Source organism: Oncorhynchus masou, chromosome 29 (assembly GCF_036934945.1).
Source record: "Oncorhynchus masou masou isolate Uvic2021 chromosome 29, UVic_Omas_1.1, whole genome shotgun sequence".
NCBI lineage: Eukaryota > Metazoa > Chordata > Actinopteri > Salmoniformes > Salmonidae > Oncorhynchus > Oncorhynchus masou.
The window spans coordinates 83721469-83793557 of NC_088240.1; the positions used below are offsets into that span (position 1 = coordinate 83721469).

General features: G+C 43.7%; 3 protein-coding genes across 4 annotated transcripts in view; 2 read left to right on the top strand and 1 right to left on the bottom strand.

Annotated features, from left to right (window-relative positions):
• The first annotated feature begins 5167 nt into the window (after positions 1 to 5167).
• Positions 5168 to 40765, top strand: LOC135520813 (collagen alpha-6(VI) chain-like). Its single transcript, XM_064946606.1, is given in 40 exon segments — positions 5168 to 5305; positions 16939 to 17040; positions 17350 to 17843; positions 17845 to 17959; positions 18043 to 18630; positions 18897 to 19460; positions 19582 to 20199; positions 20319 to 20879; positions 21028 to 21585; positions 21693 to 22268; positions 22384 to 22968; positions 23178 to 23527; positions 23638 to 23716; positions 23832 to 23983; positions 24608 to 24700; positions 24873 to 24926; positions 25090 to 25161; positions 26206 to 26232; positions 26439 to 26537; positions 26837 to 26899; positions 27200 to 27265; positions 27490 to 27543; positions 27655 to 27690; positions 27841 to 27903; positions 28041 to 28103; positions 28224 to 28286; positions 28948 to 29010; positions 29142 to 29192; positions 29583 to 29618; positions 29749 to 29811; positions 30948 to 31010; positions 31201 to 31236; positions 31339 to 31375; positions 31506 to 31517; positions 32604 to 33097; positions 33207 to 33306; positions 35709 to 36374; positions 36552 to 36809; positions 37522 to 37569; positions 39770 to 40765. Coding segments are annotated over 39 exon segments (8187 nt in total). The 5' UTR covers positions 5168 to 5305; positions 16939 to 16964; the 3' UTR covers positions 39961 to 40765.
• A 1546-nt stretch (positions 40766 to 42311) lies between these two features.
• On the bottom strand, positions 42312 to 58381 carry pik3r4 (phosphoinositide-3-kinase, regulatory subunit 4). 2 transcript variants are annotated; one of them, XM_064946607.1, is made up of 20 exons: positions 57904 to 58381; positions 57746 to 57798; positions 56319 to 57062; positions 56029 to 56162; positions 55282 to 55900; positions 55026 to 55160; positions 54665 to 54886; positions 53411 to 53584; positions 53155 to 53300; positions 51542 to 51745; positions 51209 to 51410; positions 49961 to 50058; positions 49594 to 49816; positions 49210 to 49375; positions 45182 to 45346; positions 43894 to 44105; positions 43578 to 43709; positions 43288 to 43477; positions 42969 to 43089; positions 42312 to 42784 (listed from the first exon to the last, which is right to left on the bottom strand). In XM_064946607.1, exons 3-20 carry the CDS (start codon positions 57034 to 57036, stop codon positions 42614 to 42616), a joined length of 4032 nt encoding a protein of 1343 aa, XP_064802679.1. In that variant the 5' UTR covers positions 57037 to 57062; positions 57746 to 57798; positions 57904 to 58381; the 3' UTR covers positions 42312 to 42613. The 2 variants fall into 2 exon arrangements, with proteins under 2 accessions (XP_064802679.1, XP_064802680.1); XM_064946608.1 differs by lacking the exon at positions 57746 to 57798.
• Positions 58382 to 66761: 8380 nt separating this feature from the next.
• The window catches only part of atp2c1 (ATPase secretory pathway Ca2+ transporting 1), a 33934-nt gene continuing 28606 nt past the window's right edge, over positions 66762 to 72089 (top strand). The window contains exons 1-3 of the mRNA XM_064946609.1: positions 66762 to 66852; positions 71582 to 71686; positions 71960 to 72076. Of these exons, the coding sequence (XP_064802681.1) occupies positions 66811 to 66852; positions 71582 to 71686; positions 71960 to 72076 (264 nt within the window). The 5' untranslated portion in view covers positions 66762 to 66810. The remainder of the gene's footprint in view (positions 66853 to 71581; positions 71687 to 71959; positions 72077 to 72089) is intronic.

The window sequence follows — 72089 nt, forward strand, 5'->3', positions numbered from 1 at the left end:
AGGGAAGGACCCAAAGGGAGTGATATATATAGGGAAGGAACCAAAGGGACTGACATATATAGGGAAGGAACCAAAGGGACTGACATATATAGGGAAGGAACCAAAGGGACTGACATATATAGGGAAGGAACCAAAGGGACTGACATATATAGGGAAGGAACCAAAGGGAGTGACATATATAGGGAAGGAACCAAAGGGACTGACATATATAGGGAAGGAACCAAAGGGACTGACATATATAGGGAAGGAACCAAAGGGACTGACATATATAGGGAAGGAACCAAAGGGACTGACATATATAGGAAATGAACCAAAGGGACTGACATATATAGGGAAGGAACCAAAGGGACTGACTTATAGAGGGAAGGAACCAAAGGGACTGACATATATAGGGAAGGAACCAAAGGGACTGACATATATAGGGAAGGAACCAAAGGGAGTGACATATATAGGGAAGGAACCAAAGGGAGTGATATATATAGGGAAGGAACCAAAGGGACTGACATATACAGGGAAGGAACCAAAGGGAGTGATATATATAGGGAAGGAACCAAAGGGAGTGACATATATAGGGAAGGAACCAAAGGGAGTGATATATATAGGGAAGGAACCAAAAGGAGTGACATATACAGGGAAGGAACCAAAGGGAGTGATATATATATAGGGAAGGAACCAAAGGGACTGACATATATAGGGAAGGAACCAAAAGGAGTGACATATATAGGGAAGGAACCAAAGGGAGTGATATATATAGGGAAGGTAATGTGATCAGGCTATGATTTAGGCCCATATACTGTGATAAAAGTAAAATAAATATTATACGACATACTATGTGAGATAGTAGATGACAATTTGTGCATAACCATGGTCTGAGCTGATTGTGGAAATATGCACACTTTCCAACTGACAAATATATAATCTACCAAGATTTAAAAATATCTGAAATTGGCACAAGATGGAGGTAATGTTGGAACAGCACTAACAAAATTATGGTTAACTAAAATGTACAGTTAATCCAGTATAAACTAAGGTATAGAATTTAATACACACGAGACAACATTCACAAATTCTACAGCACAAGGCATAGTAATGTCTTAAATGTAAAACTAACAATTACTCAGTCATCCATGCATTCTGGGAATGCTATAAAATCCCAAAGTTATGGGCGGAGTTAGGAAGTTGGCTGTCAGAAGTATTACAATGTAAAGGTACTTTTAATCCTCCTGTCTTAATATTTCAAGACATGGCACATGAGCGTGGAGATACAACATAGATTGGACAAAATTTTACTTGTCAATAATCTTGAAAAAAAAAACATATACTTAAAAACTGGAAATCAACCAATCTTCCAGCAGGAACACAATGGAAAGGTAGTTATTATCTAAATGTTGAAAGCGCGTGGGCGGCGACGGAGAGAAACAAAATGGTGCCGTTTGAGGTAATGTGGCAGAGAGTGACACAGACGCTGGAGATGGGGGTGTGAGGAGGTGGGTCTGGGTAGGGGTGATTTAGTCAATGTTAGTGTGCGTCTGTATGTTCTAGTTTGTATTTGGATGTTTTATACTGTAAAAAAGAGAAATTGTTCAAAAAATGTAAGAAAATTACTTTACCATCAAGTTCCAAATGGATAAATACCCATCTTTGAGGAAAACAGGCGCACGCAAGGTTTCGTGTTTTTGTGTGAACGCACCTGATAAATGATGGGAAAGTGTCCATGCATAAGCACGACTTCTAGTGGTTAAAGAATTGTATGGCAAGCAACGATGAAAACATCTTTAGAGGGTTGAAGTTGAGGAATGTTTCGATAAGAAGAGCTTGGCTACAGTGTGTCGCTGTCAAAATTAGGGTTACTTCAAGAGAGGTGTATTTAGATGCCCTTAAACTTCTGTACACACGTCATGCCATCAGAACGTACTGTACTGTCTCTGAGGCTGCTGTAAGGGGCTGTCTCTGAGGATGCTGTGAGGGCTGGCTGTCTCTGAGGATGCTGTGAGGGTCTGTCTCTGAGGATGCTGTGGGGGGCTGGCTGTCTCTCAGTATGCTGTGAGGGTCTGTCTCTGAGGATGCTGTGAGAGGCTGGCTGTCTCTGAGGATGCTGTGAGAGGCTGGCTGTCTCTGAGGATGCTGTGAGAGGCTGGCTGTCTCTGAGGATGCTGTGAGTGGCTGGCTGTCTCTGAGGATGCTGTAAAGGCTGTCTCTGAAGATGCTGTGAGGGCTATCTCTGAGGATGCTGTGAGGGGCTGTCTCTGGATAGAGCCAGAGTGTTTAATGAATAAATGGGAGCTGAGTGAACGCAGCATGGTCCCGTAAAGCTACAGGAGGCCCTTCCCCAGGGTCAGGCCCTATGATTTATGACATGAACCAGAAATGGGAAGGGAGGGGAGTGGGACAGATGAAGAGATAGAGAGAAAGAGAAAGGAAGTCTGTCTTCAATCAGACTAGATGCCTCTGGGACATGTTTTACTCTAGATTATAGATTCTGATAACTCAAATGGTGAACATTATTTTCACAGAGAGGGAGGATTCCTGACAGATATAAAGCATGATGTCACATTTTCAACATGCACACTTGGACATTCCTGTCATTCCTGTCTTGCAGGAAATCATGCACAGAATGAGCAGTATGGCTTGTGGCATTGTCATGCTGGAGGGTCATGTCAGGATGAGCTTATTGTTCTGTTGTGTTTGATTAAACATTATGGACACTTACCACGCTGCGCATTGGTCCTCCGATTGCTACTCCTCTGTTGGGGAAGCCTGTTCCCAACTTTGATTAAACAGTTACTCCTCAGAAGAGGAGGGCGAGGACAGCTGGGGTAGCCTGGCCCAGCAGTTCCCAACTCCTCAGAAGAGGAGGGCGAGATCCGTTACATAGCTGGGGTAGCCTGGCCCAGCAGTTCCCAACTCCTCAGAAGAGGAGGACGAGATCCATTACATAGCTGGGGAAGCCTGGCCCAGCAGTTCCCAACTCCTCAGAAGAGGAGGGCGAGATCCGTTACATAGCTGGGGAAGCCTGGCCCAGCAGTTCCCAACTCCTCAGAAGAGGAGGACGAGATCCGTTACATAGCTGGGGAAGCCTGGCCCAGCAGTTCCCAACTCCTCAGAAGAGGAGGGCGAGATCCATTACATAGCTGGGGAAGCCTGGCCCAGCAGTTCCCAACTCCTCAGAAGAGGAGGGCGAGATCCATTACATAGCTGGGGTAGCCTAGCTGGGGTAGCCTAACTAAGAAAAGCCCACCGCAAAGTATTCATCAGACCATTAGCCCGTCACATCTATGACATCTAAACATAAGTTGCCAAATACAAGTACACTGGCAGTACATTTTTTATGTTGAGAAATCAGTCTTGTCATGTTTATTAAAAAGATGCAGGGTTTGAGCTCAATTCCTAACTCACTCAGCTATTACATTCAGGGAGTGTAGACCAAAAACCAATGATCTGGAAACGAATGTATTTCATTGTTCAAGAGGCAGAGTGGCGTGGGAGGCAATTCATGCCTAAAATTGAATATAAAAAATAGTTATGTAAAAAGGGTTGTGTTTGCTGCAGTTCTGTGGTGAGTTTTATAGCATGCTAAATGAGGCCATAAATATAACTAGGGGTAGCCTCGCCCAGCAGTTCCCAACTCCAGTCCTCGAGTACCCCCACAGCACACGTGTTGTAGCCCAGACAAACATACCTGATTCAACTCATTGAGGGCCCGATGATTAGTTGACAAGTTGAAGTGTGCTTGTCCGGGGCTACAATAAAACTGTGTACTGTTGGGGATACTGGAGGACCGGAGCTGGGAACCACTGGCCTAGGCTACTATATGCCAGTGTGGGATTAGCATGGTAACTGGACTGAGTTTAAACCTTGACAAGTGTTGCCCAAGGATAAATGTCTGCTGAGTGAAAAAGGTTTCAGAGTCAGACTTCTTGGCATCACAACTTTTTTTATTTAGCTAGGCAAGTCAGTTAAGAACAAATTCTTATTTACAATGACGGCCTACCCCGGACGATGCTGAGCCAATTGTGCGCTGCCCTATGGGACTCCCAATCACTGCCAGTTGTGATACAGCCTGGATTTAAACCAGGGTGTCTGTAGTGATGCCTCAAGCACTGAGATGCAATGCCTTAGACTACTGCACCACTCGGGAGCCCCAACTTTTTCTGCACTGGTGTCAGAAATGGGATGGAGATCACTGAAGGTGTGTTTTGGAGTGGGGTGTCCTAGAGCAGAGAGGTGCAGTTATATTTCACCTATCCTGCTAGGTCTGGATAGGTAACAGCAAAATGATCAAAGGTGTTAGTAATTGTCACTGAAAGTTACAGAGAAGCAAGACAAGGTTGTGAGGTTTGGCAAGGTTGTTGTAAGGTACTGGGTGTCGAGTGTGAAGTCAGGCGCAGGAAAGTTCAATATAGTGTTATTTTAATGCACACACGGCCACCCCACTAAACACTGAGTGCTCAAAACAAAATGCCCCAGACACGGGGAACGAAAACAGTCCAGCACTATATACGAACATACACCAACACGTTCGTCTGTATTAAACACCAAGGTTACAATAATCAATCCCGCACAAAGAAACGGGCGGGCCGGCTGACTAATAAAGGCCAACTAATTACAACAAACTCAAAACAGGTGTAATCAATAAACACATAAGGAGGGGGCGAAAATAATCAGTGGCCGCTAGTAGGCCGCCGAGCGCCACCCGAACGAGAAAGGGAGTCATCTTCGGTCAGAGTCGTGACAGTTGTGAGGTTTGTAAATCTCATTAAACGTTGAAGAGCATATAGCACTGGAGGCACATTCCCGCTCCTCTTGCAAAATCGTAGAAAACAAACGGTCCTCAATCAGCCGTTTGAATTTCCCGAGGCAGCAATTCATCCAAATTGAGAGAGCCTTGCATAACCGATAAAGACCAACAACACTAGGCCTATATTGTAAAGGCTAATATTATAACACCAATATTTAATGGTGTTAGTCTCCTGGTACAAATAACCACTCCTGTTACATCACTTTACTATTTCTATCTGCTTCAGAATTTCCTTAGAATTCCTTCCCGCGGCTCCGAACATCAATTTTCCCGGTAGAACTAATTCAGGGGGATGTAGGGGTGTATATGACGCACAGGTCGTGTAGACTACACCGAATAGTAGCGGAATGAATACTGTAGGCTACTATTTGCCTAACCATTCAATGATTCGGGGCGGGGTGTGAGGAGTGGCCGGCCGTCCCAATTTCTGCAGAACAAGATTGGGCTTTGGGTTCTATAAGGGTTCTATTCCTGCCTGCGCGCACCAGATAGTGCATCAGCCACATTGTAAGTTTATACATTTTCCTCGCGCTTTTTTGTTTGTTGTGCATGCAAACCTAGTCTACATTTAAATAATACAAAAAAATTGTGATTTAACGAATTTGCTGACAATGTCTCAGTGTATATGCCTAATTATCCTTTTGAGGGACATACTTGGAAATATAATGTAGGTTTTTATAGACAAACTTTTGAATTCAATGGGTGGTTTTGAGGATGTTATTCTAAGTGCAAAGTTGTTCAGCACATTTTTTTAATATAAAATAATCGTGTTGGCTAATAAAATAAATAGGCTGAAGTGAATTGATCACAAATCCCTCTAATGATGGTGTCCATTGGATAGGTCTACCTGTCGTCGCATTTGCGTTCATTCAAGTTCAGCAAGTGAATAGTCTACTCTGAAATGTTAAACATTTAGGGCTACAAAGATAATACAGCTGCCTTGTTGATTATAGTTAGGCTACAGACAGCATGCGCAACTTGTATGTTCAACATGTTTGAAGAGTGTATTGAACAAATTAATTAGGTTCAAATTATTATGGAAAATATATATCTTTGCAGTGGATAAACCGGATAAAAAATAAACCGTAGAATAGTATGTGCGCGTAAGAGCATGTGTGCTTGAAATTATTTGTAAGAAATTCTTGTCCATTTGCCAAAATCATGTTCTGAGAACATTTGGATAACTTTCTCAAACATTCTGAGACAGTCTTTGTTCCCAAAATGGGTATGTTGGTTGTAGATAAATGGTGTTCACTGGTAGTGGAGCCTCCTGCCAGCTGGATGCTGTAACAGTATTTCACAGACACTCCAGACTACTGCAGATTATGCTTATCATACTACCCACCATTAATCACCATGCTGTACAGTTGCATAATAGACCATTCCCCTGTTAAAGTACGTTTGTTCACTAATGAAGTTTGTCAATGGATGACGCCTTATGATGCTGGGCTGTTAGTAACTTATGATGCTGGGGTGTTAGTACCTTATGATGCTGGGCTGTTAGTAACTTATGATGCTGGGATGTTAGTACCTTATGATGCTGGGATGTTAGTAACTTATGATGCTGGGATGTTAGTACCTTATGATGCTGGGATGTTAGTACCTTATGATGCTGGGATGTTAGTACCTTATGATACTGGGATGTTAGTACCTTATGATGCTGGGATGTTAGTACCTTATGATGCTGGGATGTTGTTATGATGCTGGGGTGTTAGTACCTTATGATGCTGGGGTGTTAGCACCTTATGATGCTGGGGTGTTAGCACCTTATGATGCTGGGGTGTTAGCACCTTATGATGCTGGGGTGTTAGCACCTTATGATGCTGGGATGTTAGTACCTTATGATGCTGGGATGTTAGTACCTTATGATGCTGGGATGTTAGTACCTTATGATGCTGGGATGTTAGTACCTTATGATGCTGGGATGTTAGTACCTTATGATGCTGGGATGTTAGTACCTTATGATGCTGGGGTGTTAGTACCTTATGATGCTGGGATGTTAGTATCGTATGATGCTGGGGTGTTAGTACCTTATGATGCTGGGATGTTAGTATCTTATGATGCTGGGATGTTAGTACCTTATGATGCTGGGATGTTAGTACCTTATGATGCTGGGGTGTTAGTACCTTATGATGCTGGGATGTTAGTACTTTATGATGCTGGGATGTTAGTACCTTATGATGCTAGGATGTTAGCACCTTATGATGCTGGGATGTTAGCACCCTATGATGCTGGGATGTTAGCACCTTATGATGCTGGGATGTTAGCACCTTATGATGCTGAGATGTTAGCACCTTATGATGCTGAGATGTTAGCACCCTATGATGCTGGGATGTTAGCATCTTATGATGCTGGGATGTTAGCACCTTATGATGCTGAGATGTTAGCACCCTATGATGCTGGGATGTTAGCACCTTATGATGCTGGGATGTTAGCACCTTATGATGCTGGGATGTTAGCACCTTATGATGCACCTTATGATGCTGGGATGTTAGCACATTATGATGCTGGGCTGTTAGCACCTTATGATGCTGAGATGTTAGCACCCTATGATGCTGGGATGTTAGCACCCTATGATGCTGGGATGTTAGCATCTTGTGATGTCTTGTTTTCTAACAGTGTATATCTAAAACCTCAAAGGGTTCATCGGCTGTCCCCATAGAATAACTATTTGAAGAACCCTTTTTGGTTCCAGGTAAAAACTATTGAAGCCAACACTTTTAGGTTCCTTGTAGAACCTTTTCTCCAGAGGGTTAATTTGGGAAACCTTTTTTTCCTAAGACAGTGTGATTGTTCTTTGGCCCAGATGAATGTCCACATGTTTGATTCTGTATTTTTGATGAGCCCCCCAATGCTTTATGAATAAAGGCAGCCAGCACTCACAAAGTTGGTACATTATTTTGTTTTACTCCATAGTTTGACTTTCCAGGAAACCATGAATCAAGGATTGAGGTTGAGCAGGTACAATGTTTGTGATGCTGGTTGTAAACTCAAGACACCATGTTGAGTCTTCGTCTGACCAGATAAACACAGTCAAGCACAGTTTATAGGTGCTGCACACACACACACACACACACACACACACACACACACACACACACACACACACACACACACACACACACACACACACACACACACACACACACACACACACACACACACACACACACACACACACACACACACACCACAGAGCAGAGTGTATACATCCATCAGTGGGTCCAACCCAGAGACCAGACCATCTAGTGACTGTTTATGGTTACCTGTTTATATTGCTGTTGGGGCAAATATTTTTTTCATGTTCAGGAAATTGCTCCAGGTGTGTTTACAGGTTCTGTCACGCCTTCTTTGACACCACATGAAGGCTGCTCATCAAATCCATTCATTATAACCCACACAATAATTCACATTTCCTTTTGCTGTAGGATTCTTTTCTGTTGTGAGAAACTGGTGAAATGAAGATCCTGCATCTGCAACCATTATTCTGCCCTGCCCTCCACCTCTCTTTCCAAATAACCTTTTCATTTAGATGGGATACTTTTGTTAAGACCAAGTTTGGATACTTTCTCATTATATCGTTCAGTGTTGCTCTATTTCCTTTCAGGATAAACAGTGGTTCTCTTCTTGTTGTGTCAGTCTGCATCACAATGCCCATGGACGTGCACCCTTCATTTGTTGCGGAATATCCTAATGGGGATTTCCGCTTAATAAACAAGACAATTAACGGGAAAGTGGCCTTTCAGACCATTTAGGGAAATATGTAATTGTTTCACCCCCAGGCTCAGACTTGATCTTGCCAAAGCCACATATTCTCATATACGTCTGTCAATAGTTTGCAACACAAACAATACCGTTTTTAGTCTTCAATGACATGCAAACCACAACAGCCACATCCATAAGTGCCCTGACTTAATTTCTCAGATGTACTGCATCATATCACAGCCAAATCAGAGAAGTGTGCTAAGTTTGAAGCTAATCAGTGCTACTCCAACTGCTTATGGTTCAAGTAGCCTTACATATTGTTATAGTTAAGCAATCTGGTACAATGTGATCATTACAATACAAATGCAGTGTAGTGTTCTGTTCTATTGATGATCAAGGTCACACAGTACAATGTTAATAATACTGTGTAATTACTGCGGTTGTTACTGTACTGCATGGCAACACTATTGTAGCCAACACTACATTACTTAAATCTACAACATTGGTTTGCTGAAACCTCAGCCACTGATAGATCTCAACTGCATCACTCACCAACCGCCACATTGTGAATAACAGTAAGACTGCAGAAACCACTGCTGCCAAGGTGATCTAATTCAGCTTCATGACAAATAAGAATCTATAATAACGTTTCACAGGCTTCTGAATTTTCAACATGATTGAAATGAGCTGTGATAGTGGTTTTCTGGAAAAGCTGCTGCCACTCCCCCTGTAAAAAGCATTTTGAGAAACACTCTGGCTGTGTAAACAAACTGACTGTGTTCACACAGCTACCCGAAGAACACAATTCACATTTTTTTTCCATATCCAATCTTTTTTTCTTGAGTTTCCAGACTCAGTGTCCAGACATTTTACCCATATCAGATTTGCTCATTCATTCACACAGATGTAGCCTCTGAAGTAGATGGCCGGGCGGGGTGGATGTGGAGCCAGAGAAAGCTGGGGTTCAAAGTGTAGAACACAGTTCATTTGAATATAACAATTGATTTTATCAAACACGACTATGCAACATTTTTATCTCTGGGACCCTCAGGATGACAAATCAGAGCAAGATTACTGAATATAAGTCAATTATTTACCTTCAGAGGTGACTATATCAAACCAGTTGCTGGGATAAACGTTTGTTCTCTCTCCTCAAACTATAGCATGGTATTTTTTCACTGTAATAACTACTGTAAATTGGACAGTGTTAGATTAACAAGAATTTAAGATTTCTGCCCATATAAGACATGTCTATGTCCTGGAAAGTTTGTTGTTACTTACAACTGTCATGCAAATCACATTAGCTCAACCGTCCCAGTATAGGGACACTGATCATGTAGAAGTTAAAATGTTGGGGTGGTTGCCATGGTAATGGCAGGTCATGTCCAAAAAAAGGAACACTTCAGAGTAAATCAGTTCTGATTTGAGCATCTAGACTGAGGTCACATATGTAGCATCAGAATTGTGTCAGGATTGAGATCCACATACAGTATGGTGGTGGTATACAGTAAATCATAAGATCAGATTCCATGTTTTTTTGTTGTTGCTGTTTAGACATTCGGGACAAGATCAGATATGGAAATAATTGACAAAATATCTGAATTGGGCTGCCTGTGTAAACACAGCCCCTGTGGTCCACAGCCAGACGAGCATGACCTGTAGTTCTGTACATTGAACAGCCAAGTTTTTGTTTACACCTCCTAAAGCCTCAACGTCTGTTTATAAAACACAGCCGGCACCAGCTGTAAATCAAAAGTGATAAGATATAATGTTAGGCTTCTCTATTTAGAGAAAGAAGACATTGCATTGGTTATCCCATAGGTCTAGGACATCTTGTCAGCAGAGCTAACAGCATACAGCTGTAGTGAAGAGCTCTGAAATAGGATCCATTCACGTGGATCCTATGATGAGGATTTTATTTATCTAACGAGGCAAGTCAGTTATTTTCAATGACGGCCTAGGAACAGTGGGTTAACTGCCTGTTCAGGGGCAGAACGACAAATTTGTACCTTGTCAGCTCGGGGGTTCGAACTTGCAACCTTCCAGTTACTAGTCCAACTCTCTAACCACTAGGCTACCCTGCCGCCCCATGATGATGATGTGTATGTTTAATGGAACAGTCATGCAGCTAAAGCAGTTAATAACTGATGCCTACCAGAACCCCACAGTCATCAGTTCAACAGTCAACATGGATTGATAGGTAACAAACAGAAATTAAGCTTGAAATAAACCAGCCACTGAAACCCTATTGTTGATTTATATGTTATGTTAAAGAGTCAGTCTTAGATATTTGTACTGGACCGTTCTGACCATAGACAATCTTGACCTTGACTCGTCATGAAGAGGTAAACAAAATGTTGGTGTAATCATTGTCCTGTGAAAGAAAGTAATCCCTAAGTGTCACACCCTGACCATAGTTTACTTTGTATGTTTCTATGTTTTGTTTGGTCAGGGTGTGATATGAGTGGGCATTTTAATGTTTGGCCTGATATGGTTCTCAATCAGAGGCAGGTGTGAGTCATTGTCTCTGATTGGGAACCATATTTAAGTAGCCTGTTTGGAGTTGGGTTGTGGTGGGTGATTGTCCTTATTCCTGTGTTAGTTTGCACCAGTTTAGGCTGTTTTGGTTTTCACGTTTATTGTTTTTGTATTGATTCATGTTTCCTTTTTTAAATTAAACATGAATCTCAATAGCCACACTACATTTTGGTCCGACTCTCCTTCACACCAAGAAAACCGTTACACTACGTTAACAGATCCCTTGTGCCTGAATGTTCACGGTCAATCTGTGACCACAGTTTGAGTGGAGTAGATGATTTGCCATTGTAAACAATGGGCCCCCACTTCTTTAGACCTCACTGTTTAGACTGGAAAGGAACTGCTTTGAACGATGCCTAAATAAACCGAGGTAGAGAACAGAGCGTGAAGGAAATGTGCATGGTGATCTGTTAGACCCAGATGTAAGTATATTCAGTGGACTCTGACCTGAACAAATGAGATGTCAAGACCACCCTTTTAATCACTGTCATTCAAATGAGATTCTTGTTTGAAGTGGGGGTCTGCAAATCCTGATTACGTCCAGATGCATCCGGTTAGGATGGACCCCCGTTTCCTGAATTTCTCAACTCATTGGGATCAGGCCTCAACAAGCAATGGTATAAGACTCTTAAACAACCAGACACATACAGTACACACAGACACTCTGATACAGTCAGTTTTAATTGCCGAGTTGATTATTGTTGCGCATTCTGACTGAAACTGTACAGTATGTTCTAGCCATTTCTCTTACCTTTTCTCTGGAGTAAGTCTGACTGGACCCAGGCACATCAAGCATTGTTTTTTTAAAGGGAAACCTCTCAGAATTGTATTTTTATTTTAGTTGGCTTGCAAGATAAGACGCCATATTTGGATCTACAGATAATCCATAGATAGGACAAAGGCCGTTTTGAAAATACTAAATACATTTATAGGCTGTGAAAGATTAGTGGAATCTGTGTGGGTTGCTGGACAGGTAGGATGACTGACAGTGAAGGTGAACAGGTGGTCAGGTGACAGAGGAATGGATGAGACTGAAGCAGGAATTCCTTTAACCATAAAGTGGTATATTTACTGAGTAGTCTGTGCTGCATCACAAAGGAAACAGATAACATGTATCCAATCAAATTCATAATCAAAGATCAAATCAGATCATTCATTATTAACATAATTTAGGGAATTCAACAGTTCAGTTCATTAAGAAGTCAATAGTAATCATCCGCGAGTCATTTAGGCTCGTAACTATATCATAAATCATGAAAGAATACAAACAGTGAATGGTTATACAATCTATAATCCCCATTATCAAAGGCAATCAGTTAGCAAACAATGACGTTTCTCATTTCACTCTTTCATTTGTTTTCATGTGTACATATAATTAATTTCAATACATATGAACCATATCGATTGCATAATTGGCCTATGAGGATCCGTAGGGCCGTAATCATTGACAATTCACATTACACAATATGTTTGAAGCGTGCATCTCCGGATCGCAACAGATAGTTCAGATGAAAGGTAACAGAGTCGGTGGATTCATGGACGCACAGACCTTCTGGATCAGATGGAGTTAAGGAAGAGAAAGCAGCGAGATCAGGCGATGGCAATTTCCTCCTTTTATGGAGTTGAGATCTGTCGGACATTTCCACCTGACCTAATTAAAGCGCCCCTGGCCCAGCTGAGTAAATGGCAATGAATTAAAGGATTATTCCACCAACTCCATGGGCCTTTTCTACAGGCTGTTTTACATTAGCTGAATCCTGTCCTAAGACATTTATAGGTTGTTTTACATTACCTGAATCCTGTCCTAAAGACATTTATAGGGGGTTTTACATTAGCTGAATCCCTGTCCTAAAGACATTTATAGGGCGTTTTACATTAGCTGAATCCTAAACACATTTATAGGCTGTTTTACATTAGCTGAATCCTGTCCTAAAGACATTTATAGGGTGTTTTACATTAGCTTAATCCTAAACACATTTATAGGCTGTTTTACATTAGCTGAATCCTAAACACATTTATAGGCTGTTTTACATTAGCTGAATCCTAAACACATTTATAGGGGGTTTTACATTAGCTGAATCCTAAACACATTTATAGGGGGTTTTACATTAGCTGAATCCTGTCCTAAACACATTTATAGGCTGTTTTACATTAGCTGAATCCTGTCCTAAAGACATGTATAGGCTGTTTTACATTACCTGAATCCTGTCCTAAACACATTTATAGGCTGTTTTACATTAGCTGAATCCTGTCCTAAAGACATGTATAGGCTGTTTTACATTATCTGAATCCTGTCCTAAACACATTTATAGGCTGTTTTACATTAGCTGAATCCTGTCCTAAAGACATGTATAGGCTGTTTTACATTACCTGAATCCTGTCCTAAACACATTTATAGGCTGTTTTACATTAGCTGAATCCTGTCCTAAAGACATGTATAGGCTGTTTTACATTATCTGAATCCTGTCCTAAACACATTTATAGGTTGTTTTACATTACCTGAATCCTGTCCTAAAGACATTTATAGGGGGTTTTACATTACCTGAATCCTGTCCTAAAGACATTTATAGGGGGTTTTACATTAGCTGAATCCAGTCCTAAAGACATTTTATAGGCTGTTTTACATTAGCTGAATCCTGTCCTAAAGACATTTATAGGGCGTTTTACATTAGCTGAATCCTAAACACATTTATATGCTGTTTTACATTAGCTGAATCTTGTCCTAAAGACATTTATAGGCTGTGCTGTACATTAGCCCTACTCTGTTTATGATTTTGTTGTCATGGAGGATTGATGGCTCATTGATTTGAGTTGAAAGATGAATTCTTCGCTCATGGAATGGCATGCTTTGAGCACTACTGAAAAGTGCAATTTACATAGGAAAAATGAATGTCAAATGCTGCACTTGCTATAGGCCTATTGTTTACCTTTTTGTTGGTGACACTTTAATATCTTGATAATATACAGATGTTTAAATGGCAAATCCACAGATGAAACAATAACAAAACGGTTGCCCCGCCTCTGTTTTGATAAAAAGCTAAGGGATGGGCCTGGAGAAATGTAACCACTCTCAGATTAATAGACAAAGACTGGTCATCCATTATATCAAAATTATTGATATGAAAATGACTGATCATCCATGATGTCCATGTTATGAGGCTAACAAGTAAATATATTTACAAGAAATTATAGGGGAATGTGCCCTAGTGGGCTAAACCGGCATGGCGACTTGTTAGACAAAAGGGGAAGTGGAGGTCGACTAAGAAGTCACTACAGAGTGATAATTATAACAATTGAAATACTAATCCTTTGCACATGAACGCTCACTCATTCGGGAACAATTACAAAACGTTCTTATATTTTGAGTTCTCATGGAGAGTGTCGTGTCTTTACTATCATTAAATTGAAGACTTAGTTTTTATCAAAGATTATCTGTAATTAGATTACGCGATCAACTGATTAATCATGTAACTGTAATTAACTAGGAAGTCGGGGCACCAAGGAAAATATTCAGACTACAAAGTTATAATTTCCTAATATAACTTTTCAAATATTTTATATCTGATCAATTAGTCTTCAAATTAATTAATTAATTAATTAACCTCACGTTAGTCTCATTCCAAACATCGTAAATTGTTGCTTATCTGCATGAACCCAGTCTTCACTCTGAGTCATACATCAATTGTCTTAAATCATTTATTTATTAACTAACTAAATCACAGAAGTGCATAAACAAACAAGTAAATATATTTACAAGAAATTATAGGGGAATGTGCCCTAGTGGGCTAAACCGGCATGGCGACTTGTTAGACAAAAGGGGAAGTGGAGGTCGACTAAGAAGTCACTACAGAGTGATAATTATAACAATTGAAATACTAATCCTTTGCACATGAACGCTCACTCATTCGGGAACAATTACAATCAATATATATATTTACGCTCAGTGTGTCGTCTTGGTCACTGTTGAAAAGTCCGTCTCTCTCTCTATTAGAGTGAATAGTTCAGAGTGACATTCATTCAAGTTTCGGCGGTTGTCGTTCTTCACGTTCAATGATACCAAATTCCTAGCTGCAGACTAGCAATTAATATCAAAGACTTGTTCTTATTCTGTCGGTATCAATAGTCTTAAGAGTTTAACCACGTGGTATGGTTAAAAGATTCAGCAATCATCTGCAACCTTTGTCCTCTCGTGATTGGAGGTAAGGATGACAGCAGTGGTGTTGTCTACGGCGATACGGATATCACTTATTACTGATATCTACATATCGCATGAATGTGAATCACACTGCTGCATGGTCTGTTGAAAACTTCTCAAAGTTGGGGTTTTATTCGGGAGTTGCAGAAAAGGGCCTGTCCCAGGATGCCCGACCCTAACTGGGCTCAAGGGCGGTCCTCTGATTTAGTTGAACTCAAAAGGGAATTTGAGTTTCCTTCATTAAACAGTCCAAAATCACATTACACAATTTTACAAACAGCATCATCCTCACTCGTTCATCTTATACAGCAATTAGATGTAAACCTCATATCTGAGGCTATTATATTAACAGTGTTATGGTAATGTGGCCGCACCGTCTCTCATGAGTTTTACCAAGTTGTAACAAATGGACCAGTGCGTAGCTGGATTCTTAACCGATCTTTTATACCTTCTCCGGAACATAAATGTTGTTCGGACCTCAAGTTCTGTGAGGTGGAAGAAATTCCTTTGTTCTGAAAATTCACACTGTCACTATACTGTGGCCATGAGGAGATAATCTCTTCCAGGAATTTACGACCTCTCTGACCACAGCAGCCTAGTTGTAGGAGGCAGGGAGAGGGGGATGGGGCTTGCTGTACCCAAAGAGGGCAACGTCATGACAAGTGTGACAGTTGAATTAAACTCATGAGGCACATATACATACAATTTATAAGTGTAAAAATGGATGTAGCAACTACAGATTGTCCCTTGTAAGTCTATTAAAAGTGTACAAGGTTGAGCATGTGTCCATTAGGCCTATGGAATTTTTTTTGATTAGCATGAATTAGATTGAGCAATAAAAGCCCCACCTTTATTCCATAGACTGGGATCCGCACTATGCAGATGTTGCAAGACCACATTTTTCACCGGCTGTCCACTGGTTTCAAAAACAATGATTGATAGACAGCTTTAACTTCTTGAATTCAAACATTTATTGGGTTGAAATACACATATAGATTTGTGAACAGCCATCCACAACAACAACAATCCATAAGGTGCAAATAGCTAAAAGAGAGAGCAGCAGTGTGATTCACATCAATGTGCTATGTAGATATCAATAATAAGTGATATCCATATCGCCGTAGACAACACCACTGCTGTCATCCTTACCTCCAAGCATTTATTCAAGTTGGATCATCTTTTGAAGCCGACAGCAGTCGCACCATTGGAAGACATAGCTTTGACTGTAGACTACAGAAGCCCATTCCTGCTCTTTTCCCGTGATCCATCAAACACATTTGGTGTGTCATCATATTGTCTCTGATTTGTGGTCAGACTCGCTCAGGTGGAACAAACTTAAACTTGCTCCTTTTTTCAATGCTGATTTGAATGTCATTGAAAAAAACAGAAGTGTTAGATTTGTTTATTTACGCAAAAACATCCTTTCTGAATTTAAAAATAATCCTTGAAGTAATCATGTTGTTTTTCAGATGTATCTGTACATGTAATCCTACTCCTCAACCCTGAGCATGAGCATGAGTAGCGCAAAATAATCTGTTATCGTGTAAGAAAAATGTATAAATGAAGGCTAGGATGTCACAGGATGCTATGTTTAAATTAGATCTAATCACATTTCAAGTTGTGTTGACAACAGATTCAACTGATCTGATAAACAGCAATTTTCTGTGTTCCAGCAGTTGATCTGTTCATGTTTGTGTTCAAGGAAAGAGACTAGAGAAACGTTCCAAGATGGAGGGGACACAGGGCCTCTTGGCCATCTTCACCATAGCAACATGTTTTCTGGTTAACGGAGCACAAAAAACAGGTAAGCATGTTTGTCTCCTGACATCTGAATCATTCCAGAATGCAGACCACAGTCCAGAATGGCATAAACATAGAAGCATTGAAGAAATACCACACAAATGCAAAATTATGACCAACTCTTTGGGGCTTTAGACTGCTGAGCAGTTATAAAAAATGGGTTTTGATAAAAGCACGCTAAAAATAATATTTGATTAATAGATTGATTTATTGATTAATTGCTTTCATTGCTCATCCCATGCACCAAAAACCTTGTTGTTTAGACACTTGTACGGAATTCTATTGGCTGACAACCATTTTCTTCCCCTCCCAGTCTGCAAGGAAGAGGCCGTGGCTGACATCGTTTTCCTGGTGGACGGTTCATGGAGCATCGGCTCAGAGAACTTCAAACAGATTCGCCAGTTCTTGTTCACGCTGGTTAACAGCTTTGACGTGGCCCCCGACCAGGTGCGCATCGGTCTGGTCCAGTACAGCAACACACCGCGCACCGAGTTCCTCCTCAACACCTTCCAGGACAAACAGGACATCCTGCAGTACATTACAAACCTGCGTTATATGGGTGGTGAAACCAACACGGGTCTGGGCCTGGACTTCCTGCTGAACGAGCTCTTTGTTGACCGCGCAGGGAGCCGGGTGAATGAGAACGTGCCCCAGATCGGCGTGGTCATCACTGACGGTGAATCAATGGACAATGTGGGGCTGCATGCCCTTAAGCTGAAGAAGCAGGGCGTCACGCTGTACGCCATTGGGATCAAAGAAGCAGACGAAGATCAGCTGAAGGAGATTGCCACTACACCTCACAACCACTCACGTGTACAGCGTGTCGGACTTTGCTGCGCTGCAGGGGATCTCCCAGAGCCTCATCCAGGTGCTATGTACTACCGTAGATGAGGCAAAGAGACCAATATCCAAAGTGGTACAAGGTACTATAACAGTGTATTTATTGTTTCAATTTGAAAAATATTTTTTATAAATAAATGACATTATTATTTTCCTTAATCTCCAGAGTGCCTCAACGCCACAGTGGCAGACATTGTGTTCCTTGTGGATGGCTCCACCAGCATCAGCCCTACAAACTTCCAGGAGGTTCGGAGGTTTCTCCACAGCTTCATCGAGGGGCTTGATATCGGAGCGGACAAGGTTCGCGTAGGACTGGCCCAGTTCAGTAATGAGATCCAGAAGCAATTCCATTTGGGGGAACATACGGACCAAAGGGCCCTACTGGAGCAAGTGGACAGGCTTCCACAGCTCGGGGGAGGCACAGCCACCGGTAAAGCCATTACTGTCCTCCGGGAAGAGTTTTTCACCAAGGCCAACGGTAGCCGCGCTGATCAGAGGGTGCCTCAGATTGCTGTGGTGCTCACCGACGGGGAGTCTGCGGACAACATAACGCTGCCAGCCAAGGCGCTAAGGCAGCAAGGGGTCATTGTGTTTGCTATTGGAGTTGGGGCAGCCAACATCAACGAGCTGAAGTATATCGCTAACAGGCCCCATGAGCATTTCCTGGTCAACATAGAAAGTTTCCAGGCCCTACAAACACTTTCTCAGGGTCTGCTGCAGACTGTCTGTGTCTCCATGGAGAACCAGAGGATGGGTAAGGGACTTTTATAAGGAAACATACTGTATGTTGTAACAAATTGTGAATGTTGAACTTGCAAAATATGTAATCCAAGTGACTTGCCTTAGTTATACCATGGGATACCATTCTAAGCAAAAGTATGCAACCTTGAGAGGCAGACATTGGTTACAGCCGCTTTGCCAACATTAAAGTCAACATTCAAAGGACCATTTCTAAAAATGAAAATAAAATATGACATACATTCACACTGTTGTCATAACAATTATTCCTTCTTTTTTCAGCTCTAATCCCAAAATTCTCTGATATCTTCTTCCTGGTGGACAGCAATATGATACAGGCAGACTTCCAACTGGTCAGAACCCTTCTGATGCGACTGGTCAACCAACTCAACCCGAGCACTAAAACGATGCGCCTGGGTCTGGCCCAGTTTGCCCAGGACACCAAGGTGGAGTTCTTACTGAACAGCCACAACACCAAGGAAGAGTACTTGGCAGCTCTTAGGAAATTCAGGCTGCCGCTGCGTCCCAACAGGTCTCGTCACCTGGGCGATGCCCTGGAATATGCCCGTGCACACTTCTTCACCACAGAGTCTGGTGGCCGTAATGAACAAGGCTACCGGCAGTTTCTAGTCACGGTGACAGGGGGGGATTCGAAGGATAATGTGATGAAGGTGGCACGTACTATCAAATCTGAAGGGACAACCATTGTGTCTATCGGGTTGGGTGAATCTACACTTCCAGAGCTAAAGTTAATGGCCACCTCGCCATTCTTTTACCAGACTACATCCATCACCTCTGTGCTAAAGACTGTCTTTGAGACTGAAGAGGTGGTCACTGTGACTGATGGTAAGGGCATTTGTGGATTTTTGCTGAATTAAGTGAATATCTGATCTCTTGTGAAATAGTTGCTCATTATACATAAAGGATAGCAGATTGCTGTTGACTAACAATTTCCTCTCTATTGCAGATTGCAGTGAAGCTTCACTGGCTGACATTGTGTTTATAGTTGATGAGTCTTCGAGCAATAGAACTGCAAACTTCCAGCTGGTTCGTGGATTCATCCACAAGATAGTAGACGGCCTAGATATAGACTTCAACAGGGTGAGGGTGGGCATCGTCCTCTATAGCAACAAGGCCTCGGCCCAGGTCTACCTCAACTCCTTCCAAGAAAAAACAAATATCCTTCAGTTCATCAAGATCCTGCCCTACCGTCGCGGTCTCACATACACTGGCGAGGCCCTGGAGTATGCCAGGGAGAATATGTTTATCAAGGAGAGGGGCAGCCGGAAAGAACAGGGGGTGCAGCAGGTGGCGATAGTTATCACCGGAAAGTCCCAGGACAACGTAACTTCTCATGCCGCTGCACTGCGCAGAGCTGGCGTCACTGTCTATGCAGTGGGGATCAAGGATGCTGACGAGAACGAGCTGAGACAGATCGCTTCAGATCCCCCTAACAAGCACGTATTGCATGTGGACAGCTTTGCCAAGCTCAAGACACTGGAGAAGAGCCTGAAGAAGAGCGTGTGCTACAACATCCTTAAAAAAGCAGTCAAAGACAATGCAAGGACGTACACTGCCAAGCAAAGTGAGATCAAAATGACTGTAACAATGCTTCTTGTTGTTTAATTTGTAGAGGAATGTTGATACAGACATAATGTGATCTCCGAGATGACACTAGTGCTTTCTTTTCTCTTTTGATTCTAGGCTGTTTGCAGACAGATGAAGCAGACATGTTCTTCCTGATTGACCACTCAGGGAGTATTGAATATCCAGACTTTGCTGACATGAAGACATTTATTAACAAATTCATAAACACATTCCACATCGGACCGCATCATGTCCGCGTGGGTGTGGTAAAGTTCTCTAATACACCAGCTCTTGAGTTTGATTTGACAACCTACCCCGACAAACCTTCAGTGGAGAAAGCAGTGGATGGTATCATCCAACTTGGAGGCGGGACAAAGACCGGATTAGCGCTGAACTCTATGGGTCCCCACTTTGATCGGGCTAAGGCCACCCGTAGTAACAAAGTTCGCGAGTACCTCATTGTCATCACAGACGGAGAGTCTGAAGACAACGTGAAGGATCAAGCAGCAAAGCTGAGGGCGCAGGGCATCACCATATATGCCATTGGGGTGAAGCTAGCTAACGATACACAGCTGCTGGAGATTGCTGGCAGCCAAGAGAAGAAGTTCTTTGTCAACAACTTTGACGCTCTGAAACCAATAAAAAATGACATCATCACAGATATCTGCTCCCCTGATAGTAAGGGCAATCTATTGTTTTTAAGTGTGACATCTTATTATTTTCTGATTTCAGTAAAAATATGAAACACCTTGTCTCTTGCCAGGGATTGATTATGAGCACACATTATATAAAAACAGCTAAATTAATATTTGTTCTCTATTCATAGTTTGCAAGGACATGAAGGGGGACGTCCTCTTCTTGATCGACAGCTCAGGTAGCATCAACAAACCAGACTTCCAGAAGATGAAGGTCTTCATGCAATCCATCATCAACAAATCTGACATAGGCCTGGATAAAGTGCACGTGGGCATCATACAGTTCAGCATCAGCCAACAGGTGATCTTCCCTCTCAACAAGCATAATGATAAGGAAGGCATGTTGCAGGATTTACAAACGATGCAACAGATAGGCGGGGGCACACACACCGGCAAAGCCCTGTCCTACACCTCGCAGTTCTTTGACCCACTAAAAGGAGGGCGCACTAACGTGAAGCAGTTCCTGATTGTCGTAACCGATGGTGAGGCGCAGGATGAGGTAAAGTCTCCTGCCAAGAAACTTCAAGACAAGGGTGTGATCATCTACGCTATTGGGGTGGTCAATGCCAACAATACACAATTACTGGAGATCAGTGGCGCACAGGAGAGGGTCTACTCCGAGAGGGACTTTGATGCACTCAAGGCTTTGGATAGCCAACTGGCATTGGCAATCTGTGATCCGGAGAGAGGTAAGTGTCACTTGGTTCATGAAACATTACTTAAAAGCAACAATGAGTTCACATTTCTTAGATTTTGACATTGATTTTTTCCTCTATCTCTTCTTCTCTTCCACTAGAGTGTGTGAGGACGGAGATCGCAGACATTATTTTCTTGGTGGACGGCTCCACCAGCATCAGCTCAGATAATTTTGACATAATGAAAAACTTCATGATGTCCGTGGTCAATGAAACCTCTGTTGGGGAGAAGCAGACACGCTATGGTCTGATTGTCTTTTCAGACAACCCCGAGTCTAAATTCACACTCAACGAATACAAATCTAAGCGAGACGTCAATAGTGCCATCACAAAGCTTAGAGAGCCCAGTGGAGACACCTACACTGGAAAGGCACTCAAGTATTCCTTGGGTTATTTTGGTGCACAGTACGGCGGGCGAAAGGCCCTAAATGTTCCCCAGTGGTTGATGGTGATCACAGATGGTGAGGCTACTGACCCCTATAGCCTAGCTGGGCCAGCCAAGGAGCTACGGGACAATGGGATCATAGTCTATAGCATCGGAGTGGTTGGAGCAAATAAGCAAGAGCTTGAGCTCATGGCAGGGGACACGAATAAGGTTTTCTTTGTGGATGACTTCCATAAACTAGACACACTGCACAAAAATATTTCCTTTGAATTCTGCCAAACCAGCAAACCAGGTAAGACAGAATCCAACTGTAAAAACATCTAAGCTGAAAGTACAAAGCCTTGTAGCTTAAGCATTTTGAAATTAGATGGTTCAACATGATCTGACGTCTTCTCTTCTCCTCTTAGTCTGTGAAAAAACGCAGGGGGATCTGGTCCTGTTGATTGACAGCTCAGGGAGCATCAGCACCACCGACTTCACTATCATGAAGAAGTTTGCCACAGACCTTGTTTCCAGCTTCAACATTGCAGAGCAGTCCTTCCGGGTGGGAGTCGCCCAGTTCAGCAGTGATCCTAAAAAGGAGTTCTTCTTGAATGAGTATTACACAGAAGCAGAGGTGAACAACCAGATAAACAATATGATGCAGATTAGGTACACAACGAACATCGGAAAGGCCCTGGACTACGTCCGTACAGAGTACTTCCAACCAGCTAGAGGGAGCCGTATCAATGCCAAGGTCTCTCAGAACCTGGTTGTGATCACTGACGGACGTTCAGATGATGATGTTGTTCATGCAGCAGAGGAGCTCAAGGCCATGAACATTGAGGTGTTTGCCATCGGTATCGGGAAAGACCACAAACCTGTTGAGCTTGGGCAAATCACTCTCAACCCGGAAAGGGTCTTCTCTGTACAGGACTTTGCCAGCCTGGACAAGATCAAGAAGAAGGTGGTGGATACTATCTGCTCCTCCAAGGTACCAGACACTCAAGCGGGTGAGTAAACCGTATGCACGTTTTATTTCCTCTGTCTCTCCTGACTCAATGCAAAACCCTCGTCAAAGAATGCTTGTTACTGTTTGAAAAGGCTATTTCACATTGTCTCTCATATTAACCTTGAGTAAACCTAACACATAAAGCTTTTGGACTTGTTAAAGGGGTTCATTTGGATGATAAGTAATAATGAGTGTTTCTGTGTCCAATAGGCTGCACCATAGACATCGCCATGGGGTTCGATATTACACACAGGGCCACCGCCCAGGGGCTCTTCGATGGCCAAGCCCAGCTACAGGCCTTCCTGCCACAGATCATCCGCTATGTGTCCAACCTGAAGGGCCTGTGCTGCGTGGCGGGAGATGGTTCCATTGAGACTAACATTGGCTTCCGCGTGGTGGAGCAGGACGGAAAGGTTCTCTACGACTACAACTTCGAGAAGTACGATGAGAAAATTGTGGAGAAGGTTATGGCCCTGCAGACCTCCCAGACAACATACTTCAACTCCTTCCTCCTGCGCTCCTTCAGTGATAAGTTCCAGAAATCTAATGCTGGCGTCAAGGTGGGCCCAAACATTATGTCTCCTGTGTGGTTGATCACAGACTCCATAACATATATTTTGTTGGTTATTTCACATTGTAATAACAATGTCACAACTACTTTGTCCTTTAGGTGCTGGTGATCTTCTCAGACGGACTCGATGATGACGTGATGAAACTGGAGCAAGAGTCGGAACTTCTCCGCACTAAAGGTTAAAGAACCAGGGGAAACCCACCGAAACGGACAAATTTAAGAACATTCATGAGACAAAAATGAACATTAAAATGGGTTATACTTTTATCTCTGTCTTCCATGTCACATTTCAGGAAAAGGTATCAACGCCCTGCTTACAGTCGCCTTAGAAGGGGTCCAAAATGCCAACCTTCTTCAGATGGTGGAGTTTGGGCGAGGATTTGGCTACAAGCAGCCGCTCAACATTGGCATGCACAATTTAGGAAACACCCTGTTGACACAAATAGTAAGTGGTTCATCATTTTGTGACAACAGAATCAGAACAACCCTTTTCGTTGTATCTCCCTGTGTTGTAGTAATACAGTATGTCACTTAGACTGGCTAAGACTCTTTGGGTTGACATGTAAATCCTTTATGTCTCTATCTACAGTAATTCCATTTCCAGTCATATTCCCAGCTGTAGGGATAGAGAAGTATTTCAGATATGTCTGAGTATTTTGGGTCATACAGTACAATGACAAATGTTTCTGTTTAAAAAAGCGGATTACGTGACATTGTTGAAGGATGTCAGAAATGACAGAAAGGAATTGTCAGTCAGGTTGGAAGCATCAAAACTAGAACTCTGGGGTCATGGGAAATGGGATATAGTACACCATGAAATAGAGTCGTCACTTGCTAGAAATGTACTTAGCAACAGGAGCCACTGGAGACAAGAAAAACAGAGCAGTGACGTGATTGGTTGTTTTTAGATTGGCTTTTGAGATGAGTGCCTCCAAAGGTGTCTCCAATTATGAGGGTATGTCAACAAATTACATATTAGATTTAATAACACATGGTCTCATTCTCTCTCTTTCTATCCCACTCTCTACTTCTCCCCCTCTTTCTTCCCCCTCTCCCTTTCTCCCCCCAGGACACAGTGGCTGAGAGGGAGTGCTGCAATGTGATGTGTAAGTGCACCGGACATGAGGGTATCCGTGGCAACAGAGGACGCCCAGGGACAAAGGTGAGGCCCTCTGAGCCTTCTTTATAAAATGTTACAGTGTTTAAGATGTGACGTGACACAGTAATTTAACACTGTTAAAATACTGTAAAGAAGATGTGGGTCTATGTACTTCGTCAGTCCTCCCTTTGCCAGTTTCAGTTTCCTCATTTGTTTTTCGTTTCTCTCCTTACAGAGTCAGCCAGGACTGAAAGGACATCCTGGCTTCCCTGGCGAGGAGGGGGGAATTGTAAGTGTGTGTTTTCAGGGAGGGAAGAATAATTCTCAGTGTAGTATTCAGACATCTGACAAATCAAAACATATGAATCGTGGATGGTGGGCAAGGTCTACAAGTCAGTGACCTTTGACCTTAAAACCAATGACCCTTGTCCTTGCTCTCTGATTTCCCACAGGGCGAGAGAGGTCCACCAGGTCCCACTGGCCCACAGGGACTACAGGGCTGTTCTGGGAGGAGAGGCCTCAAGGCGAGCTGATGGACTACTGACTAACCAAAAATCTATGTTTATAGACCGTCTGGTCTGGAATGTTTCCCATTAGATGTCTTCCCGACATCTGCTTTTAGATCACCTTTTACCATGACCCTGGGGCAGTTACCTGTCCAAAATAATCCCATCGGCCTCCCGGGTGGCGCAGTGGTTAAGGGCGCTGTACTGCAGCGCCAGCTGTGCCATCAGAGTCCCTGGGTTCGCGCCCAGGCTCTATCATAACCGGCCGCGACCGGGAGGTCCGTGGGGCGACGCACAATTGGCCTAGCGTCGTCCGGGTTAGGGAGGGCGCATGACTTTCAACCTTCGTCTCTCCCGAGCCCGTACGGGAATTGTAGCGATGAGACAAGATTAGTAGCTACTACAACAATTGGACACCACGAAATTGGGTGGTGTCCAATGAACCATGATGCGCTAGAGTTACCAGTCTAAAATAATCCCATCTGATCTCTGAACCATGATGCGCTGGAGTTACCAGTCTAAAATAATCCCATCTGATCTCTGAACCATGATGCGCTGGAGTTACCAGTCTAAAATAATCCCATCTGATCTCTGAACCATGATGCGCTGGAGTTACCAGTCTAAAATAATCCCATCTGATCTCTGAACCATGATGAGCTGGAGTTACCAATCTAAATTAATCCCATCTGATCTCTGAACCATGATGCACTGGAGTTACCAGTCTAAAATAATCCCATCTGATCTCTGAACCATGATGCGCTGGAGTTTCCAGTCTAAAATAATCCCATCTGATCTCTGAACCATGATGCGCTGGAGTTACCAGTCTAAAATAATCCCATCTGATCTCTGAACCATGATGCGCTGGAGTTTCCAGTCTAAAATAATCCCATCTGATCTCTGAACCATGATGCGCTGGAGTTACCAGTCTAAAATAATCCCATCTGATCTCTGAACCATGATGCGCTGGAGTTTCCAGTCTAAAATAATCCCATCTGATCTCTGAACCATGATGCGCTGGAGTTTCCAGTCTAAAATAATCCCATCTGATCTGTTTTTTTCCAGGGCTCAAGAGCCTACAGAGGGGACAGGGTAAGTGTATGAAGCTGTGGATACCACGTTCACACAGCTAAATGTAGTGTACAGTAGAAACCTTTCTATGTGCAGTATTCTAGGTATTTTGTCTTAACCGATGGAAAGCCAGGTTTACCATGGTGCTTTCTTTTTTTCATTGTGTGGATGTAAACGTCTGCTGTTGTTTAGTGTGTTGTGAATCAGTGTGCACATTACCATGGCAGGGTGATGATGGAGACCATGGCCTTGATGGGGTTGATGGTGAACAGGGTCTGATTGGAACAGCTGGAGCTGCAGGAGAGAGAGGAAACCCAGGAAGACCAGTAAACACAATTTCTCATATTCTACATATATTTCGCCAATATACTACTCCTAGGTCACTGATATACTACTTCTATGTCATTAATATACTACTGCTATGTCATTAATATACTACTCCTATGTCATTAATATCGTTCTCATATGTCACCAATATACTACTCCTACATCACCAGTATACTACTCCTATGTCACTAATGTCATTCTCCTGTCACCAATATACTTCTCCTATGTCCCCAATATCCTACTCTTACTCGATTCTCTTCTCTAATGTCTAACCTATTGATGGTGGGTTCTCTTGCAGGGCAACAGCGGTCTCATAGGAGAGCCAGGAGTGAAGGGGCAGCGTGGACTGAGAGGTGACCCTGTAAGTCACATAAACTATGGATGCCATTTAACAGTGCAAATGACTTACGATGGTTCAGGGACCAGTATCTGCTGGGTTTAGGTTTTCCTTTCAATTAAGATCTAGATAACCAGACGAGGGCAGTTCCTCACTAATTAGTGACCTTAATTCATCAATCAAGTACAAGGGAGGAGCAAAAACCCACAGAGACTCGGAACGAGTTTGGAATGAGTTTGACAGTTGTGGTTTAGACTGTAACAAATGCTGTGTTTCTATATTTATTTTCTAACTGCTTCTAAAAGTTAGACTCTGGTCTTTTAGGGAGACTCTGGAGTGGACAGCATTGTCGCGGGTCCCAAAGGAGGAAGGGGAAATCCAGGACTACCGGTATGTAGCTTGTAGTTGGCCACTGTCAATGTACTGATCGAAGAATCACAATCGCTTATTCACCAAGTTCATTTGCAAGTACCAGATCATTTTGACTGGCTCCTTCTAGTGAGTAAAGCAGGATTCCCTTACCGTCCTGGAGGGTGACAACACTGCTGTTATTCTAATCCTCTCTCTCCCTCAAAAACACCTTTTCTCTCTTGTCTCTTTTTCCACACCGACAGGGAGACCCAGGAGAAGAGGGCAGTCGAGCAGAAAGTGGAATCGTTGGAAACCCAGTGAGCGAAGTTTCATTTCTGCTAAGCTGTCCTTTACCTGTTATACTGATGTTGTCTCACCTTTTTGGTCAATTGTCAAGTGATGATTATGTCCTGTGTCCTGCTTTGTAGGGTCCTCAAGGAAGAAGAGGTCTCCCTGGTCCAAATGTACAGTAGGCAGCATTATCAACAAAGCTACTTCATGAATAACAGTCCCTAGGATTACTATCTATATTTACTATATGTACCCATTACTGTGTTATTTGTGTGTGTATGTGTGTTTTGTGTGTATGTTTGCCTGCGTGTGTGTGTGTCTAGGGAACACCAGGGGATCCAGGAGTAGCAGGCCTCCAAGGAATTCCTGGCCCTTCTGGACCACAGGTAAGTAATATATACCCATTCCCCTCATCCACAACTCCACAGTAATGCTACTACTGATGCACTTCTGTTGCATTTGGAACAGTCCCCCCAATACCCCAGATACTGTTGCTGAACATGTTTCTCTCCTGTGTGCACAGGGTATAAGAGGAGACTTGGGCCAGCCCGGACCCAGGGGCCTGCAGGGTTTACCTGGACCTCAGGTCACTTTCTTATCATTCTACTTCCATCCCATCTCACCACATTGAGGATGCCTGATACATAAATCCTACTGTTATGTGATGTTGACATGTAATGATGGCGTATGAATGGCTTTTCCCTCAGGGACACCTGGAACCATGGGTGGCAAAGGATCAACAGGAAGACGAGGGATAAATGGACAGAAGGTGCATTGCCTTTGTTAGCAATTGATGTTATTCTTCAATAACACAAACTACAAAGCAAATCAGGGGGAGAAAAATAGGTTTATTTGAGAAGGATAAATCAAGATGTTATGCTGGGAGGTAAATGTTCAGATGTTCAGTCTCCCCTGTCCTCAGCTTTTCCCCACTGAACAAAGGAACAGGATGCCATTTATAAACCCCATCCTAGTTTAGGGTTGACCAATCAGAAGTCCTTGCAGTACAACTTGGCCAATGGCCAAATAACAAGTATCCTGCACCAGACTCCATGTACAGAACGTAGCACACGTCACTCTGAGTTCAGGAGTGACATTTGACCGATTCTAAACAGATGTTGAACTGAAACCCAACTCCTATTTATAATTCCCTATTGACCATTAGGACTTTTAGTACGCTCGTCCTCTCAAACCCTCAAACTCTGCATTGTGTATTTATCTTCAAAATATTCCATTACCTTTGACCTACAGTTATGTAATACATTACAATACAAAACATTGGCCATCTTGGTAGGACAATTTGTTACCAGGCCTGCAGAGCAACAGAAACATATTACATATAGACACATAAAAAGTATACCTTAAAAATGTCTGTAAAATAATGTTTTATAGCCCTTCTTCCAACCCAATACTGTGTGGTTTCCTCACAGGGCCAACCTGGGGACCTCGGAGTCAACGGAGCCCTTGGAACACTTGGGCCAACAGGGATGCCGGTAAGGTGTTGCCTTGTCATTACACACTTTACCTGCATGCACACACACATGCTGTACACACACTGTAAGACTGTATGTGTTTGTAAGGTCATGTAAGAATGGGACGTGATGGTGTGTTTTCTTTACTACAGGGTCTTGATGGCAGTGACGGCCACGGGCCTCCCGGACCCCAGGGAATGAAGGTAAGGTTCACTTACTCAGTACTGAGATCAACAGCTGCTGTCCATAAACATCATAGTAGTTGATGAGGTTTTCCCCTTTGGAAAATATTGTTCATGTACTTAGTAGATTATAAAATGTCTCTCTTCATCTAAATGATGGTCGACTGACCGAAAGCTCAGCTAAATGAAATAAATGTGCATCTGACTGGAAGTGTTCAGAGACTTTTCCTACTTCTCTAGTGTCGTTTTATTCCTCCAGCACCTTCACTAATCAGATCTGGTTCTGTGCTAGATTCTGCCTATTATCTTTTCATTCAAATGAAAAGATTTTAATATACAGTAGATTTGTATTCCAGACATGTTTGATGGACACTAATAAATGATTCCTTGTGTTTTGTGATTACTTTAAAGGGAGAGTCTGGTTTCCATGGTTACCCTGGATTACAGGTCAGTTATTGATGTAAAAGTTCCCCTTTCAGTATGGATAAGAGAACAAGGCTGGAATTCAATCATGGCACATTGCATTCTGAAGCTCACAAAAAGTAAACAATCCCCTTTTCCTGTTTGTCATCTTCAGGGTGAAAGTGGTGATTTTGGAGTCAAAGGAGGTCCAGGCTCCAAAGGAAACCGAGGCAGAGGGGTGAGACTCACACACACTATCGCCAGGAGACCCCAGTGTGTCCTGTTGCACATGCATTGCTGCAATTGTTAAGTCAATACTGCTAAATTTTTAGTGCCCAGTCACACTTTATTTGGATAATCCCAGTGTATAAAACATTGACGCCTGCTTTTTCCGTGACATAGACTGACCAGGTGAATCCAGGCGAAAGCTATGATCCCATATTGATGTCATTTGTTAAATCCACTTAAATCAGTGAAAATGAAGGGGAGGAGACAGGTCAAATAAGGATTTTTAAGCCTCGAGACATTGATTGTGCATGTGTGCCTTTCAGAGGGTGAATGGGCAAGACAAAAGATGTAATTGCCTTTGGACAGGGTATGGTAGTATGTGCTAGGCGCACCGGTTTGCGTCAAGAACTGCAATGCTGCTGGGTTTTTCAAGCTCAACAGTTTTCTGGACCAAGAATGGTCCAATTCTCAAAGGACATCCAGCCTACTTGACACAACTGAGGGAAGCATTGGAGTCAGCATGGGCCAGCATCCCTGTGGAACGCTTTGGAGACCTTGTAGTGTCCATGCCCCGACAAATGGAGGCTGTTCTGAGGGCGAAAGGGGGTGCAACTCAATAGTAGCAAGCTGTCCTTAATGTTTTGTACACTCAGTGTAGATGCTCTACAGATGGTCATACTATTAACAAACTATCTGTTGATAAGCAACTGCTTGTTAATGTTACAGTTAGGGATAGGGTTAGGTTTTCATTTAGGGTTAGTTTTAGAATTAGGCTTAGGGTTAGTTTTAGAATAAGGGTTAGGGTAAGGGTTAGTTTTAGAATTAGGGTTAGTTTTAGGGTAAGGGTTAGTTTTAGAATAAGGGTTAGGGTTAGTTTTAGAATAAGGGTTAGGGTAAGGGTTAGTTTTAGAATAAGGGTTAGGGATAGTTTTAGAATATGGGTTAGGGTAAGGGTTAGTTTTAGAATAAGGGTTAGGGTTAGTTTTAGAATATGGGTTAGGGTAAGGGTTAGTTTTAGAATAAGGGTTAGGGTTAGTTCAAACTTCAGACCTTGTGACATTTGCTTGGGCCACAGGTACTAATATGTGTTGACATGTATAGAATCTTCTGTTAAAATGGCCATATGTTACGATGTGATTGAACCAGGGGAACTCGGGCAGATCGGGTGAGTCAGGAGATCCCGGATCCATTGGACCACCGGGACACACTGTTAGTATTTCATTTGTTTTTGGATCTATAAAAGGAACTTTACAAATCTCATGTATTAGTTGTTTTATTATTGTTATTTGTTTCAAGTGAATAATAATAGTAGTTATAGTTTTGGTTTTACAGTAGAAGTATTGGCAAGATATTCACTGTTTCCATGTGGATTTCTGACTAATTCTCTATTTCTATCTAGGGCTCTAGAGGCAGACCAGGAGAGAGAGCCATGTCTGTATGTGTATTCTGTCTGATTTTTGTTCCAATTTAACTCTAAAACATTTTATGTAGAGAATCTTGAGAGCTATTTAACATGTTATTTTATTTGTCTCCCTAGGAATGCCAGCTGACAACCTATATCCGTGATAACTGTGGTAAGCTCTTGGTATTCCTACTCTATATGTGTCAATTGCTTTATTGCTGGTAAGGTCATGTTTTCATAAGCAAAGATGAATTCATTCCTAATTTTGTCTCTAAACTATGATATTTTTCTCCCCCAAACAGCATGCTCTCAAGGTATGTCTCCATTAACCCTTCATCGTCCAAATAAATGTATGTACTTGACTGTAGATTCTGGTGTAATCAAACCAGAACTCTGGGCAAAGTGATGTTATGAATGGTTGTCATTAAAAATACCATTGCCCCCCTCTTCCCTTCTCTCTCTCTGTACCTCTCTCCCTCTCCCCTGCTCTGTACCTCTCTCCCTCTCCCCTTCTCTCTCTCTGTACCTCTCTCCCTCTCCCCTACACTCTCTCTGTACCTCTCTCCCTCTCCCCTACACTCTCTCTGTACCTCTCCCTCTCCCCTACACTCTCTCTGTACCTCTCTCCCTCTCCCCTTCTCTCTCTCTCTCTGTACCTCTCGCCCTCTCCCCTACTCGCTGTACCTCTCTCCCTCTCCCCTACACTCTCTCTGTACCTCTCTCCCTCTCCCCTTCTTCTCTCTCTGTACCTCTCTCCCGCTCCCCTACTCTCTCTGTACCTCTCTCCCTCTCCCCTACACTCTCTGTACCTCTCTCCCTCTCCCCTTCTCTCTCTCTCTCTGTACCTCTCCCCTTCTCTCTCTCTGTACCTCTCTCCCTCTCCCCTACTCTCTCTCTGTACCTCTCTCTCTGTACCTCTCTCCCTCTCCCCTTCTCTCTCTCTGTACCTCTCTCCCTCTCCCCTGCTCTCTCTCTGTACCTCTCTCCCCTTCTCTCTCTCTCTACCTCTCTCCCTCTCCCCTGCTCTGTACCTCTCTCCCTCTCCCCTACACTCTCTCTGTACCTCTCTCCCTCTCCCCTACACTCTCTCTGTACCTCTCTCCCTCTCCCCTACACTCTCTCTGTACCTCTCCCCTACACTCTCTCTGTACCGCTCTCCCTCTCCCCTACACTCTCTCTGTACCTCTCTCCCTCTCCCCTACACTCTCTCTGTACCTCTCTCCCTCTCCCCTTCTCTCTGTACCTCTCTCCCTCTCCCCTACACTCTCTCTGTAACTCTCTCCCTCTCCCCTTCTCTCTCTGTGTACCTCTCTCCCCCTCTCTCTCTGTGTCCATCTCTCCGTTCCTCTCCCTTTCTCTCTCTCTGTACCTCTCTCCATGCCTCTCACTCTATCCCCCAGGCCAGGCAGCGTGCCCAGCCTACCCCACAGAGCTGGTCTTTGCTCTGGATATGTCACAGGATGTGGAGCCTGCCACTTTTGAGAGGATGCGCTCCGCTCTCCTCTCCATATTGGATGACGTTGCCATCGCCGAGAGCAACTGCCCGACAGGTGCACGTGTTGCTGTGGTATCCTATAGTGCCAACACCAAGTACCTGATCCGATTCCAGGACTACCAACGCAAGCCGGAGTTGTTGGAGGCCATCCAAAACATTGCATTGGAACGAACGTCCAACCAGCGCCATCTTGGGGAGGCCATGCACTTTGTGGGGCGCCATGTCTTCAAGCGAACCCGTAAAGCGTTGACGATGAGGAAGGTGGCAGTGTTCTTCACCAACGGGCCCTCTGTGGACAGCGCTGCCATCGTCACGGCCGCCATGGAGTTCAAGGCCCTGAACATCGCTCCTGCTGTCATCGCCATGAGGAACTCCCCCGATGTTCAACGGGCTTTTGAGGTACAATTGCTAACAGATGCTTTCTGGTTATGGGATAGTGAACAGGGCAGCGGAAAGGCTGGTGAATTGAAATGCAGCCCATGTGTGTTTTTGTTTTGTTGTGGCGCAGGCTGATGACACGGGCAGCTTCATCCTTGTTCGGCTGGTGGATAGGTCACAGGACCAAAATGCTGTGCTGACAAGAATAAAAAATTGCGTCATCTGCTACGGTAAGCACACAGGGACAAAATAAAATATAGTCTTATTTGCTATCAATGTATGTCTTCGTTTTTATGGTTAATTCTGCTGTAGAACCAATATTCCCTTTGGGCATAAATAATTTTCTACTACTACTACACTATTACTGAAGCTACTGTACTACTAATATATGACTACTGATGCTACTGTACTACTACTACTACTACATTTACATTTACATTTAAGTCATTTAGCAGACGCTCTTATCCAGAGCGACTTACAAATTGGTGAATTCACCTTCTGACATCCAGTGGAACAGCCACTTTACAATAGTGCATCTAAATCATTAAGGGGGGGGGGGGGTGAGAAGGATTACTTATCCTATCCTAGGTATTCCTTGAAGAGGTGGGGTTTCAGGTGTCTCCGGAAGGTGGTGATTGACTCCGCTGTCCTGGCGTCGTGAGGGAGTTTGTTCCACCATTACCAGTACTACACTACTAATGATGCTACTGTACTACACTACTACTACACTACTAATGATGCTACTGTACTACTACTACTACACTACTAATGATGCTACTGTACTACACTACTACTACACTACTAATGATGCTACTGTACTACTACTACTACTACATTACTACTACTACTGATGCTACTGTACTACACTACTACTGATGCTACTGTACTACTACTACTACTACTACTACAACACTACTAATGATGCTACTGTACTACACTACTACTACACTCCTAATGATGCTACTGTACTACTACTACTACATTACTACTACTGATGCTACTGTACTACACTACTACAACTACTAATACACTACTACTGATGCTACTGTACTACTACTACTACTACTACTACACTACTAATGATGCCACTGTACTACACTACTACTACACTAATAATGATGCTACTGTACTACTACATTACTACTACTACTACTACTACTGATGATACTGTACTACACGACAACTACTACTACTAATACACTACTACTGATGCTACTGTACTACTACTACTACTACTGATGCTACTGTACTACACTACTACTACAACTACTACTACTACTACTACTAATGCTACTGTACTACACTACTACTACTTACTGATGCTACTGTACTACTACTACTACTTATGCTGCTACTGTACTCTTCCTCCTACTACTACTACTGATGCTACTGTACTACTACTAATACTACTACTACTACTGATGCTACTGTACTACTACAGTACTACTATTACGACTACTACTGACTCTATTGTACTACTACAGTACTACTACTGATGCTACTGTTCTACTACTACTGATGCTACTGTACTACTACTAATACTACTACTACTGATGCTACTGTACTACTACTGCTACCACTGATGCTACAGTACTACTACTGATTCTACTGTACTACTACGATACTACTACTGATGCTACTGTACTACTACTACTACTGATGCTACTCTACTACTACTACTGATGCTACTGTACTACTACTGATGCTACTGTACTACTACTACTACTGATGCTACTGCACTACTAATACTATTACTACTACAGTATTACTGATGCTACTGTACTACTATTACTGATGCTACTGTACTACTATTATACTACTACTACTGATGCTACTGCACTACTACTACTACTGCTACTGTACTACTGCTACTGCACTACTACTATACTACTACTACTGATGCTACTGCACTACTACTGTACGACTATTGCTGAGGCTACTGTACTACTGTACTACTACTACTGATGCTACTGCACTACTACTGTACTACTACTGTACTACTACTACTACTGTCCTACTACTACTGTACTACTACTGATGCTACTGCACTACTACTGTATGACTATTACTGAGGCTACTGCACTACTACTACTGATGCTACTGTACTACTACTGCTACTGTACTACTACTACTGCTACTGTACTACTACTGCTACTGTACTACTACTGTACTACTACTGATGCTACTGCACTACTACTGTACGACTATTACTGAGGCTACTGTACTACTACTACTGATGCTACTGTACTACTACTGCTACTATATTACTACTGCACTACTACTACTGATGCTACTGTACTACTACTGTACTACTACTGTACTACTACTGCTACTGTAATACTACTACTACTGTACTACTACTGCGACTGTACTACTACTGTACTACTACTACTGCTACTGTAATACTACTACTACTGTACTACTACTGCGACTGTACTACTACTGTACTACTACTACTGATGCTACTGCACTACTACTGTATGGCTATTACTAAGGCTACTGTACTACTGTACTACTACTACTGATGCTACTGCACTACTACTGTACAACTATTACTGAGGCTACTGTACTACTACTACTGATGCTACTGTACTACTATTATCTCTAAGCTCTGGTTCTGTGTGTCCATCAGACCACTGTAAACCAGCCCAGGGGTGTGATTTTACTGACGCTCAGCGGCCCCTGGTGGTGGATATGGACCTGATCCTGGTGGTGGACGGTTCAAGGGAGATCCGGGCCGATCAGTACGCTGGCGTCCAGGAGCTTCTAGGCTCAGTGGTGAAGCAGGTAGCCTGGAGCCCCAAACCCAGCGTGGCTGACGGCCGGGCCAGAGTGGCCCTTCTCCAGACCAGTGGTTCTCTGCTCCCCCAGACTTCCCAGGCTGTCAAGGTAGAGTTTGACCTGCAGAAGTACCACAACCACATTGGTCTACAGACACACCTGAGGAGCATGCAGCAGCAGGGAGGAGTGTCGTCTCTGGGGCAGACCCTGGAGTACGCTCTGAGCAAGGTGTTCCTCAAGGCCACCAGGCCCAGGAAGAGTAGAGTGGTGCTGGCTGTGGTGGGGGCCGAGACAGCCCACTGGGACCAGGCCAAGCTGGCCTACATTTCCCAGAAGGCCAAGTGTCAGGGCGTTTCCCTGTTTGTGATCGCGGTGGGCGACCATTACAACAGCACCCAGGTGGAGGAGTTGGCGAGCACGCCGTCAGAGCAGCACCTGCTCCATCTGTGGCACGTGAAGGAGTGGGAGAGAGGCTACGCACAGCGCTTCTTCAGAGCCTTCCTCAGGGTCCTCAGTAGTAAGGAACACTAGCATGCTTCTTCATCTGGTTGTCTCTTGAGGGAGAGATAATTATGCCAGAACAAATCATACATTTTAACATTTGCATTTGTATTTATTAGGGATCCCCATTAGCTGCTGCCAAGGCAGTGCTACTGTGTGTCCTAACTCTCTCACTCCTCCCTCACTATTTCAGAGGGAAGGAACAGCTACCCTCCTGCCCATCTCAAACTCAAGTGTGAGCTGATGCTGGGACAGGAACACGGACAGGGACAAGGACAGGCCGAGTGGGATGTGTGGAAAGAGGAAGAGGAGTACACAGATGAGGAGGAGTTCCTGGAGCACACTGGTGTATTTCCGACTCAGATAGCTCTTGACCAGGTTGACACTATACATGCCTTCTCCAGGGGAGATGGAGCCCCTTCACCGCCCCGGCCACAGCCAAACTCTAATGGTAATCAGTAACCCCACATTTATAACAGAACTTCTATTTCTCTCTCTCCCTCACGCTCCCTCGTATCCCACTGCATGAGTAGTCTCAGTTTGCAACCTCATACTGCATGTCTTCCTCCCCGTTTACAAACCTGCTTGTTCTGCTTTTAGCCCACTGTAAGTTGGATGTGGACAGTGGCACTAACTGCGGGGACTATGGCCAGCGATGGCACTTTAACAAAACGCTCTGTGCATGCTTGCCTTTTTGGTACGGCGGTTGTGACGCTAACGCCAACCGTTTTAGCACGGAAAACGAATGCTTTGAGACGTGTGGCACTTCCAGTATGTCCCCCCAGCCCTCTACTGAACATCATGTGGAGGTCATAGATGTAGAGCTCTGTTAGCCACAACCTGAATTACGACAACTGTTGTGATGTTTGTCAAATGCTGAATCACATAATGCTGCATGAGAAGAGAACACTAGTTGTTCTATTTGCATTCTCAAATCAGGAGGCTTTCAGTTGAGATAATTCTAATGAGCTGAACCCCTAACATTAGTGACTGTAATATACCTTGTTTAAACAGTATGGCAATTACAGGATTGAAATGACAAAAGTTGTGATGCCATTTTTGTCAGTTGTCATGTTGTTTCATGTTGTCATGTTGTCATGTCAGCTGCGAGGTCATCATTCACAGCACTACGCCAGAGATTTTCTTCTGTTATGTGTTCACAGATCACACAACCCTCCTGAGGACAGAGGAAAGTACAGTTCTTAACCAGGGTAAAAGGACCACATCTCTCTCTAATTTTGTATGCAATAATACATGTGAAAAGACAGCAGGCTCGGGTCTGTACAATAGTGTAAAAGGCATGAGTCTCAACCTTTGGCTTTGTCCTCTCCCCTCTCTCTTTTCTCTCCTCTCTCTCTTTCCTCTCCCCTCTCTCTTTCCTCTCCCCTCTCTCTTTCCTCTCCCCTCTCTCTTTCCTCTCCCCTCTCTCTTTCCTCTCCTCTCTCTTTCCTCTCCCTTTCCTCTCCTCCCTCTCTCCTCTCCTCTCCCCTTTCTCTCTCTTTCCCTCTCTCTCTCTTCTCTCTCTTTCTCTCCTCTCTTTCTCCCCTCTCTTTCCTCTCCCTCTCTTTCCTCTCCCTTTCTTTCCCTCTCTCTTCCTCTCCCTCTCTCCCTCTTCTCTTCCTCTCCCCTCTCTTTCCTTCCTCTCTTTCCTCTCCCCTCTCTCTCTTTCCTCTCCCTCTCTCTTTCATCTCCCCTCTCTCTCTTTCCTCTCCTCTTTCCTCTCCCCTCTCTCTTTCATCTCTTTCCTCTCTCCTCTCTTTCCTCTCCCCCTCTCTTCTCCCCTTCCTCTCCTCTCTCTTTCCTCTCTTTCATCTCCCCTTTCCTCTTTCTCTCTTCTCTCTCCTTTCTCTCTCTTTCCTCTCCTCTCTCTCTTTCCTCTCCCCTCTCTCTCTTTCCTCTCCTCTCTCTCTTTCCTCTCTCTTTCATCTCCCCTTTCTCTCTTTCCTCTCTCTCTTTCTCTCCCTCTCTCTCTCTCTCCTCTTTCTCTCCCTCTCTCTCTTCTCTCTTCCTCTCTCTCTCTTTCCTCTCTCTCTCTTTCATCCTTCTCCTCTCCTCTCTCTCTCTTCCCCTCCTCTTTCCTCTCTCTCTTCTCCTTCCTCTCTCCTCTCTCTCTTTCCTCCCTTCCTCTTTCTCTCTTTCTCTTCCTCTCCCTCTCTCTCCTCTCTCTCTTTCCTCTCCCCTCTCTTTCTCTCCCCTCTTCCTCTCCTTTCCTCTTCCTCTCCCTCTCTCTCTTTCCTCTCCCCTTTCTCCTCTCTCTCCTCTCTCTCCCTCCCCTCTCTCTTTCCTCTTCTCTCTTTCCTCTCCCCCTCTCTCTCTCCCCTTCTCTCTTTCCTCTCCCTCTCTCTCTTTCCTCTCTCTCTTTCCTCTCCCCTTTCTCTTTCCTCTCTCCTCTCTCTCTTTCCTCTCCCCTCTCTCTCTTTCCTCTCCCCTCTCTCTCTTTCCTCTCCTCTCTCTTTTCTCCCTTCTCTCTTTCCTCTCCTCTCTCTCTTTCCTCTCCTCTCTCTTTCCTCTCCCCTTTCTCTCTTTCCTCTCCCCTCTCTCTCTTTCCTCTCCCCTCTCTCTCTTTCCTCTCCCCTCTCTCTCTTTCCTCTCCCCTTTCTCTCTTTCATCTCCCCTCTCTCTCTTTCCTCTCCCCTCTCTCTTTCTCTCCCCTTTCTCTCTTTCCTCTCCCTCTCTCTTTCCTCTCCTCTCTCTCTTTCCTCTCCCCTTTCTCTCTTTCCTCTCCCTCTCTCTTTCATCTCCCCTTTCTCTCTTTCCTCTCTCTCTCTCTCTCTCTCCCCTTTCTCTCTCTTTCCTCTCCCCTCTCTCTCTCTCTCCCTCTCTTTCTCTCCCTTTCTCTCCTCTCTCCTCTCCCCCTCTCTCTTTCTCTCCCCTCTCTTTCCTCTCTCTCTCCCCTTTCTCTCCTCCTTTCCTCTCTCTTTCCTCTTTCATCTCTCTCTTTCCCCTCTCCTCTCTCTTTCCTCTTTCCTCTCTCTTTCAACTCCTCTCTCTCTCTTTCCTCTCCCTCCCTCTCTCTCTCCCCTTTCTTCCTCTCTCCCAACTCTTTCTTCTCCTCTCTCCCCTCTCTCTCTTTCTCCCCTCTCTCTTTCCCTCTCTCTTTCCTCTCCCCTTTCTCTCTCTTTCCTCTCCCCTCTCTCTCTTTCCTCTCCCCTTCCTCTTTCTCCCTCTCTCTCCCTCTCTTCCTCTCTCCACTCTCTCATTCCTCTCCCCTTTCTCTCTTTCTCTCTCTCCCTCCCCTTTCTCTCTTTCATCTCCCCTTTCTCTCTTTCCTCTCCCCTCTCTCTCTTTCCTCTCTTTCCTCTCCCCCTTTTCCTGAATCCTATCTCCCATTTCTCTCCTTTGCCCCGTTTCTTTTGTTTTCTCCTGAATCCTATCTCCCATTTCTCTCCTTTGCCCCGTTTCCTTCCCCAGATGCATGTTTCTTCAAACAGGACAAGGGAGGTTGTGAGAACTACACTCTGAAGTGGTACTTCGACACGACACAGAGCGAGTGCTCCCGTTTCTGGTATGGCGGCTGTGGCGGCAACGGTAACCGCTTCGAGACGGAGGAGGCTTGCGAAGGCCTCTGTCTGAGGAGGAACTCCACACATGTAAAACCCTGATTAGAGTGAATTGAAGAAGATCACGCCAGAAACCAGCCAAACAAATGTCTCATTCAAGGTGTGAACATCAAAAACAACACTGTCTGTGTAAATAACTCTGGCCCTTATCTTTAGCATTTAGTTGTTCTTCTTTTGGGTAAAAATGGAAATGACTGAAACAGAAGTATGAATATTTCTCTCTTTTATTCAAGTCTGTTCAAGCAGACCTAAGTAACGGATCTGACTCTCATGCAGTCATGCAACAAACATGCATAAGGGCACTGATGTTTTGTGAGAATGACTTTAAAGCAATGAAATAACCTGTGTTGTCTCTTGAGGCTATTTTTCATCATCACAGATCAACAGCTACCAAACCAACTCAAGCACCAGGCAATGCACTGTTAACTTGGATGTTAACCAAAGATGTAAATTCAGGCTGTATGTCATCTGCTCAGTGTTTGTAAATAGGATTTGTTGCACTGTGTGTCTGTTTCCTCTAACTTGACCATTTTGTTTACATACCCTACATCTCATATGTATATACTGTACTCCATACCATCTACTCCATCTTGCCTATGCCGTTCTGTACCATCACTCATTCATATATCTTTATCTACATATTCTTTATCCCTTTACACTTGTGTGTGTATAAGGTAGTAGTTTTGGAATTGTTAGGTTAGATTACTCGTTGGTTATTTCTGCATTGTCGGAACTAGAAGCACAAGCATTTCCCTACACTCGCATTAACATCTGCTAACCATGTGTATGTGACAAATACATTTGATTTGGTGCTAAGTGTTGAAAATAAAACTCCACAAATTCCCTAGCGGTCAGTGTATTTTTGATGCTCTTATGACCTAATTCTACTGATATTGATTTTGAATGGATACTGGTCCGGATTAGAAATCATGACAATAGCCCAGGCCAATGAAGAGACACACAGATATGTCCAATATTAGAAGGAGATACATGCGTATGTATACATACAGTAAGTTACTAAATACAATTTCCAGTGGAACACTGGCTCACCTAATGATGAAGATGAAGCCATGGGCTACTCACGGTGATGGCCGATGCACTTGTCGTCGTGGCGATAGCCTATCTCAAGATGAGCTACTTTTGAAAACAGTGCTGCTGTTCACAAAACAATGTGAGTTTATTTATTTATATTGGTTTTACAGGCTGATTAGTCTTCTTTCAGGTGTATGCATTTGCTTTCCAAACTGTACGTTTTTTCCCACAATATTATTTTCTAATCTGCAAAAGGCAAACCTACAGCAGCAACCTACCATAGAAATACAATCCATAGATGGCTGTTCCCATTCAAATCAAGACTGCTAGCTATTGCTAGTACCCATGAGTTTAACAGTCAAATTGCCAGGGTAAGAGATTCCAAAACTCTTCCATGGATTATCTGTCTATGGCCACAACGAAACAAGCTGTAACCTATATTTGGTGCATATGCTGCCCAAATTGTGCCCTTCCCGGCTGTCGGCATACCAGTAGCTGCCCAAATAAAGGAAACACTTGAGTAAATGAGGGATACAAAGTATATGTTATGGTGTGGGATGCATTTTCCTGGCATGGTTTAGGTCCACTTCTAGAATCTATGCCAAGGCGCAATGAAGCTGTTCTGGCAGCTCGTGGCATAACACCCCTATAAAACACTTTATGTTGGTGGGGGCTCCTGTGCTGGATTTCCTTTTTAAAGATTTACATTTTTTATTTGTATTTGTTTTTGCCTCTTGGGCCCAGCCCGACTCACACAATGCTGTATTAGTCAGTTACCCAATCAAGGCAGGACCCCCCCAGTTACCCATGTGGGCCCCCTACCTCCTCCCCTCCCCTCATTTGATGATTAGCAGGGCGACAGCAGGCTGTCTACACTCCTTGAGAGTGGGCTCCTGAATCATCCCATGGTTGGCGGTGCTAGTAAAAAAAATACTAAATATATAATTACAGACTGTATAATACTGTATATATTTCCTTATTATTTTTGCTGCCTATTGGGTCCCCTACGGGCCTGGGTCCAGGGGCTTCAGCCCCAGTAAGCCCCTGAATTAATGTATATATTTCCTTATTATTTTTGCTGCCTATTGGGTCCCCTACGGGCCTGGGTCCAGGGGCTTCAGCCCCAGTAAGCCCCTGCATAAATCCTGCCCTGAATGGATATGCTGTTGTGTTTTGATATACAAATTAAACTTGCAACAGTCATTGATAACAACTACGGTTTGAGAATGTGGACACTTAATGCAAAGGGTTGGTTTCAGTACTGGTCATGGCCTAGTTTGTTAACGTTACAACTTTGAGACAAGACTATAGTGCTCAATAAACACAAAACTATAGAGTTCATAATAGCAGTTCATAAAGGGTTCATTCATCATACCAAACTTTATTGACACTTCTTGAGCAGTTTAACATAAACAGATATCAGGCATTGCATAATTGTGACTTCAGTGAATGTCATTACAAACAAAGGGTTAACATCTACTTGTATTTTGCGACAGGATTTCCAGAAGCTTCTCTTATATTAATTAGCTTTAAAATATACTATGTACAAAAGTCTACAACATAGATCAAAACTCTGGGGTGAAGATGTTGAGGACTAGTGTGTGTGGTTGGTTGGATGTGTGAGTGTGTGTCAGCGAGAGTGTGAGGGCCTGAAAGGGGCAGTTTATTTCCAGACTTTGACGATGCCGTCTCTGGATGAAGTGACGATGAAGCCCTGTGTGGTCTGGAAAGTGGCGATGTCAGTGATGATGTCATGGTGGCCCACGGGGAGGGACTCTGGGCCCCTGCGGGGTGCGTCTTCTGTGGCTCCACTCTTCTGTTTGCTGTGGATCTCCTGACAGGACAGGGAATGTAGGTCAATCTCTACCTGCCTTGTGGTTTCTTATTCATACATGTTTATAACACTGCACATAAATTGCTCTCCCGGGGACAGAAATTATGTATTGAACACCTCATTGTAGGACCAGGTGCTTAGAGGAATACACTGAATACACTGCCACCTTCCTATCAGGGCATACCTGTACAACCTCGGTGCCCTCGATGATCTTGCGGCTGTAGAGGACTGAGGGACAGTGCAGCGGTTCATTGGCTCCACCTGCCACAATGTAGGATCTCTCTGGGTAAGCCAAGTCCCAGAACCTGGTAATAACACAGAACACAGTATAGAAATAAGAGTTGACTGACAAAACCAACAAGCTAACGCCATCCAACACACTTCTTGGCTAAGCCAAATTATCAAACACAAACTTAAATGTCATCTGGCAAACATACATGGTCAGAACTGGGTTAAATATATCAGAAGGATGGTTAGTCCAGTCGAGAGTATTGCAAACATACCTGATTCTCATGTCGGAGCCGGCTGTGAGGAGGAGGGGGTTCCCGTCTGCAGGGCTGCAGTAGATCCCATGGACACTGTGGGGGGACGGCTGCATCTCTGAGAGAGGGGGAGCAGAGCTGGCCCACAGCGTGAACTTCCTGTCCCCCGTCTCCATGTCCCACATGGATACCTCATTGTTGCCCTGGACCGCTACAAAACAGCAACAAAACACACAAATAATAGTTTGATTTGCCCCTCAAAGAAAGGTTTTGTTAATAAAGATAAAAAATATGATGACATCGAGTCTCACCAGCAATGACGGAGGATTGGTAGAGCGGGTGCATGAGCAGCCGTCTGATTCGTGCTCGGGTAGGGTGGGAGTGGTTTGAGATGGGGAGCTGGAACCGCATGTCCCAGCATGCCATAGTGCCGTTGCTTGTACCTGTGTGTGGACGAATCAGAATAGGATTCAGTGGACTCCTGATAAGTGCATGTCAGATAAGTCACAACTTTGTTTAAGTTTTCAAAGCAATTTTCAGATGAAATTCATTAAACATTTTTATACACACAACATGCACCACACATGACCCACATCCACCCACGTGCTCACACCAACACCCACGCACCCAGGCAGAGCCAGCACTGGTGCATGTCCACGGTGAAGGAGGTGATGAGGCCCAGGCGCAGGTCGTGGCGGAGGGTCCAGGCGTTGGAGTTGGAGCGCAGGTCCCAGCCCACCAGGGAGCCGTTCACCGTGGCGTAGGCCAGCACAGACTGGGCTCCAGAATTAAAATGGTGGACGTCCACCACGCAGCCGTCATCCTTCTGGTCCAGGAACCTGAGAGGATAGTCAATATAACAGTAAAATGTGGAGTAACTCATTATTACATTGTGGCATCAAAATGATACTGCAGTATCTACTGCATGATAATGATAACTACATGATAATGATAACTACATGATACTGCATGATAATGATAACTACATGATACTGCAGTATTTACTGCATGATAATGATAACTACATGATACTGCATGATAATGATAACTACATGATACTGCAGTATTTACTGCATGATAATGATAACGACATGATACTGCAGTATGTACTGCATGATACTGCATGATAATGATGATACTGCAGTATTTACATGATAATGATACATGATGCATGATAATGATAACTACATGATACTGCAGTATTTACTGCATGATAATGATAACTACATGATACTGCAGTATTTACTGCATGATAATGATAACTACATGATAAGTCCATTGGTGGTGGATGAGGTGAGTTTCCCCCTACTATGTAAAGTTGATTTATTTTTCATTATTTTATTTCACCTTTATTTAACCAGGTAGGCTAGTTGAGAACAAGTTCTCATTTACAACTGCGACCTGGCCAAGATAAAGCATAGCAGTGCGACACAAACAACAAAACAGAGTTACACATGGAATTAACAAGCGTACAGTCAATAACACAATAAAATAAAAAAGTCTATATATACAGTGTGTGCAAATGGCGTGAGGAGGTAGGCAATAAATAGGCCATAGGAGCGAATAATTACAATTTAGCAGATTAACACTGGAGTGATAAATGAGCAGATGATGATGTGCAAGTAGAGATACTGGTGTGCAAAAGAGCAGAAAAGTAAATAAAAACAATATGGGGATGAGGTAGGTAGATTGGGTGGGCTATTTACAGATGGACTATGTACAGCTGCAGCGATCGGTTAGCTGCTCAGATAGCTGATGTTTAAAGTTAGTGAGGGAAATATAAGTCTCCAGCTTCAAAGTGCTTTGTATACCTCGGTAGAAAAGCGTTATATAAATCCAATAAATAATAATTATATCAACTACAGTAAATAAAACCAACTTTATGCTTGATCAACACATGATGGATAGTACATACCTGGTCTGAAAGGGGTTAACTTTGGGTGATTTGGGGGGCTTGTTGGCCTCGATGGCCAGGAGCTGGATGGAACCGTTGTCTGAGGCAGCAGCCAGGTAGTGTGAGCCCTGACAGAAGGTCAACGTCTTCACGTGGCCCCCGATGCGGGAGTACGTCAGCACTGACCTGTAAGACAGCATCAAAACATTCACACAGGTTGGATTGAGGCCTGTTGTTCATTAGTTTTTCCATCAACGTTTTGGTCATTTATAGCAGACGCCCTTATCCAGAGTGGCGCCCTTATCCAGAGTGGCGCCCTTATCCAGAGTGGCGCCCTTATCCAGAGTGGCGCCCTTATCCAGAGTGGCGCCCTTATCCAGAGTGGCGCCCTTATCCAGAGTGGCGCCCTTATCCAGAGTGACGCCCTTATCCAGAGTGACGCCCTTATCCAGAGTGACGCCCTTATCCAGAGTGACGCCCTTATCCAGAGTGACGCCCTTATCCAGAGTGACGCCCTTATCCAGAGTGACGCCCTTATCCAGAGTGACGCCCTTATCCAGAGTGACGCCCTTATCCAAGTGCATTCCAAGGAAATCTAAGATGGTCAACACAGGTAGAGGACATCGGTGAAAAGGTGAGCTGATGTCTGTTCCTCCTCCGATGAGCCTCTACTGACTCCCCATCCCGCACGCGGGAGCGTAATCATCGCCTGAAACTAATTAGCTATCACGCAACGGACATAAATATCCCTAGAAAATATTGCTATTCATGAAAATCACAATTGAAATATATTGAGACACAGCTTAGCCTTTTGTTAATCACCCTGTCATCTCAGATTTTCAAAATATGCTTTGCAGCCAAAACTAGACAAGCATTTGTGTAAGTTTATCGATAGCCTAGCATAGCATTTTGTCCAGCTAGCAGCAGGTAACTTGGTCACGGAAATCAGAAAAGCAATCAAATTAAATTGTTTACCTTTGATTAGTTTCAGATGTTTTCACTCACGAGACTCCCAGGTAGATAGCCAAAGTTAATTTTTCCCAAAATATTATTTTTGTAGGCAAAATAGCTCCGTTTGTTCTTCACGTTTGGCTGAGAAATCGCCCGGAAATTGCAGTCACGGAAACGGCGAAAAATATTCCAAATTAGCTCCATAATATCGACAGAAACATGGCAAACGTTGTTTATAATCAATCCTCAAGGTGTTTTTCTAATATCTATATATATTCGATAATATATCTGTCGGGACAATTAGTTTTTCAGTAGGACTGATTGGAGTAATGGCTACCTCTGTATTTTTACAGGTGACCAGTTACGCAATGTAGCCGCCTACGGCTATTCTTCAACATAAATGCGTAAAACTACGTCACAATGCTGTAGACACCTTGGAGAATACATAGAAAGCGTAAGCTGGTTGATGGCACATTCACAGCTCAATAGGGACTCATTGGAACGCAGCGCTTTCAAAATATGGGGCACTTCCGGATTGGATTTTTCTCAGGCTTTCGCCTGCAACATCAGTTCTGTTATACTCACAGACAATATCTTTACAGTTTTGGAAACGTTAGTGTTTTCTATCCAAAGCTGTCAATTATATGCATATTCTAGAATCTTGTCCTGACAAAATATCCCGTTTAAAACGGGAACGTTTTTTTTCCAAAAATGAAAATAGTGCCCTTAGAGTCGCAACAGGTTTGAATACCCTTCCATATACAGTGCCTTCAGAAAGTACTCCCCTTGACTTTTTTAACATTTTGTTGTGATACAGCCTGAATGAAAAGCTGAAATGTCTTGAGTGATGAGTATTTCTGTCTGTAATAAATCCCTTTTGTGGGGAAAAACTAATTCCGATTGGCAGGACCTGTCTCCCCAATGGGTGGGCCTGGCTCCCAAGTAGGTGGACCTATGCCCTCCCAGGCCCACTCATGGCTCCACCCCTTCCCAGTCATGTGAAATGCCATTCTGTACCATCACTCATTCATATATTTTTATGTACATATTCCTCATCCCTTTACACTTGTGTATATAAGATAGTTGTTGTGAAATTGTTAGGTTAGATTACTCGTTGGTTATTACTGCATTGTCGGAACTAGAAGCACAAGCATTTCGCTACACTCACATTAACATCTGCTAACCATGTGTATGTGACAAATAAAATTGGATTTGATTTGAAATTGGCAGGAAATAGTAATGAATGCTCACTTGCATAATTAGATAAAGGTTAAATAAAAATAAAAACAAGAAATTGATGGAGTGGTTGAAAAAACAAGTTTTAATGACTCCAACCTAAGTGTATGTAAACTTCTGATTTCAACTGTACATACACCAATCTGGACCTACCATTTACACACACACACCAATCTGGCAGGGTAGGTGTTGGACTAGTAACCAAAAGGTTGCAAGTTCAAATCCCCTAGCTGACAAGGTACAAATCTGTCATTCTGCCCCTGAACAGGCAGCTAACCCACTGTTCCTAGGCCGTCATTGAAAATAAGATTTTGTTCTTAACTGACTTGCCTGGTAAAATAAAAAATAAATAAACACACACACAAACCAATCTGGCCCGACCATCTACACACACACCAATCTGGAACTGCCATCACTCTACACATGCAGAGAAAGTCTCAAGATCCTTTGTAAGAACACTTCTAAAATACGACCCCTTCCACCATATGCTTCCACCTCAATGATGGTCTAACCCACCCCAATGATGGTCTAACCCACCCCAATGATGGTCTAAGTCTAACCCACCCCAATGATGGTCTAACCCACCCCAATGATGGTCTAACCCTAACCCACTTCAATGATGACCTAAGTCTAACCCACCCCAATGATGGTCTAACCCACCCCAATGATGGTCTAACCCACCCCAATGATGGTCTAACCCTAACCCACTCCAATGATGGTCTAACCCTAACCCACCTCAATGATGGCCTAAGTCTAACCCACCCCAATGATGGTCTAACCCACCCCAATGATGGTCTAAGTCTAACCCACCCCAATGATGGTCTAAGCCTAACCCACCCCAATGATGGTCTAAGTCTAACCCACCCCAATGATGGTCTAAGTCTAACCCACCCCAATGATGGTCTAACCCACCCCAATGATGGTCTAAGTCTAACCCACCCCAATGATGGTCTAACCCACCCCAATGATGGTCTAAGTAACCCACCCCAATGATGGTCTAACCCACCCCAATGATGGTCTAACCCACCCCAATGATGGTCTAACCCACCCCAATGATGGTCTAACCCACCCCAATGATGGTCTAACCCACCCCAATGATGGTCTAACCCACCCCAATGATGGTCTAACCCACCCCAATGATGGTCTAACCCACCCCAATGATGGTCTAACCCACCCCAATGATGGTCTAACCCACCCCAATGATGGTCTAAGTCTAACCCACCCCAATGATGGTCTAACCCACCCCAATGATGGTCTAACCCACCCCAATGATGGTCTAACCCACCCCAATGATGGTCTAACCCACCCCAATGATGGTCTAAGTCTAACCCACCCCAATGATGGTCTAACCCACCCCAATGATGGTCTAACCCTAACCCACCCCAATGATGGTCTAAGCCTAACCCACCCCAATGATGGTCTAACCCACCCCAATGATGGTCTAACCCTAACCCACCCCAATGATGGTCTAACCCACCCCAATGATGGTCTAACCCACCCCAATGATGGTCTAACCCACCCCAATGATGGTCTAACCCACCCCAATGATGGTCTAACCCAGAGCCACTCCTTAAAGCTGAGATCTGCATAAGGTGAAGCAGCACCACTGGTGGCCGCAGGCGCGTTTGTTATTGTTTTTAAATGTGTCAGAGGAGCATCCTGCATTGTGGTGAACATCCTGCATCGTGGTGGTTATTGGTTATTACTTGGTTAACTGGTTGGTTGCTACTAGGCTAACTGGTTGGTTGTTGTTTACTACTTGGTTAACTGGTTGATTGTTGGTTACCACTTGGTTAACTGGTTGGTTATTGGTTACTACTTGGTTAACTGGTTGGTTATTGGTTACTATTTGGTTGGCGTACCTGGTGGTAGTGGTTTTGCCCTCCATCTTCTGGCTGTCCCAGACCTTGACGGTGCCGTCGTTGGAGGCCGTGGCGAAGATGGAGTGCTCGTCTGACACACGGATACGGTTGACAGCAGACTTGTGCTCATGGAGGTGGGCCACTAGAAGACCCTTAGGGTGCCACCCTGCAGAGCAAAACAACAACACAATGTGGATGTGGAGGGCCCTGACTAACCCTACTGCTTGTTGACATTTCTGCTGTGCTTAGTCCAAATTGGCAAGAAACACACCTCTAGTGGTATATTCAACAATATAATGACCACAAAAGAATACATTGTGGAGTCAATAGTTTGACTATTTTATTTTTACAGGGACATGGCACTACTTTATGGCACTACTTTACCTGGCGGAGGCGGACGACTCTCCCATTCAGCGCTCTCCATCATCTGCTTGGCCATGCGCTCTGCGCTGCACTGCTCCCTCTTCTGCTGCACCAAATGTTGAAGCTCCGCCTTGCACGTGTTGAGACGACGCTGATAGGTTGAGACTGCGCCTGCAGACTGCCCCACAGGGACACCAAGGGAGGCTGTGGTCTTCCTGGTCTGAGTCCCCGCCCCTTCAGACACCTGGTGGAGTACACAGAGATAGAAGGTAGACTACCAGAGTGGACCAGGCTATAAAATAAATCAATTAGTATATCAATCAATAGATCATTCAACCCTCGTCCCATATTATTCTTAGCAGACATCATAGGTTAACCCGTTATGTACCGTGGGGAGCTGTGGTGCCGTAGCCGCTGACTCCTGAGAGCCAAACATGCTCTTCCACTCTTCATTCATGTTGGAGTCCTGTTTGGTGTGTTTCCGGGCTGAAGACAGAAAGAGAAATACAGAAAAAGCTAAGAAACACTAGTTAAGAAGCATTCAGCACTGGAGGTCAAAAGCTTGGGGACTGTTGGATTAAATAGACATTAAGTTGAAGGGGGCTCCCTATTTTCAGCTATTCCAATAAGCCATGGAGAAGCACTACGGTTTCAAACATCTAATGAAAATACTAACGGGAGACGGCAGGCATTAAAAGGAGTTGAAGGCCAATGCAGATACAACAGGTTTTAAGACCACCAGACTACGTGAAGCAGTTGGGAGCTGGGAGATATGCTAATCACAGGACATGTTAGAGTGAGTAGTTAAATTAGTCACCAGCAGCAGTCCAACACTCCAAAAGGACAGTTCCATGCGATTGAAACATACCAGCTGCAACACACAGTTACTTTTAGCCCACGGTAAATTGTGTCAGACAAGCTACTAACAGTGCCTATGAAAAAACCACTCCAAAACGCCAAACAGGTTAGATGTTAATATACTGTACCTGTTATCCTATGGCGTAGATACACAACACAATCTTCCAGTATGTCCTTGAATAAATACTTTCTATTGAATACCATGGAGTCTAGACCCATATGGGATTTAACTGGTATACTGTTACTGAAACAGACTAAGGGCCTTAGATCCATTGTTTACACTACTGCCAGAGAGCACAAACGCTTTTTTAACAAAACCTGATTTTCCCTAGGGGAACTGAACACTAACATGTACTGCTCTGTCGTGTGTAGACAGCCACAGAGGTAATGAGAAAATGTGAAAACTCTGCTTGTCTTGATGCAGTTTAACCCATCTAGTGAATTAAATGTAATGAGGCGATGTGGGTAATCTGGGGGAAATTATGTCTGTATGGGATTATTTGTTATGCACATCATTCCAGGCTAAACCACACCAGCAATATACCAGATGCTGTGGCGATGAAGTCTGCAAACAGAAATTACAGGTCATTGATATCAAACTATAATATCAACCTATCCAATCTTTTCAGTGTCTACACACAAGTGTTTTATTTCTTCTTCAATAATTGGGCAAAAGATCAGAATTGGGGTGTCTGTGTAAATGCAGCCTTTGGGTTTGTGTACCCCTCTGCTATTACAGGCGTGTACTTTGACCACCAGGTGTCAGTGGCGTCCCTACCTCTCTTGTCCTCGGCCTCCTGTTTAGGTTTGACCAGGTCCACCTGGCGTCCCATGATGCCCAGCGTGGCCAGGTCAATGACCCCGCTCTGGACTGCCTCCCCCAGGTGGCTCTGGTCTCCCATGTTGGCCTTGGCCTTGTTGGACTTGAGCATGAAGTCCTTCAGTGCTAGCAGCTTGTCCTCTTCAGCCTCCGTCATCCCCTAGAATGAACAATTATCACCATCGTTGTGATCATCATCATCATAACAATAATGGTCAAACGTTGTGCATTACATGGAAACATTACATTTCCCATCCATGTAACGTTGAAACATCACCCCCGCCCTCTGACCTGAGAGAGCAGTTTCTTAAGCAGCTGGGCAATGGCGGGGTCCTCCGGAATGGGGCATTCTGGGAGTGAGCCGCTGCGCTTCTTCTGCCGCAGCAGCAGGTGGCGGAAGAGGCTGGCGATGTCTTTGGAGCGCAGGGAGTAGTCGAAGATGGAGCGGCTCACTGGCTCCTTCAGCACACTCAGAAGTACTATCTCTTTATCAATCTGAGAGGAAACACAGCCTCATTTAACATAGCACAGTATCACACCATAACATAACATAGCACAGTACACCATAACATAGCATAGTACAGTACACCATAACATAGAACAGTATACCATAACACAGCATAGTACAGTACACCTTATCATAGCACAGTACACCATAGCAAAGCACCGCACACCATAACATAGTACAGTACACCATAACATAGCACAATACACCATAGTATAGCACACCATAACATAGCATAGTACAGCACACCATAACATAGCATAGTACAGCACACCATAACATAGCACAGTACAACATAGCATAGTAAACACTAACATAGTATAGCACACCATAACATAACATAGCATAGTGCACCATATCATATCACAGTACACCATATCATAGCACAGTACACCATATCACAGCACAGTACATCACACAATAATATAGCACAGTACATCACACAATAATATAGCACAGTACATCACACAATAATATAGCACAGTACACAATAACATAGCACAGTACAGCACACCATAGCATAGCACAGTACACCATAACATAGCACAGTATAACATAGCATAGTATACACTAACATAGCATAGTACAGCACACCATAACATAGCATAGTATACACTATGTTGTACTGTGCTAACATAGTATAGCACACCATAACATAGTACAGCACACCATAACATAGTGTATACTATGCTATGTTGTACTGTGCTAACATAGTATAGCACACCATAACATAACATAGCATAGTGCACCATAACATAGTACAGTACACCATATCATAGCACAGTACATCACACAATAATATAGCACAGTACATCACAGAATAATATAGCACAGTACACAATAACATAGCACAGTACACCATATCACAGCACAGTACATCACACAATAATATAGCACAGTATAACATAGCATAGTATACACTAACATAGTATAGCATACCATAACATAGCACAGCACACCATAGCATAGCACAGCAGACCATAACCTAGCATAGCACAGCATAACATAGCACAGCACACCATAACATAGCACAGCAGACCATAACCTAGCATAGCATAACATAGCGAAGCACAGCACACCATAACATAGCACAGTACAACACACCATAACTTAGCACCTCATAACATAGCACCTCATAACATAGCACCTCATAACATAGCGAAGTACAGCACGCCATAGCCTAGCATAGTACACCATAACATAGCATAGCACAGTACACCATAACATAGCACAATACAGCACACCATAACATAGCACAATATAGCACATCATAACCAAGCATAGCAAAGTACAGCACACCATAGACTAGCACCACATAACATAATTGAATAAGAGCCTGGGAGATTCTTTCAATGTGTTACACGTGAAGATGGTAAGTGAGCGTGTGTGGAAGTCTTACCTGTATGATGGGCTGGGTGATGAAGGGGTTGAGGTGAGGCATCAGTTTGCAGTAGACGTCTGCTATGTTGAGATGCTGGGCCACCACGGTGATGAAGCCCACCGCCCCGTAGCGGATCCACAGGTTGGGGTGGCACAGGAATAGGGCTTTCAAAATAAGGGGAAAAGTTCATCACAAAAATGGCCTTTTATACATAGTATAGTAACAACATTATCCTTCTCCTGCCGTCTCTAAGCTCCTCTCTACCCCATCTCACCGATGTCACTGACAAACTCGTAGATGTGTGGTTTCTGCAGCAGGCCCAGCTGGCACATGCAGGTGAGAGAGTTGAGGGCCTTGTAGATGACAAACTCCTCCGCATCACTCAGACCCTGCTGCAGGAGGGGCTTCAGGATGGATGAGCTCTGCCAGCCCACGTACGCCGCCACACCTGGAGGAAATGGAGAGAGAGAGACAGAGAGAGAGATGGAAAGAGAGAGAGATGGAAAGAGATGGAATGAGCGAGAGATGGAAAGAGAGAGAGAGATGGAAAGAGAGAGAGAGATGGAAAGTGAGGGAGAGAGATATGACATTTGTAATGTCTTTATTGTTTTGAAACTTCTGTATGTGTGATGTCTACTGTTAATTTTTATTGTTTATTTCACTTTATATATTATCTACCTTACTTGCTTTGGCAATGTTAACACATGTTTTCCATGCCAATAAAGCCCTTGAATTGAATTGAAAAATTGAGATGGAAAGAGAGGGAGAGAGAGAGAGATGGAAAGAGATGGAAAGAGATGGAGGAGAGAGAGATGGAAAGAAAGGGAGAGAGAGATGGAAAGAAAGGGAGAGAGAGATGGAAAGAAAGGGAGAGAGAGATGGAAAGAAAGGGAGAGAGAGATGGAAAGAAAGGGAGAGAGAGATGGAAAGAAAGGGAGAGAGAGATGGAAAGAAAGGGAGAGATGGAAAGAAGGGAGAAATGGAAAGAAAGGGAGAGAGAGATGGAAAGAAAGGATGGAAAGAAAGGGAGATGGAAAGAAAGGGAGAGAGAGATGGAAAGAAAGGGAGAGAGAGATGGAAAGAAAGGGAGAGTGAGATGGAAAGAAAGGGAGAGAGATGGAAAGAGATGGAGAGAGAGAGATGGAAAGAAAGGGAGAGAGATGGAAAGGGAGAGAGATGGAAAGAGATGGAGAGAGAGAGAGATGGAAAGAAAGGGAGAGAGATGGAAAGAAAGGGAGAGAGATGGAAAGAGGGAGAGAGAGATGGAAAGAGATGGAAAGAGAGGGAGAGAAAGAGAGATGGAAAGAGGGATAGTAAAAGATAAAAAGACAGAGACCAAGAGGAAGTGGGGAGGAGGGGGGGGGGCAGGGAGAGAGTGGAAAGCGAAAGACGGGTCATTGAAGAGAAAATACATTCTAGGATCTCTATATCTCGGAGACTTCCTGCATGTACACATCCAGCTTGTCCATTAGCATATTTGAGTGATTAAGTGTGGGCACCGTATCTGTGGCACAGTTCTGCCCCTTACCCACGATGCTGTCGAAGAAGGCTCCCCGGAGGTGCCAGTCATTCTTGTCGTTCAGGAAAGTGATCATGTGGGACAGGAGCACGTCGTTGGCCTTCTGCCGGCCGAAGAAGACGCAGAGCCGCGTGATGCCATTCTCCATCAGAGACTGCTTGACAATGTTCTCCGAGTCGCTCAGTAACGTAACCACCTTCTGCTGCACCATCTCATGAAGCGCCTGCAGCTCTGTAAGGAGGAACAGGAAGTCAGAACAGAATAGAATTTTCCCAACGGAGCGTTCGGGTGCGGCGTTCAGTATCCATGTTTCGGTGATAAACCTCTACCTCCGATCTGATATTTGAGAGAGAGGAGGCCTTAAAATTACCAGAGTCGTAGTTCTCGTTGGGGTGGAGGGTCTCCTCTGTGTCCTCCCCATTCAAGTCGTGCTCCATATTCAGGTTATTCTCCTGAACGAGCTCTAAAAAACGCAAAGCTGTCTCAGCCAGGTGGGCTATGTTCTCTGAGAAAAGGAGAGAGGTGAATGGATAGGCATTACAACAACATAAATACTGTCAACCTTTGGACAATTAAGTGTGTAATCATATTTAGAGCGACCCGTGGTCATTCTCAGCCCAACTGACCTGCGTATGCCAGCCTGACGATGGTGGCGTCGTCCTGCGCCAGGTGGGCGATGCCTGGCAGGATGTACTCTGGGTAGATGTTGACATCGTTACGGGGAACCTCCTTCACCAGCGCCAGCACCTTGGCTAGGGTGCGCACGGCCTGAGCCCTAACCCGTGGCGCCAGGTCGCTGCAGAAGTGCAGCAGGTATGGCGTGATGCGGTCCAGCAGCGTCTCCACCCTGAGGCGGCCCGCCAGGTGCAGCACCAGCTCCAGAGCCGCCAGCTTGGAGTCGCACGAACGCAGTGTCTGGAGGCAGGAGGTGATGACAGACACCAGCACCACCAGACCCTGCTCCTCCTTGGTCGACACCACACTCGACTCCTGGTCCCCCTTCTCAGGCTTCTCCGTCGACCCACCTGACCCTCCCCCGCGGAGGTTATGGAGGATGTTATCCAGGTCCTTGCGGATGACCAGCACACGTTCGTCTGCCGACTGGAAGGTCTCCTTGGCAAACTGGGCCATGTAGGGCTGCAGAAAGGTATAGAAGATGTCTGGGAAGGCGTTACCTCTCTGCTGCTTCAGGTACTCCTCCGCAGTCAGACGCTTCTCCGGCTCCCGCTGCACCATCTGGGCCACCTAGGAGGAGAAAAGAGGGTTTTGGTAGTTACCAGGAGACAGCGGTACACTTAACAATTGGTGCTCAGGATGAATTTAGTATTTCACAAGAACATCTTCACGTGAAGATAAAACATATAGACTATTACTAGTTCTCTGATGTAATGGTCTTCTATTTTCATGAGAACATGCTCTGTCTGGAAGTGTCCTTTGCGATACGCCAGAAGTTGGGAGAGATCAAACAGTGGTACTCCCTCTGTGAAGAGTTCTGCGATCACACAACCTAAAAAAACACATGAAATAACAGCCAGGGAAGGGGAATGTACATTAGATGTTTAAACACTCTCAATGTCGATCATACAACTACTCCATGGCATCCACTTATCTCTCTCTCTCTATTGCCCCTAAACAGAAAATATGTTTCAGCTATGAAAGTTACCTGCTGAGAAGATATCCATTGCCTGTTTGAGCTCTCCCCTGCTCCTCTGGCTGTTGCTGGTGAGGTCCACCAGAGGGGTGTTCTGGTCGCTCTCTGTGGTGAACATACTCCCATCCACAAACCTCTCGGGGGCGATGTAACATGTCCTCCGTCGAGACGTGTCAAAGAAGTAATTAAAGTCAGCTGGGTTGTCCTCAGGCAGATAGGTGGGCTTGAAGCTGGCAAAGTCTGTGAGCAGCACCCAGTTCCAGCTGGTCACCATCACGTTTTCTGTCTTAATGTCACCGTGGCGCACGCCCGATTTGTGCGCCTGGTCTACGGCGGTGAGGATCTGGAAGGCTAGCCAGCGCTTCTCCACATTGTTGAGGAAGGGTCGCGTGCTGATGCGATCATACAAGTTGTCCCGGACATATTGGCGGAAGAGGATGGCTGCTTTCTCAGTGAGGGAGGCCTTCTGGAAGGGCAGGCAGTTCTGGCACGAGTGCAGTCTGATCTTTAGCTCCTCCAGCTCCTGCTTGTAGCTGGTGAGAGGTAGAGATGGGTCCTGGATGGCAAACACCTTCACCACCACCAGGCCTTCCCTGTGCTTGGCGCGGGCCACCTTAAAGAAGCGCGTGCTGCCCAGGCTCTTGTCGTACTCGTGATCATGGATGTCAGAGAAGTAGCTGTCGACAGATAGGATCTGGGCAGGAGCGATCCCTGCCAGTTGATTCCCCATGGTTTTGCTTCACTCTGACCAGGGTCCTGGGTTGACATAGACATGAACAATCAAACACTTGCCAAAAATAAGAAAAACTAAAACAGATTCAATGATCGTAACAGTTTGTGAATGGCTCTCAGATCAGCCAATACAACCTAAAGTAATTTCCCACCTATTGCATAATTAAGCAATAAGGCCCGAGGCGGTGTGGTATATGGCCAATATACCATTGCAAAGGGCTGTTCTTATGCAAGACGCAAAGCAGAGTGCCTGGATACAGCACTTAGCTGTGGTATGTTGGTCATATTCCACAAACACCCAAAGTGTCTTATTGCTATTATAAAATACTTACAAACATAATTAGAACAGTAAAAATACATGTTTTGTAATATCCGTGGTATATTGAATGCTGTTTTAGCCAATCAGCATCCAGTAACCAAACTATCCGGCTCAAAATAAACAATACACCTCGCCGGAAACCCTTCCCATACAATAAAAAAAGGATTTGCTACACAGTTACAGAGAGCAACCACAAAGGTGGGCTATCAAATCCTATTTTATTTGTCACATACACATGTTTAGCAATGTTATTGCGGGTATGTATAACAACAACAACGGTATGTATGAATGTAAATAGCACAGCTAGGTAAATAATAACTGTGGTTACAGTACTGGCTACAAATTGATATCTAGTTAGCTGCTTTCAAACTCGTTAAGTCCTACTTACTCTGCCATGAAAATGGGATCAAATGCATTGCTTCATCATGTAAGGACGGTACACTGTGATGATGACAGGGCAATAACATGCACATGAGTATGTCAGTCTACTAAACAAAGAAAAAAATGCATAAAAACCGAATAGTACATACAGTTTGATATACTTACAATAGAAATGGAACACAGAATTCACGTGACGTTGATGAAATTACAGTGCAGGGTATTGTTTACCAGATGGTTGAGATGCGGTGTAGTGCTGTTTGGCTTCGTATCTGGTTAGCATCTAGCTAACTTCATCGGTTCTAATATGTCATCCCCATGCATTTTGCTAAGACGACTCAATTTGAAAAAAATATACAAATTGAGCGTCGAGATTTAGCTTATTCCGTGGGTTCAGCTGACAGTTGTAGGAAAGTAGCATTTCCTGTAAAATCCAATAAGATAAAAAAAAATATATATATAATATCCCTCCGCAGGGTGCATAGACACGCAAATAATCGTCACTTCCGGTTCTAGATTTCACTTTCAAAACACAAACTAGATGCGAAAGCAATATGTGAGAAGCCTAACGTTACATGTGTTTTGTTTGATGCTTTCGTCTGAGAAGTTGCCTAATGTCAATGAACGAGAAAAAGTGACGAGGAGAGGAACTGTTTAGATGATTCAAATACAGCCCTTTATCCCCGCCCCTTCTACGCGACTGGCGTGCTGATCTCACCGGTGACCGTCCGTCAGAGAGAAGCGACAGTGGATTTTACGGAAGATGCTGAAGAAACAGGAGCGGCTGGTAAGTTTCCGGATTTCTGAATGTTATATTCATATCTTCATATATTTAGAACATAGTATATACCCAATAGTGAGTTGTATTTAGATATAAAGCAATGTGTTGACAATGGTTTTGTTCTAAAAGGACAGTGGGGGGAGCTGGCGCAAGGGAAAGACAATGTAACGTTAGCTAGCTACAGTACTGTATAATGTTACTGTCGAGAGCTCCATGATCACGAGAGGTGAGCGTGGTGTTGTGTCGCTAAAAATACTGTTTACTTGCCATGTATAAATTGCTGTCATACAGGATAACGTTAGTTGTTTGTTGGCACAGCGAACTTTGAGCTGGTTCAGGGATACATATGCAGCTTCCTGTCAAAGAACAACAAAACCAACAATAGCTATCTAGTTACAAGAGCTTGTAGTTTGCCATAGCCCAACAACCATATCCTCATAGCTATCTATGACGGTTATATAAAGTAAAGTTAGCGTTATATTGCCCTGGCCGGCCCACTTTATTGCTGTCGTTTTCCGCTAGCACGGAACGGCGATGTTACTAACCCCCTGGTGATACTACCTTAAATACACGAATAGTTTTGTTCTTCTTACAATGTTAAACAAATCTATTTGCAAGCAACTAAACAACATGTTGAATTTTGCTGATCAATAAAACGTGTCAATGCAATAGTAGGTAGAGCAATGACCTAGATAGCACAACACACACTAACCACGAGGGTGTAGCTTTGGCTAAGCCTTGTTGCATTCAGTGTTCACGGTGTCGTTGTTATCGAGCATTGTGTTTTTGTTTCTGACAGGTTCATAAAGTTGACTGAATTTAATTCAGGGGATGTTGACTGAATTTAATTCAGAATCCAGCATGGCAATGCAACCAGCCATGTAAACAAACACGAACAATTAGCCTACACACACACAGACACACATACATGCATAGTCATTTGAATGGGGCTGCATGTGTGTATCAAGTCATTCACAGTCAGACAGCCTACATGAGAGAGAGAGAGAGTGTGTGAGAGAGAGAGAGCAACCTGAAGTGTATCATTATCAACAAACATGCTATTCTTTCTCAGAGAGAGAGCCTCTGGGGTCAAAGAGGACCACCCATTACTACAACAGAAAAATGTTCAACTAGCGTGGCATGCACAGTAAGCCAACTGCAGACTAGGCTAAGTGCTGTAGCTTCAAAATTGCCTTGCTAATGTATATAAATACTTTTGTGATGCATTTAGACTGTGTACTTAGCTAAACTGTGTTTATAATTAGGCCTGCACATTTGCAACACTTCCAATGACCAGTTTGGCAATAGCTAGATGTACGTGTTGGTGTGTGCACCATTTACATTGATTAATAACGTCATATAAACTAGACCTGTGTTAATAACTGTGCCTATAAACGATGGACAAGAGTATATATTGACCTTTTTGAACTTTGATTAGCCTATCTCACAATGTTTTAACCACAGCCCTCCTCTTGTTTGCAGACAACATGTTTCTGTTTTAAATCTAATTTTGCCATGGCTTATGTCATGTTCCTATGCTATCTGAGTGACTTAAACATTATAACAAAATCAGTGGGGGGCATGGGTCCCATGCCATTACATTTTTTTTTACATTTTAGGTTCTCCCTGAATGTCTAGTTTAACAATTTTTGTGTTGTTAGTTCTCAGAGACAATCTTATTTAAAAATATATTGTTCAATTATATTTTTGACATAATTTATATCTGGTTTTAGTCGTTTTGAAGTTTAAACTGAAAACATTTTACCATCCGCTAAATGCATGTAGGGGAAACACTGCGAACACACACACATGCACTACTTTGTGTGGGAAACTTCATTTTCTTTAGTGGAGGAGGATAAGAATATTATGTCCCAGAAATGACCTTCCCTAGTATGCATGCCATCTGTTACTGAAGTTGATTCAGTTGAGTAGACTAAGCTACCTGGTGTTTCTGAGAGGGTCATGTACCAGGTTAGTCAGGGTGTTTGTTCTCTGATGTAAAGAGAGACAGTATTATGAAATCTGCTCAGTGCATGTGGCCTTGGTGATGAGTTTACGCAATATAATTAAATAGTTATGAAACAGGCATTAACAGCCATAGCCTACAGTGGGTGTCTAAGATAATCACTTGTCCTGAAAAATTAGACCAAGTGCCCTCATCTCACAGACATCATAAAAAGTGGTTTAGTTCATTTCCACTGCAAAATATTGTGAGTAATGCCAGAGCATTTCAGACAGAAACATTGTTTCTGTTTAACGTCAAAAACATTTTTTACTTGTTTAGGATGAGAATGGTATCCTTAAAATGAACTAGGCTGTGTCAATGCCCACTGTAACTCAAGTTGTTCAGTTGAGTATGCTAGGCTACCACCTGTGTTTATTCTTCGATGCAGTGTTATGAAATCTGCTCTTTGCAAGTTGCCGTGGTGATAAGTTAACACAGCGTCATTGGATGGTTACAAAAGCAAAATAGTAGGCAGCTAGGCACCTATAATAAAGTCAACCATCCTTGAACCTGTGAAGTTATTCAGTCCAGATAGGATGCCGGGCAGGGAGGGGGCTGTATCCGTGTTGTTGGGAATAGGTATGGAGTTAGTGTGTTTGCTCTTTATGTTTGCCTGTCAAAGGGAGGGAGAGGGGTGTGGTGGCAAAGTGAAACGGGAGGCGGGACTGGTACAGCCATTGCCCAAGCCCCCTCCCTGTTTTTGCTCTGTCTGTCCTCTCTCTTTGCTCTGTCTGTCCTCGCTCTCTTTGCTCTGTCTGTCCTCGCTCTCTTTGCTCTGTTCTCTGTCCTCGCTCTCTTTGCTCTGTTCTCTGTCCTCGCTCTCTTTGCTCTGTTCTCTGTCCTCGCTCTCTTTGCTCTGTTCTCTGTCCTCGCTCTCTTTGCTCTGTCCTCGCTCTCTCGCTGTCCTCTTTCTATTTTTCTCTCACCTCCCCAGGCCCACCATATTCTCTCGCTCTCACTGTCCCTCTTCCCCTCTCTTGCGCTCACCACATCTCTCTGTCCATCTTCTCTCCCTGTAACTCCATGTCTTTAGAGCTTAAATTGTGCAGCTTTATCCTCACTCTCACAATCCTTCAATCCACCCCTTACCACCTGTCTAATCACAGTACCCCCCCCCTCTCTCTCTGTTCTTTTTCTGCCACTCCCTTGTGGACTGACATGTCTCTATTACCAGTCCTGTCTTTCTCTTTCCCAGCCTGACTGCTGTCACTCACTGTGGCCTTTTAATAAACCCACCTCTGTTCCAGACCCCTGTTCCAGACAGCAGCACCAAGAACTTGTGTTAGGCTTTGGTGGGATACCGTATATACAGTGCGTTCTTGACTTTGACTTTTTCCACGTTATGTTACAGCCTTATTATAAAATGGATTAAATTAAAATTAAAATCCTCATCAATGGACACACAATACCCCGTAAGGACAAAGCAAAAACAGTTTTTTAGAACATTTTGCAAATGTATAAAACATTTAAACATTCCCTTATTTACATAAGTATTCAGACCCTTTGCAATGAGACTCGAAATTGACCTCTGGTGCGACCTGTTTCCATTGATCAGCCTTGAGATGTTTCTACACCTTGATTGGAGTCCACCTGTGATAAATTAAATTGATTGGACATGATTTGTAAAGGCATAAACTGGTCTGTATAGAGTCCCACAGTTGACAGTGTATGTCAGAGCAAAAACCAAGCCATGAGGTTGAAGGAATTGTCCGTAGAGCTTTGAGACAGGATAGCATCTTGGCACAGATCTGGGGAAGGGTACCAAAAATGTCTGCAGTTTTGAAGGTCCCCAAGAACACAGTGGCCAGGGAGGTGACCAAGAACCCAGTTGTCACTCTGACAGAGCTCCAGAGTTCTTCTGTAGAGATGGGAGAACGTTCCAGAAGGACAACCATCTCTGCAGCATTCCACCAATCAGGCTTTTATGTTTTAGTGGCACATAGAGACTCTTGGTTTCATCATGAACTATTTGACTTAAGAAGCATGTCTGGAGGAAACTGGCACATTACATTACATTTGCATTACATTTAAAAGGCGACTTACAAATGGCCTTATGACATCCAGTGGAACAGCCACTTTACAAAGTGACTAAATCATTTAAGGGGGGGGGTGAGAAGTTAAATTCTTAAAAGGTGGGGTTTCATCATGAACTATTTGACCTGTACTTTATGCCTACCCATCAACTACTTTATACCAGGGTATTTGAAAATTCATGTCTGGAGCTACTTTTTAAGTTAAAAGTCAACTTGTGCAGTACATTACATTACATTTTGCATTACATTTAAGTCATTTGCTTGCAGAGGTCCAATGTGTTCTATATCTATATCCATGAGAGAATTTACACCACAATTCACTATTAAATGTTTGCCATCTGATATACCAGTCAAAAAGTTCTGGGTGAGTTATCCAGGGTGGGAGAAGGACGGTAATAGCCTGTGGTCTAATCATTTATCTGGCCCTCAGGCATTGAGTCTATACACTGGACCAGCAGACCCTGCCCAGTGTCCGAGAGGTTATTAATAGAACGTGTGCTAACTAGATTCAGCAGCACACTACTTTCATGCCCCTCAAGCAGACGGTAATCATTTGCACCACAGATCAACATTTGTCATCACCTGTTTCTGTTCGACACATGGTTATATTACCGACAGTTGAAGTCGGAAGTTTACATACACTTTAGCTGGAGTCATTAAAACTTGTTTTTCAACCACTCCACAAATTTCTTGTTAACAAACTGTAGTTTTTGTGCATGACACAAGTAATTTTTCCAACAATTGTTTACAGACAGATTATTTCACTTATAATTCACTGTATCATTCCAGTGGGTCAGAAGTTTACATACACTAAGTTGACTTGTGTACAAACAATAGTACACAAGTATTAACACCATGGGACCACGTAGCTGTCATACCGCTCAGGAAGGAGATGCGTTCTGTCTCCTAGAGATGAACGTACTTTGGTGTGAAAAGTGCAAATCAATACCAGAACAACAGCAAAGGACCTTGTGAAGATGCTGGAGGAAACAGGTACAAAGGTATCTATATCCACAGTAAAACGAGTCCTATATCGACATAACCTGAAAGGCCGCTCAACTACTTCAGCGACTTCCTACAGTAGTTGATGGTTAGGCTGAAGCCAGGGACTTCCTACAGTAGGTAATGGATAGGCTGAAGCCAGGGACTTCCTACAGTAGGTAATGGGTAGGCTGAAGCCAGGGACTTCCTACAGTAGGTAATGGGTCGGCTGAAGCCAGGGACTTCCTACAGTAGGTAATGGATAGGCTGAAGCCAGGGACTTCCTACAGTAGGTAATGGATAGGCTGAAGCCAGGGACTTCCTACAGTAGGTAATGGGTAGGCTGAAGCCAGGGACTTCCTACAGTAGTTGATGGTTAGGCTGAAGCCAGGGACTTCCTACAGTAGGTGATGGGTACAGTAGTTGGCTGAAGCCAGGGACTTCCTACAGTAGGTGATGGTTAGGCTGAAGCCAGGGACTTCCTACAGTAGGTAATGGGTCGGCTGAAGCCAGGGACTTCCTACAGTAGGTAATGGGTAGGCTGAAGCCAGGGACTTCCTACAGTAGGTAATGGGTAGGCTGAAGCCAGGGACTTCCTACAGTAGGTAATGGGTAGGCTGAAGCCAGGGACTTCCTACAGTAGGTGATGGGTAGGCTGAAGCCAGGGACTTCCTACAGTAGGTGATGGGTCGGCTGAAGCCAGGGACTTCCTACAGTAGGTGATGGGTAGGCTGAAGCCAGGGACTTCCTACAGTAGGTAATGGGTAGGCTGAAGCCAGGGACTTTCTACAGTAGGTAATGGGTAGGCTGAAGCCAGGGACTTCCTACAGTAGGTGATGGGTAGGCTGAAGCCAGGGACTTTCTACAGTAGGTGATGGGTAGGCTGAAGACAGGGACTTCCTACAGTAGGTGATGGGTAGGCTGAAGACAGGGACTTTCTACAGTAGGTAATGGGTAGGCTGAAGCCAGGGACTTTCTACAGTAGGTAATGGGTAGGCTGAAGCCAGGGACTTTCTACAGTAGGTAATGGGTAGGCTGAAGACAGGGACTTCCTACAGTAGGTAATGGGTAGACTAAAGCCATTGACTTCCTACAGTAGTTGATGGGTGGGCTGAAGCCAGGGACTTCCTACAGTAGGTGATGGGTAGGCTTTTTCTGAAACCCTTGTCAGGTTGCGTATCTCAATCGCTGTTGTCTTGTTCAACAATGGCCCCTCTGAACACATTGCAGAAGGACATAATAAGGCCTTTCTTAAGGGCACCTGAGTCCCTGCCTCTGTATTGCAAGGTCAGAACATTAATGATCCCTGTCATTTTCAACAGTTTCTCTTTGTGCCCCTGTGTTGTGTATAGGAGTGTTTTGCTATGTAGAAAATGTTGGATAAAATGTTTTTTTCTTTGCAAATCCTTAAGAATGACCTGCAAGGTGAGCTCGTTCATAGGCTGAAGAGTTCGGCTACAATCTTCATTGTTTGCCTGTTTACCTGGCACACCCATCAGTTGGCACACAGCATTATTCACACTGATGTGACGGTAAATGTTATAACGCCCATGCTATTGTGTTTTTTTAACAATAGCATCTAGTACAGGTCGACCGATTAATCGTAATGGCCGATTTAATTAGGGCCGATTTCAAGTTTCCATAACAATCGTAAATCTGTATTTGGGCTCCGATTTCCAATATTTTTTAAATATTTTTTTTTATACCTTTATTTAACTAGGCATGTCAGTTAAGAACACATTCTTATTTTCAATGACGGCCTTATTGGTCCTCCAATAATCGGTATCGGCGTTGAAAAATCATAATCGGTTGACCTCTAGCATCTAGCATTGTTCTGGGTGGAAACAAGCGGAAGTCATGCGATTTGTAGGAATTTTCCATTCTCTGTCTCCTCTTCTGTCTTGACTGCAGACTTACCCACAAGTAACAGTGACAGTCCCCAGCAGCCCTCTTGTCGGTGCAAAGAGCAGTCTTTGTTTGTTCATTGGCATGGCTTCTATGTTTCGCTGAGTCACTATGAAAGCATAGCATCTTAGCCTGGCTAGCTATTATTGAAATATTCTCTGCACACTCCTTCCCTCTACCTGGAACATCTGGACAATGTCAGATAATAATACTTGTATCTGTTAGTACAAAACATTCCAGTATAGAGCTGGGACGGTAAACCAAAAATGATCAACACAGATCACTTACCGCAGGCATTTTGCTGATATTGTTCATTACGAGCCTATACTAGAAACATTTGAAGTTTGAAATGAAGTAAGTTTACTAATATGGGTGATTGTTAATGGGACAATTGATGGCTACAACCAGCAAACTAGTATATCATTTATATCATTATCATCATAAAAATGTTATAAACCTATTATTCTATTTATCGTTATCTCATCAATTCAGGGCAATTTATTGCGATATGGATTTATTTCCGTATCGCCCAGCTCGATTCCTGTAGTGTTCCAAAAACTCCTGGCCATCTCTTGAACTATATTGCATTCGTGTGGTGTTTCCATTGACTTCTCACAATGTCTTATTTGATCTGATCTCTCCTTTCCATTGACCTCTCACAATGGCTTATTTGATCTGATCTTTCCATTCCTGGCTTATTTGATCTGATCTCTCCTTTCCATTGACCTCTCACAATGGCTTATTTGATCTGATCTCTCCTTTCCATTGACCTCTCACAATGGCTTATTTGATCTGATCTCTCCTTTCCATTGACCTCTCACAATGGCTTATTTGATCTGATCTCTCCTTTCCATTGTCTTATTTGATCTGATCTCTCCTTTCCATTGACCTCTCAACAGGTCTTATTTGATCTGATCTCTCCTTTCCATTGACCTCTCAACAGGTCTTATTTGATCTGATCTCTCCTTTCCATTGACCTCTCACAATGTCTTATTTGATCTAATCTCTCCTTTCCATTGACCTCTCAACAGGTCTTATTTGACCTGATCTCTCCTTTCCATTGACCTCTCAACAGGTCTTATTTGATCTGATCTCTCCTTTCCATTGACCTCTCAACAGGTCTTATTTCATCTGATCTCTCCTTTCCATATTTGAGCTGATTGCTCCTCTTTGATCCTGGTGCTCCTCCACCCTATGGCTACTCAGTAGGCGTGTGTTAAAGTGGGCGTGTGTTGACCATGTTCAGATCAGACCCTGTGGAAGCACAACACTACGATTGTACCTATTGCCTCTTATTAGATTGAAAGACAAACTAATTCAGCCAGTCAACCTGTTGATATTGACAGGTAGCAGCCTGATCTACAACGATAATGGCCATCCAGGACCCGGACCCGGTAACTACACCTATAATAGTATGTGCAGTCTGTCAAGTCTAGCCTGTCTTTTTGTGAGAGAGGGTGTGTGTGAGACCATTTGCAGCTGTGTGTTTGGTTCTCTGTGTGATAGGCCACTGATTTTCTATTTGTTTGCTTGAGAAAGAGGGAGAAACAGATTCCCCAGACTGTGATTCAGCCACTCAACCTGTTTATATTGACAGGTAGCAGCCTGATTTACAAAGATAATGACTGACCTGGACCAGGAAACAACACCTGTAGTATGTTGTTCTCTCACCTAGCTACCTTATGATGAATGCACTACTGTAAACAGACCAGGGGTTAAATACCATTTAGGGTATTTCAATAAAGACATTTTGTAAGTATTTAGATATTTTCTGTTTGAAAATACAAGTATTTGAATATTAGAATGTATTTGTAAATAAACTTGATGTTTGGGCATGTATTTGAAAATACTCAAATACACAGACACTTTTTAAATATTTTTAAATACAACTATTTAAATACCCTATGCATTTGAACCCTGGTCTGCTTGGTCCTATAATGGACCTGGACCCAACACCATGTGTGTGTGTGACAGATTGCATCTGTGTGTTTGGTTCTCTGTGGGCTAGGTTACTGAGTTCTCTGTGGGCTAGGTTACTGAGTTCTCTGTGGGCTAGGTTACTGAGTTCTCTGTGGGCTAGGTTACTGAGTTCTCTGTGGGCTAGGTTACTGAGTTCTCTGTGGGCTAGGTTACTGAGTTCTCTTTGTTTGCTTGGTGGTAACATAGCCTAAATGAGGTTTGCCAATGGGTTAGAAAGTTTAGTCAAATTAACAGCACTGTTGTTGCACTGTGTCCGTAGGGTTAGTCTGTCACTGTGTCCGTAGGGTTAGTCTGTCACTGTGTCCGTGTAGGGTTAGTCTGTCACTGTGTCCGTGTAGGGTTAGTCTGTCACTGTGTCCGTGTAGGGTTAGTCTGTCACTGTGTCCGTGTAGGGTTAGTCTGTCACTGTGTCCGTGTAGGGTTAGTCTGTCACTGTGTCCGTGTAGGGTTAGTCTACTGTGTCCGTGTAGGGTTAGTCTGCCACTAGGGTTGTCACTGTGTGTAGGGTTAGTCTGTCACTGTGTCCGTGTAGGGTTAGTCTGTCACTGTGTCCGTGTAGGGTTACTGTCGTGTAGGGTTAGTCTGTGTCCGTGTAGGGTTAGTCTGTCACTGTGTCCATGTAGGGTTAGTCTGTCACTGTGTCCATGTAGGGTTAGTCTGCCACTGTGTCCGTAGGGTTAGTCTGTCACTGTGTCCGTGTAGGGTTAGTCTGTCACTGTGTCCATGTAGGGTTAGTCTGTCACTGTGTCCGTGTAGGGTTAGTCTGTCACTGTGTCCGTGTAGGGTTAGTCTGTCACTGTGTCCGTGTAGGGTTAGTTTAAGGCAGGGGTCTCCAACAAGATGGATTGACAAGGGGATGTGGAGTGACATGTGATGGATTGACACAGTCAGGGACACAGGATGGAGAGGATGAATTAACTTGTGATCAAATTGTAGTAGGGAAAATCCTTCCTCCTTTGTCTTCCTAATCACAGTTGTTCTGAAGCGAGAGTAGGAACGCTGACATGTAGCTCTGTTTCTGTTTGATTTGACTCTGTGTTTACACTAAGAAGCTGGTAGTGAGCATAGGGGAAGGTGAGTCAGCATACAGCAGTAACCTAGCTCTATCACCACCCTCATCTTTCTTTCAAAGCCCCTTTCTCACGGTATCAACTTGCCACTGCCTACAGGAGGGTAGCTGTCCAGGAACAGGGTTGGAGTGAAAACCTACAGGAGGGTAGCTGTCCAGGAACAGGGTTGGAGTGAAAACCTACAGGAGGGTAGCTGTCCAGGAACAGGGTTGGAGTGAAAACCTACAGGAGGGTAGCTGTCCAGGAACAGGGTTGGAGAGTAGTGCTGAGTGATTAGTGCTTTTTGGGGTCTGTTCGATTTCGGTTCGAATTAAAAGAAATAATAATCAAGGGTTTTTATTTTTTTTAAACAATATTAAATGCACTATGCATTATGTGGGTTGAAATGCTGTAACAACACAGAATAAAACAATTAATAAAAGTCCCATGATTTTAGTGACTGTCCATTACTGCTTATCAGTTATTCACAACACTTTACTTTAATAAAATATTAGTGTATGTTACACTTTTTTTATTTGAGGACTTTATTATTTCATTCCAAGTCATCTCATCTCTAGAGATATTTGAGTAGTTATTCAAAGTAAACAAGACATACTTTAATGACTGCTGACTATCAACTATCAATCACTTAGATGATACCTCGCGATGCAACAGCGGCTCTCTATATAGTGCATTCTTCTCCTGTAGCAGGCGTAAAATAAACACAGACTGGACAAGAAGATGAGCAATGGATTATGGTCATTGTAGTTAATTACCATGTTTTATGCTCTAAACTATGTAGAATATTGGCCTGTGGGAAACTACAACCCCCTATTACATCGCACGGTTCAGACTTGGATCTGATTAATCTCTAGAGAAACTGTGCAATGTGTGCATTGAGCTCACAGAAAAAAACGACAGGTCAATTAGTTGTTTAAAAGACATTGCTCAGCACTATTGGAGAGCCTTGATAGATTGTGTGTTTGTTAGGGTGTATTCAATTGTATGTGTCTGTTAGGTTATATTACACCAAGTGAATGCAAACCCTTTCTGGGGATGTTCCCCTGGTATAAGAAGGACACTTAATCTCTTCATTCAGCTAACTATAGTGTCTTTCTGTGTAAAATAGATAAACGTTTGTTTTGTTAGCTTTTTTTGATTGATCGAGCAGTAGGTTTTTGACTTGCCTCATTATTCTAAATCTATAGATGAGAACACAACTTGTTTGGAAGACCTGTAGGACTATCTGGCTGGCCAGGAAATGAGTAACCCTGTAGAGGGGGAATTCCTGCCTCTTGTCAGAACCTGAGTAGGGGAAGACTAAAGAGAGAGAGCAGTAAAGAGCGGTTGGAAGATGGTAGAGAGAGAGGAAGGATGAGGAGGAGCGAGGGTTCTCTACTCATTCACTCCTCCATGCCTCTAGGCCCTCTCCTTCTCTACAGCTTTTCTTCTAGAGGTCTTCAGTTCCACAGAAAGAAGTGTGACCTTTTCATTCATTATTCTACACTGGAGTGGAGTGAAGATGAGGGGAGACAGACAGAGAGAATCGGATCCAGGTTTAAGCTCTTGTCACTCTTAATTAGATGGAATCCTCTCCGGCTAACAGATCACTCCAGCCTCCTTACTTATGTAAGATACTTTGTCTCATCTAAATGGCGGAGAGGAGAGAGGGAGTGTGATTTTGGTTGTTCTGGGGGAGTTGTGAGACACACAGACAGATGTTGGTTGGATACCTTTTTAGCAGTAGATGTTACGGGCAGGACCAGGAGGTGCGGCCGGGGGAGATGAAGAGGCACAGAACAGGTCATTCATCCCCCTGCCTGTCATATGGTTACTGTGTCATCGCCTGCCTACAATCCTCTCTGCGGTAACAGAGTGAGATGGTTTGTTTGAGGAGGAGGGCTGACTAGTAACCACAGCTGTTGACTGTCTGTTGGCAGAGGGAGCACAGCAGACTGCCTTTTGCTGGACCACAGTTGATGGATTAGATAACCTAGCTCTGCATTGCAACCAGTTGGCACATGGTACATTGCTGTGAAGTACTCTTTTTCCCAGCATGCTTTTTTTGTCTTTTGAAAAAACGATCACAAAAAAGCTGTTGATTTGTTGATTGTCATGAAACATGTTTGTGCCTTAGTCCTGGTATGCCTGATCTCGGTGACATCGTATGAGTGATATTGTTTGGCTGCCTGGTGAACCTGGGGGTCAGTAGAACATCTGACCTAATGGCAGAACATTTTTATTTTTATTTTATTTCACCTTTATTTAACCAGGTAGGCAAGTTGAGAACAAGTTCTCATTTACAATTGCGACCTGGCCAAGATAAAGCATAGCAGTGTGAACAGACAACGACACGGAGTTACACATGGAGTAAAACAAACATACAGTCAATAATACAGTATAAACAAGTCTATATACGATGTGAGCAAATGAGGTGAGATAAGGGAGGTAAAGGCAAAAAAAGGCCATGGTGGCAAAGTAAATACAATATAGCAAGTAAAACACTGAAATGGTAGATTTGCAATGGAAGAATGTGCAAAGTAGAAATAAAAATAATGGGGTGCAAAGGAGCAAAATAAATAAAATACAGTAGGGAAAGAGGTAGTTGTTTGGGCTAAATTATAGGTGGACTATGTACAGGTGCAGTAATCTGTGAGCTGCTCTGACAGTTGGTGCTTAAAGCTAGTGAGGGAGATAAGTGTTTCCAGTTTCAGAGAACATCAGCATAGTGGAGCGAAGTGCAGCCTTCATCTTCAAGCTATGATATAGCAAAGGCTATGGCGTGATGAGAAGGGCTACCATCTAGTCTCTGTGGGTGTAGTTTTAGCATCATGCTGCCTGGACTACACTAAATATGCAAGGGATTACATTTTTGATTGTGTTAAATCAAATCAAATTGTTTGTCACATGTGCAATACAACAGGTGTAGACTTGACTGTGAAATGGTTACTTACCAGCCTTTCACTAACAAAGCAGAGTTTTTAAAAAGTAAGAAAAATTAGCTAAATAAACTAAGGGAAATAGTAACACGATAAAATACCAATACCGGGGCTATATACAAGGATAATGGATATGTCTTGTTTCTCCTAATGTTATTGTCTGTCTGTTGCAGCTTTCTGAGAGACAACCCCAATGTGAAGATGAGACCATGGTTCCAGTACTAACTTCAAAAAAAGCCAGTGAATTACCAGTGAACGAAGTAACGTGTGTCCTGCAGGTCCGTATGGCACAGTGACAAATGTACAATTTACTAACAGTTTATTCCATTACCATCAGTGCAGAGACATTTGAGTCGTTTAGCTGACACTCTTATCCAGACGACTTAGTTAGTGCATCCATCTTAAGATAGCTAGGTGACACAAGTTAGGCCTAGTCAGCATCACTGAACTGTCAAACAGCACCAGCACACTGAAGGGTGAGCCCCTCATCTCATCATCACACGCTAGTCACCTGACACCGTTGTTGTTGGTAACCATGCTCCTTCCCTCAGGCTGACCTGCAGTACGGCCTGACCCACAGTGAGGTCACCCGTCGCCGTGCCTACCATGGCTGGAATGAGTTCGACATCAATGAGGAGGAGCCTCTCTGGAGGAAGTACATCTCCCAGGTGAGTGGCGGAT

What these genes read in the sequence shown, in the direction of transcription:
- pik3r4 (XM_064946608.1), bottom strand. Translation starts at nt 57,036, where the DNA reads ATGGGGAATCAACTGGCAGGGATCGCTCCTGCCCAGATCCTATCTGTC. An exon ending in CGTCAGGCTGGCATACGCAG is followed by an intron (nt 55,161 to 55,281) that starts GTCAGTTGGGCT and finishes TCCTTTTCTCAG; the next exon opens with AGAACATAGCCCACCTGGCT. An exon ending in GAGTCGTCCGCCTCCGCCAG is followed by an intron (nt 49,376 to 49,593) that starts GTAAAGTAGTGC and finishes TTTGCTCTGCAG; the next exon opens with GGTGGCACCCTAAGGGTCTT.